The sequence below is a fragment of the Nymphaea colorata genome, chromosome 2 (genome assembly GCF_008831285.2).
Source record: "Nymphaea colorata isolate Beijing-Zhang1983 chromosome 2, ASM883128v2, whole genome shotgun sequence".
In the NCBI taxonomy this organism is placed as follows: domain Eukaryota; kingdom Viridiplantae; phylum Streptophyta; class Magnoliopsida; order Nymphaeales; family Nymphaeaceae; genus Nymphaea; species Nymphaea colorata.
In genome coordinates, this window is record NC_045139.1 from 6,784,805 (window position 1) to 6,856,173 (window position 71,369).

Consider the following 71,369-nt stretch of genomic DNA (forward strand, 5'->3'; position numbering starts at 1 on the left):
TGCCTGTCACCTAACAAGCCATCAACTTAGTTGATCACTAGTTCTAGCAGTGATATCTTCATCAAGCCTATGACGGCAGTTACCTTTAGTGAACCCTGTAGCTACGCTTATATTGCAAAAACCAAGGCAATCGGTATCTTAACCACCTATTACATGGATACAGATGCAGGAACTAAACACAATGCAAATATGTTTGATACTGCATGACAGTTCACGAAAGATACTGACATGTGTCAAGGCGGTTTTCTGGTGATCCATAATTCAGTGGCTAAAATACACATCAAAGGTTCTGGGTTCAAAGAACATACCTTTTCCAGTGGAAAACAGAAATAAATTGTCTTTATAACTTCCCAATTATGCTGAGTGCATCTGTGCTATCAGACTGGGCATAATGACTTGGACTATAAAATCCCAACTGGATTGCATGTACCACTATTTGCAGCATATATTATAGCTGTGTGTGTGTGTGACAGCCTGTCTTAGAGGCTACACATTGCAAAAAACATCAAATTAAGAATTAAAACGATTTGAATAATAGCTTGATAAGAAGAGAAAAATATGGAGACTATATCACAGAGGGACACATCAAATGGGACAGTTCTTTAATGCTCAAGAAGAAGAAAAATAATGGGAAGGGGAAGTGTCATTTATTATTGTTTGCCATGGTTTGTATGTTTTATAATTAGCATTGGCTGTCTCAGGGAGAAACTTTTGTGATTATCCAATAGTTTAGATGTTACCCACAAGTACTTCAGAAATGTAAGGGGGTAGCTGTGAACTGTTCATAAGAATTCATATTTCTGCTTAATGGACAAATTTTGGCTTCGTGCGTAAAGTATCAATAATGTTACTCCATGAAAACACTACTCATAGTTGTCCTTTAAGTAGTAGAGAACTAAACAGAGGTCCCAAGTGGTAAGCATCTTAAGTGGCTTAAAGGCCATAAACACAGGCAAACAATGTTTTTGTAAATAAGTTGGCAATTATGTAAATAAGTATGTGCCAAGCTTTAAGCCTGAGGGGTTGGCATGGTGGAGGAAAAATGTAGAGGTGAAAGTGGTTATATTCTCGTAACCATCTTCAGTGGCTTAAAGGAACATGAGCACAAACATTAGTATGTTTGTATATTAATAAGTTTGTTCCAAGCTTTAATCCCAACTCCCAAGGGATTTGGCATGATAGAGCAGGCCATGGCCACTAGACCGGTGGTTGCAGGTTCAAATGCCATGGCTATCATCACACCAGATACATGCTGGACTGAGCAATGAAGTCTTGGAACTCATGTCTGACTCCCTCACATAAGCAATTCACACACAGAGAAAAAGGTAAAGTGTGAAACTTGAGTTTACTAGAGCAAGAGCCAAGTGCTGTTCTCTTCAATTACAAGATGCCTATTTCCCAATTCAAAATGTGCTCCATTTGAGCATTCCTTCAAAGTCTGAAAACAATTAACAATGTCTAACTACAATGCAAACATATAGTTAATGCTATGATTTCAGAAGATTCCAGTGTTTCAGGGATTTTAACGTTAAAAAGAGGCATGATAATATGAAAGAACAGCTCATTTTTTGGTACATATAAAAATCATATTCAAGTGGAAAAGAAAAGATTAGATCGCTGGTAAACCATGTCCATCTAAAAAATGTGGCTATCAGTAAAAAATGTTCCTTGCTGAATAATAAGCAGTTGATTCAACAGATTGCAAGAGAATTGTTGCATAGTTGGACTGTAGGAGCATAAACCATAAGATTGAATCCCAGAGGAAGCTGCTTCTCGTGTTTGTTAGTACTTTTGTGTGGTGGTCATTCTGTTCGTCCAAAAAATTTCTTCCAAATTTACTTATGTAAACTTGGTGTAAGTCTATGTTTGTTGATGAGTTTTGGGAATAATAGACAGTTCTTATGATGTTTTCTTACTTCTGTTATTGTAGCCATCTCTATTTATCTGATTTACTTTATCTTGCACCATTCAAGCTGCTTGAATTATGCAATTGGCTCTTCCAAAGCTGCTCTTTTGGTAATTTTGAAACTTGTGCATACCTTTTAGTGGAAGTCACTGAGTGCCACGACTGCCAACATATTCCAGATCAGAAGCTCACATAAAGAGATTGATCAGGCGTCATGATAATCAGAAGCTCACATAAAGAGATCGATTGTAAAGAGATTGATCAGGCGTCATGATAATTAACATTTATTCTACTGCTTGCAGATGACTTTGTGGGCCATGGTGAAATCTCCTCTATTTATTGGAGGTGACATGAGAAATATGGATTCAAGCACCATCTCTATCATCACGAATCCTGTCCTCCTTGACATACATAACCGAAGCATTAATAACAAAGAGGTAAATAGCATCAGCGCAGTAATGCTGTGGCTGTTTGGCTACTGTACCCACTATTATTCACTTAGGCAGAGTTATTGTTTGTATGGCAGAGCAACAGCGTCAGGATTGATAATATTCGTATATGGGTGGCTAATGCTTCAACAGGTAGATCAGTCACATATTTTCTAACAATTCTAAAATCACTCGCGGTAGGTCAATCATACTAAGAAAGATCATTCACAAACTGCAGATGAAGCATACATTGCCTTCTTCAACCTGGGTTCTTCAGCACGCACAATATCTCCGAAGTTGGCTGATATTACAGGAGATCTCATTACCTGTTCGGTAGATACAGGAGATGCTATTGACAGTGCTGGTGAGAAATTCAGAGCTTTTGATGTTTGGGGTGGTAGAGATCTTGGGGAAATTAACTCTACATTTAGTACTACTGTTCCTGCCCACGGGTGCGTTCTACTTGTGCTGGATTGCCCACTAGTGGCAGTGCTGTAGAAGCCCGTCCAACATTGAAAGTCGAACTACAATTAGTTCAGATCTATTTTTAATTTCAATTCAAAATTTCTCCAGCAGAATCTTGACTAAAAACATGCAAAATCGAGAGAGCGAAGCTACTTCAGTTCGGCACCGTTTAACTTGCCAAAAGCTTTTTCTTGACTCTCAACTAAGCTCAGCAAACTAGATTGTCTATTAGATCGATTCGAGCAAGGACATGGGCTACTGGTCTCACTCTGCATAGGACTATGACAATAATCGATTGATGTAAGTGGGCGCAGCTTGTACCTATGTTCTCTAACAGAAAACATATGGTTAAACTAATTACCGAAACAAAGGGTTTCAAGACGGGATGTTCGTCAAGAGCCATCAATATGAGGCCAAGAAATGTACCAAGCCGACAGGCGAGTGAGCACAACAAGTACAGCTTTGGGATCTTTGCATTTTCTCACTCTGAACTAAAATCCCATCCCAAACGTCTTTAGGCAGCCCGAGTTCGAGTAATCGACACCACTACAAGCCAAGGACATGCCTTTCCAGGTTATAGTAACCGAGTTGGTACCTGAGTCTAGAATTGAGTCCCATCTTGATCGTGTCTCATGGGTATGAATGAGGTCTCCAACTTCAACCACATCACATAAGTGGGTAAGAAAGAGTTATTGTGATAGTGACAACCTCATCTAGCTAGATTTATTTGTAGGCATAGGACTATTGGAAGGTCTCAACCAACGGTGACTTTATATTGCAGGAACACTGAAAGCAATAAACTCCGCATGTTTTTGGTTTTGACAAGGGTGCATCCTACTGTAGAGATGATCCAACTAGAAGAAGGCATTGAATCGCCCTACCTTTTTGTCCTAAGCTAGGGTTGATTCGACTGCAGACATGGTCCATATCCAAGGAGGCATTAAGTGCTTGTGGACCTCAAGAACTTAAAACCAGCAAATAATTTACTATCATGGAGGTATTGCAATCGATAAGCAAATAATTGGTGGTTATATATATATATATATATATATATATATATATATATATATATATATATATATAGAGAGAGAGAGAGAGAGAGAGAGAGAGAGAGAGAGAGAGAGGATGCAATGAAAAGATGGAGGAAATTTTGGAAATTTGAAAATTAAAATCACATATGATTTCTGTTTTTGGCCCGAGTGACTGTATTTAGTCATCTGGTTTTTTATCACTGCCGACGCTCTGCATCCCTTTTGTATCATGCTTGGCTGTCATTCTTTTGTACATAGCGTTTGTTTGCAATAAATAGCAGGGAGCTAATTTCCCGGCACTTTTGCATTGGAAGTTATTTAAATGAATGCATCTTGACGCTGAAGAACCTATTAATCAACATGAGAGGTATAATGTTCTTCTTGTACATCAGATTTTACAAAGATTTAGAAGATCAACAAATCGCACTCTTTTTTTGGCTTATAAAATTTATTTTTATGTCTAAAAATAATTTATATTATTAAGCTTTTGGATGGGAGGGGAGCATGTATGTGGATATTTTTTTGTAGAAATGATATCTCCCGAGGTAAAATTTGAAGGAAGGCAAAGCTTGTGTAGTCAAGCTGGGTGATAAAGCTTTCTCTTTCTCTTCCAAGACCCTTGATGAACCTTTATGCTTGTATTCAAATTCAAACCTTCAAAGAGAAAAAGTAAAGTCAATTTATAAAGCTTAACAATAAGAATCAGCCAATTGAATCGATTTTTTGCACACACACACACACACACACACACACACACACACATATATACACACACATATATATATATATATATATATATATATAATGTTTTTGGTTGATTCACAAATTATTCGTCTGTCATAATTTTTAAATCGTCTTTCTTAATTAAACTGATTTTTTTAATGGTGCAGAATACAGATGCTGTTGGGGACTGTTGTGGGAAATATTCGATTCTATTTAGAAGTGCCTATATATCTTTGTCCCGTTTTTAGCATATATATCATTTCCTAAACTAATCACATTTAGATTCAGTACCCTACAACATGATGCAAACTGGATCTAGATTTGAGAGCCAAACCTTCTATGGTAAATCATGTCTAAGTAGTGTTGATAGAGTAAAGATCCAACTTGCCCAGGAGGCATAGTATGGCTGGTCAGCCTGAGGATGACACAAATGATGCACCTTCAGCTCGATTCCTGTGAGTGCTACCACTAAAACTACCTAAGTTCTCAAGCAGCCCTGGTTCACCTCTCGTGTACCATTGAGCAAATATCAGACCAACCTGAAACCCTAAATGTCACTCAATGAAAACTTGATTTCCAACTGTCAAAAACTTTCATACTCCATTATCAATCTGGTTAAAGAATTTGGAATAAAAAACTTCAAATTATACAAGTTCAAGAGTCTCAATTGTAAGTTTGATAAACAAGTTTGCCTATTAAGTTTCAAGGGACATAACATAGGTGGTCGGACAGAGGTGCGGTAAAAGTGTGTATTTTTTATGTGATTGCTGTAGGTTCTATGTTCATGTGCCATGTAAGGTGGTGCACTACCAAGTTGATGGTGTACCTTCCATTGGGCTGTCAACAGATTAGATTCAAATTAGATATACCCTTAATCATATATGTTTTTTTGGATATTCACATGTTCGGATTCGAATTTGGATTCAAATACGAATAAAGAAAAGTCATATCCAAGTCTGAAATCTGATTTCACAATCTAAATCCAATCCAAATCTGATTTTCATATTCATATCTGAATCCGAATCCAAATTTTGAACCAAATTTTTGCCAATTTTCAAAGTTTAAGAGCATTAGATATAAGATATTTGTTTAAAACTAAATCCGATCCAAATCTATATATGAATCCGATCAGATATTTATATATATCCAAATCTGAATCTGAATTTGATCGGATGTACTTTCTTAAATCCAAATTCAATCAGATTTCTTAATCAGATATTATTTTTTTCTCATATCCGATTTTTTTTCGAATCGGTACGATCAAATATCCGATTCAAATTGGATATATTGACATCCCTAACCTTGCACATCCAAGCCTTGCACAGTCACAGGGAAAAGAGGGGGTGGGGGGTGGAGGGTGTGACATTGGAGGGTAGGGTTTTCTATTGGCAGCAGCTTTCACTCACCCACATTGCTTTCTGATCAAACAAGAAAGAGAAAAGGACAAAAAAGATTGTGCACTAATTACTGATGCATGCTATATGTTGATTTGAACACAAAAGCAACTTGTGAACGGCACCTGGATATTGTGAGTCCAAAACCCATGATGAGCATCTCTATTTGTCAAAACACAAAAAAATTTCTTGTTGGTAGGATGATAAGTGCATTACCAACCAAAGGCAGGCAATGTGTAGCCAGTGATGGGTGCAAGAATTTAATAAAAGAGAATGAACGTACAACCAATATCCCCACAAATAGCAACATTTAAAATCTCATTGGCTCATCAAAAGGTGGCTTCTTGGAGCTGCCCACAACCCATTTGCCCAACTTACATCACACTCAATCAACTGAAAAAAAAAAATATTAAGTGTTTGAACTGGTTCTAGTTCACTGTGGATATGATTAATTTCTTTTCTGTTTGCTTGTACTGCTTGTGAAGTTGGCACCATTCAATGAGGTCAAATTAAAGCAGCTTTTCTTTACCTCATGGTGGTAGGAATGCAGCTTTAGGAAGCAAAGTTTTCAAAAAGTCCACACTCATAAAGCATGTGCAGCCTTTTGAGAACATCACTATGATATTCATATGATTGAGAAAATGAAAAACTGTTACATTCATTTGCACATGGTTTGTGCGTATGAGAGACATTCATTTGCACATGGTTTGTGTGTAACTTATTCACTTGATGAGGGACATCCTTTCTTTGCACATGGGTGGCTAAGAGTGAAGACAGTAGGACAATTAACTCTACCACTGAATGCAAGAGTCAAATCCCACTTGATAAATTATTGGATTGACTTTTTGATTCTTGTTTTCTAGTTCAGAAATTGGTTCATAAGAGCCAATCCAGTTCCCATGGTGGCCCATCCTAACCCTTTCATTTATTCACCCCAAGAGGTTCATTCATCATTGGGTGCTATTCTATTAGACTGTAAATGGCAGGATCACGCTTCCCAAGTTCCGATGCAGCTCAACACCTCCGGGGCAGGGAGAATAGAGAGCCTTTCAGCCGCTTAAGAAAAAAACCTTTTGTTTATTCAGAAGATTTACATAAGTACAGAGGCAAAAATACACTGAATCAAACTAAGGGATTCCTAAAAAAAGAAAACCTGTAGGTCCATTATAAGGTCTCAGTACTTGTCCTTACACAGGGATCAGCTACTTGGTTTGATCTTCATATTTTATAAGATCCAACATGGATACAGAATCATCTTTGGAATCAGGAACTTTGTGGTGATTGCTTATTATCCATGCGTCTAGAGTTTGTCTTGCTGATATAAATTATCTTCAGAAGTTAGGAACAATGATCTCGACTTTTTCTTCTCCAAGATAATTCCTCAAGTTGATGCGTTTGCATCGTAATCATCAGCCATATTCTTGATGCCCTTTATATAAGCTTCTTGCTGCTCTCCGAATTTTCTTGGCCTTCCCGTTTTCCTAACTAACCTTGAAATAGTCTAGCAAAGTTGGTGGAATTGCTGGCAGATTCTCAGCAACCAAGGAATCATATGGCATCCAATGGGAATGGGAATATGTAACAAAATATTATTGACTACAGTAGCAGGAAGCCGAGGACACCCCTTCTCTGCCCTCTTAGACTAACCTTTCCATTCATGGCCGATCATCATCAGTACTGTAATCTCCGCTCTGCATGGTTGCTCCATATGATCAATCTCACTCTTTGATTGAGGGAAGAACTTCGCCACGAAGTGCTGTCTTTCAATAGCACCATATTCTCCACATAATGTTAACCCGTCGTGTCATCGTGCGGATTCTAGCACTTTTCTCTTTGTTTCTCCTTAAAGTAGCTGGTCTGCCAGCTGAGTTCCAGCAGAGAAAGTGATCAGTAGGAGAAAGAAGCTAGCGAAATCTTGGTGGCGCACAATCCAATGCTAATTGTGAGGTCACCAACCCCCTTTGTCCCTGTCAAACTACCCATAAAGATAGGGATGAATTAGGTGAGACTTATTATCCCATGAGGATAATAAGTTGTTAGCCTTGTCACCTGTACCCACCTACCCTGCCCAAGTCCAGTCCGCCGCTCTTCCCGGGAATTTTGATCACATTTTGCAGGCTAAGTCTCTATGCTTTTCTACAAATCTGTAATGTATTTGTTCTTTTCATGCAGAGCTTAGTGCCTAAAAATGAATGACTAAGCTTTCCCGACTTATGAAGTTGTGAATATGGTACGTTGAAGAACAAAACCTCTTGATTTTGTGTCAAAAAGGTATTGTAAACAAAATATGAACATCCTAACGGGTTCCTATACAGTAATTCAATGTAAATCATGTTTGAATTCAAATTACTACTATCAAAATTTTGATGCTACTAGAGACATTCATTTTTTGATTACTAAACAAAATTTGAACCTCGAAATATGTTTATAACTACTCATTTAATATAAATCATGTTTGAATTAAGATTAGTTTTATAAAAAAAATTGATCTTTCTATTATCAAACTTTTGATATTATAAAAGCTGCTCATTTTTTATGATTAAACAACATTATTAAAGTATATTGACTAACTTATTTCTCACCAAATCATTTTTAAGGTGGATTGTAAAAAAAGAAAAACTTTGATGTGATGTAGGATCCTGAAAGCAGCTAAGCAAAGAAAGCGGTGGGTATATATATATATATATATATATATATATATATATATATATATATATATATATATATATATATATATATATATATATATATAGAGAGAGAGAGAGAGAGAGAGAGAGAGAGAGAAGCTGGATCTACATCCAAGTATATGTGGTGCCCACACCAAACTGGGTCGGTGACTCAAGTGTCCTCCGCCAAAAATTGGCGGCTCCGCCTCAGGATTAAGGACGAGATGGTTAGGATGAGAGATCCCAGAAACAACAAAAAAGTTGATTCCAAGACGTGACAAATTTTTCTTGGACTATTATTACCATCAGTACTACAAGGTAGGTTGATCTTTCTCCACATCAGGACACGAGGAGTTGAATTTGAAGGATGAAAGTGTTAGCTCCAAGTAGAGTACAAGTTAAGGGAATCAAAATAAATGCATTCAAAGAAGCTTCAAAGCATTTTATAAATGCCCACTTGCCTGCCAACCATCGATTTATGCCAATAAAAAAAGGATCGTTGCTTTCGCAAGAAATGAAAAAAAAGAAAGGAGGATGATCCAACATGTCCACTGGAAGAAGAAAGGGGGTTGATGAGGTTGGCATCTTTATTTGGTGCCAATCTTCGGATGTTAAACTCGAATTCAAATCTTGGATATGAGATTGAGCACCTTTAATTCGGATCTAGTTGGTGATTGAATCCAAATTTCTTTAACAAGTGTGACTAAACAGATTCAAATTAAATCAGATTGGTAATCAGCGTTACCTGATTTATTTACTTGCCTAGTTGTAGGTCCTTGGTTTAATCAAGAATGTGTGATCTTTTCCGACTTCGTGGTCCGGTTTGGATGGCTCAAATTCACAGGTTTGATAAGGGCTACAGCGGATAAGTAGGGCAATTAGTGACAAAGTCTTTCGACCCGAGTGCAGTTTTCATGAGTTCAAGGGAAAACAAAGGTAAGCCTTCTAAACTCGGCTTGCTAACTTGTGTTTCATTTTCATTTAGATTTATGGTTGGCCCGCTAAACTGGCTTTCTAAGCTTATTTATCGGTTTCACTCGAATTTCTAGCTTGGTCACTGACACTAAAACTTTAATTATTATAGTCATGGCAGACCAAGTGAATGGTGACTATTCTTCCGCAGCCGACTTTCAGGGGCGGAGCCAAAAAATTTTTACGAGTAAGACTAAATTAAAGTTTTTAAATTTTGATAAAAGCTGAAATATCATTTTTCAAAAATTTATATAGGATAAATGAAATTTTTTAAAATTTATATGTAATTTTTTTTTTTTAATTTAAGAATACAAAAGTCTAATATCGAGTCGTCTTTCCCTTTCCCAAGTGGTTGGCAGGGGAACAGCGAGTTTGGTAAGCAAGTTTGGAATTGTCCCAAGAGAATGAAGTCATTCCTCTAAGAATAAAAAAAAGAAAGTAGTATTGAAAAGATGTAAGCATGAAGTCTTGTGGCCGATAAAGACGCGATCGAAAGTCAAGAACTGGTAATGTACTGAAGCAGTTGGTAAAATAAAACAATAAGACAAGTTGGTAAAGAAGGATAACCAAACAAATTTGTGCAACCAGCAACCAAAGATCCACGACAATCGTACAAAGGCAAGTTCAATTTTTTACAGTCAAATTCATAAATTTGATATTTTTTTTCCCAAATTGTCTCAATGAGAGTGGTATACTCGGTGCACACAACATGCAAATGCAGGGGACATTTTTAAAATTGTTGAAAAAGAAATGTTCTTTTGAGCATTTTTTTTGCTTTTGTCTTTTGCCTTTACAAAAAGTTTCTTTTTTTTTTAATTTAAATAAGAGCATTTTCATCATTAAATTAACCATGCTAGTGCACAAAATTTTGTGCGTACATAACGAGGTTAGTATGCCAGCACCGATAGAATCTCAGTTGTCAGTTCAATTCATGTGGGCACTTTATTTATGTGCTAATGAAGTACTATAGAAAAAAAGGTCTTCATTAGTTAAGATACTAAATTAATTATAGAGGTTCACACCAAGCACCAACGTAGCCCTAAACCCTAAGAATTCGAGACAGACTTCTGCTCTTGCTTCAAAAAAAAAAAAAGTGAGATCAAATCCTCTTCAATCCTCCTAAATATTCATTTTTTTTACAACATTTCAATAAAAATATCTTGATCACTGAATCACAGACAAGGTTTTATAGTGGGGTCATTCCGCATTACATGCAAACAGTTGCATGCCCTTCAATATAGGTGGACTTCATTTATGGCTATTCAATGAGTTTAATTGGCCCACTGTGCAGTAACCTAACCTAGCTAATTTGTAGGTGGACCTTTCTCTGACTATGGACAACCCATAGCAACAAGTGGGTTCAGTTCATTAATTGACTATCGACATACTTTCTCTCACATAATTCCATATCTAAGAGGCAAGTTATAACATAAAAGATGATGCAAACTGTACGTGAAGTTAGGCTTGTGATCAGATCTAATTTGTATCTCCATGTCACTTCCTCCAAAGTTAAGCCACATATAATTTGGACCAGTTTGTATATTTTTTTTTGTGAAAAATTTTATTAGCAAATCTGCGCGCAGCTATAGTATTGAAAAGTTGAGTGACGTTTAAGAAGTTTTCTCTAATTCCAATAACAAAGAAACAATAGTTTGAATGACTTGTAGTAAAGAAGTTGGCCACATGATTGAGTTGCAGTGACCGACAATCTGGCCATTCGGAAAGTGACCTCAATGAGTCAGAGCAGACCCAGGCCCGCCTTATCTGGGAACTTGGGTCCGCAACCTAGGTCCCGTGTCTAAACCCTAACGTAGTGTAGTTCATGATATGACAACAATGGCCTCAATCATGATCCGGATCTCGATCAAGTTCAAAGTTTCAAATCGGTGCATGACATGTGTCTTCCTAATCTACTTTATATGATACGCGTTGTTATACACACAAACATATACATAATACATAGGTATACAGGTCGATATGCTGTTTTTAAGTTTCAGGCCTAATCTGATATCAGATCATCCATTTAATTGTTACTAATTTACTATTGTTTAGACCCTTCATTTATATCTAAGTTTGGTAGATCCATGCGATTGGATCTAGACCCATTATCCTTGCTATCTTCTGCTCTTTGCTATTTGCTACCTTGTTTAGTTATTTCATCAACTTGAAGATTCAATTCAACTCCTTTTAATATATCCTTCCTCTTTCATTTTGCTTAACTGCAGTGCTTTGGATCAACAAAATCATAATCATCCAAAATATAAGTCTACTCATGGTTAAGAGTTCAATTCTCACTGGAAGAGTTTATAACTATACTTGTGCCTACCATAATTAGTTTAGTTTGGGCTCTGATGGTCAGAGTGAGGCTTGGTCCTAAACCATCAACATTGACAGTCAGACACGAAGATTGTGCTAACCATGTTTAGTTGAAAAAGTAAATTGGATCATTCATTACTATAAAAATGCATAAATTTTCTAGATAACGGGAAAATTAGAACTTTTTCTTTGCAAAAATAATAAAATATAGTAGATCACCTGGTTATTTTCCTCTATTTCCTAGCTTAACAAATTGAACATACACATTAATTAAGGAAATAAATGCATCTCGTTAACTTCCGAAGCAATATATATATATACTTATATTAAGTTCGGTAATTGCAAGGTCCTCTTTCGCCAGCTCGTACTCATTATCACAATTGAAAGAAGAAGCAAGAACCGTCTGCGTATAAGAGCATAAAATATTTGTTTTCGATTTATAAAGCATAAGTTATAGAACGCGTTGTTTAAAATCAAGTCTAGCATATAGCTTTTAACCGGCTATCTGCTTGTCTCCTTTCATGGAAGCAAACTGTATATTTTGCAGCATTCTTGGAGGTTTTATCTTGTTATCAAGCCGATGAACAAAAGCAATTATTCAACCTGACAAATGAAAACCAAACAAGAAGAATTTAGTGCCTATATATATATATATATATAATCTGGGCATTTGGTTTTGCTTGCATCATTCTTATAAGCACATCCCATAAACACGAGCTTTTTCTTCGGGTTGCTCACCTACTTATCGGAGCTTAGTTTGAATCAACTTATTCACTTGCATTTCCTAATTATTATCGTCACTAATGTTTGGAATTGGTAATTACCTCAAAGTTAAAACTGTTTTTCTTGGCTCGAGGCTCTTTTTGCGTTGGTACTCGACATTTGAGGAACAAGACGCAGAGGACGTCCATAAACTGTTTACTACGTTAGAGACTTATATAGAGTGAAGGACTTACTGCCTCCTTCAAAGGTTTGCCCAGGTCATGAAGTTCCCATGGCTTTTCATTTTCCTTTTCGAGTTCTCATATTCTACATGGTCGATCGATGACTTGGTGACAATCATTCACCACGAGAAAACAAGCAATAGACGCATGATTCTGCTGGCCACCCTGAAAAGCCAACAAAAATCAGAAAGGATAAAAAACACAGTTCAAGAAAGACTATACAAGAGTAAAAATCAATCTTTCTCCAATCAACACCGCCCAAAATGCTCACAAAACCCCACCAAAAGAAGATCAGAAACTGTTGGAATAGACACTGCCATCTCCCAAAACCATTGCTTTTGTAATTCGATCTTGATCCGCACTGAATAGTATTTGTCGGAAGAGAAAATGACACCTTCTCCAGGATAAATTGCTTTCGAGTCTCCCTTGTCACGCAATTCAAGCAGATAGGCGTCAAGTGCCATTCGAAACGCTGATCACAAGCGCATTAGATCCAATCACAATCTTGGTTCCATACTTTAAAGCAAGAAAAGGAAAGCTCAGTTGTCTGAACTTTCAGGGAGCAGCAGTGAAGTCCTTCGCGGTCCACACTCCCGACCCAGGAGGTTCGCCAATGCCACCACGGCACCACCACCACCAACTCCATGGAAATGGCCGCCTTTGCTGATTCCAGAACAGTACTCTTTTGTTGGTCATCAACCACAAATAGTTACACATTCAACTAATTCCTTATCGTCGGCGCTCTGGTTCGGGAGACGTCCGTACCGCTCCTTTCTGATCTGTGTAACAGAAAAGCCGGCCGGTTAATTTCTTTTTCCAATTAAAATAAGTTCCCACTCAAGAGCATTTTGCAAATGATTATAAACAGAGCTTGAATTTAACCATATAGTTATGGAACAGTAAGTTCATAATTCAGATGAGATAACAGAATGATTCAGCCACATTTTTCTTGATTTCCGGCTGTCACAGGGATTATTCGTAACAAAAAAAGGATTCCTGCGAAATAATACGTAGAATTTAGACAAGTTTATTTTTTTCTAATTTTTTTTCCCACTAAAGAAGCCTCCACTTCAAAAGTTTTAAAAGGTGACAATTATATGTCGCAGGCAAGAATAATATCTGGAAGGCAGCCTAAATACGGCTTCTAGGTGCAAGCTCCATTATAGGAAAAAGCTAGATCTTTTAGCAAAAACTATTTTAAAGACTGCTACTTTTGCGAGCAAAAATTCCTCGTGGAAAAGTCTGCTAAACGAAATTTCTAATGGGCAGAATAGTATTCTTCAGTTCCAAAAGTTTTTCTTCTGTCCGGCACTTCGATTGTTCCGTTCTTCATGCGTTGCGTGATCGATAGCTTGAACGCTTTTTGCATCCAAATTTGCTTTGAATTGATAAAAAATAGGATGGCTTTATGCTAAAACTTTGGAAAAGTTGTTCTAATTGAACTAATTTTATGCCGAGCATATGCTTTAGTAAAGAAAAGAAAAAAAAAAAAACCAACGAGTTCCTCAATTAAGGAAAACCACTTTTTCATTAAATCTTTGCAATAAAAACAAATTAAAGAAATGTTTGTTTTTTTTAATTAATAAAAATAAAAAGCGACCGTCATTCTTCTTAGAAGAAGCAGGATTACCTCAATTAAGCGCCTGATTTGGGGCTGTCAGTGTCCTCGAGACTTGGACCTCGGACCCACCAGGCTTTGACCTCGCCGTCTAGGCTCCCGCTGTAGATCAGGACGGACCCGGAGGCGGGCTTGGGCGCGGACACTGCCAATGACTTGACTGGCCGCTCGTGCCCTTCGAGCACCGCGACGGAGCTGTATTGATTGTCAATGCCCCTCCGCCAAACCCTGACCGTCCGATCGGCCGAGCCGCTGACTAAGAACCCCGAGGCGACCGCCAGGCAGAGCACGGCCCGCGTGTGACCGCGGAGAGCGCCGGCAACCAACATGTGCTGCGCGCTCTCCTCCCTCTCCCACACCAGGATGGACCGGTCGCACGCGCCGGAGTAGAGGATCGAGTCGTCTGAGCTCAGCGCCAGCGCGTTCACCGCCGAGCGGTGCCCCTCAAGGGTCGCAACAAGCGAGTGCTTCTTCTGTCCGTCGGACCTCGCCCAGACCCTGATGCGCGTGTCGGCCGAGCCTGTGTAGACCGTGCCGTCGTCCGAGACGGCGAGGGCGTTCACCGCATCGTCGTGTGCTCGTACCGATTCGATGCAGCGGAAGTCCGACAGGCGCCAAATTTTTAGGGTTCGATCCCAGGACACGGAGTAGAGGAAGCCGTTTCGGGCGGCGAGGGCGGAGACGGCGTCGACGTGGTCGATCCACAGGCTGCTGCGGTGGCGCCGCAGCGGGACGTGGTTGCGCGGGAGGAGGAACCGGAATGCCCGATCCGACGCGGTCGGAAGGGAGGCGACTCGCCGGAGGCGGCCCGTCAGCTCCCAGACCCGAATCTTGCCGTCCTGATGTGCGGTGAAGATCGTCGCCGCGGCGACCGCGATGCACTTCACCGCTCCTTCGTCGGAGGAGGACGTCAGCAACTCCGGTTCCGTCAAGTCGCCGGGATTCTGAAAGCGAAAGAGCGCAGCGGAGGCGGTGCCGGCGAGAAGTGAGGACGCAGATACGGCGAGAGAGTGAACAGCGCCACAAGGAATCCTTGTGGAAGAAGCGGAAGACATTTCAAAGCCGGCGAGGCAGTCGGGTGACGGCCTTTGGAGGGAGCGGACGGAAGGTATGCTGGACTGGGACGAGAGAACGAAGCTTCCGCCGTCGGAGCGAGGGGTACCGGCCGAGTTATCGTCAGAAGGAAGTGAACTCGTCGGAAAATCTAAAATTCCCGGCCGGGACCCGGCCACAGATACGGCGTCGCTGGACGGTGGGGAGCAACGGAGGCAGCGGAGCACCGCCATGGAGACGTGGCAGTGGGAAGGGGAAGAGAGAGTGAGAAGCCGCCAAGTAAGGGGGGAGCAGGTTGGAAGGACTCGTATAAAGTAAACGCGCCAGGTATTTTATACGCGGCGAAGACAAAGAAAAATGGATCCAGAACCAGCGGGTGCTTGGATTTGGGCCCAGATCTGTAGTAATCAGATCCAAGTCTCCTACTTGAATGAGGGAGATTTTTCTTGTAAATTTAGTTCGTTAAAATGCATTACTGTCGATTGAAATTGACATATTACCGTGAGAAGATGGAAACTGCAAAAAATAGAAACATTTTGATTTAAAAAGATCATCAATAGTGTGTTTGGTAGCTACGAATATGAGATCTGAGGCCGATCTAAGGTCATTTTTATCTAAGATCATTTTTATCTAAGATCGTTTTTATGATTTTACTAAAAGAGAGATAATCAGTTTACTGCAACAACTTCAAACACAATATTTTTTAGAAAAAAATTGCTAGAAGAAAAGGGAGTTGAGATTTTTTGAAAGCTGCGGATGTCAATCCGACTAAAGTGAGAGAGCCAGGTTTTTCCTTGCAAATTCAAAGGGGGTGACGTAAATGAGGTGAGATGTGATTGGCATGTGGGTTTCATGTTTTCATATAGATATAGATAAGGTGGTAACAAAGTCCTGATAAAGAAATTTCTCTTTTTCTTATATTCTACAAATTGTTGTAGTTGTGTTCAAATGGGGATTAAAATTTTTTGTCTATCGGGCATTAAATATATAGGTAACAAATTTTCAATTAATAACATCGAAGTAGTGTTCATTTCCTGCTCGGCCATTGGTTGTTGTACAAGTGGACCGCACAAACCGTTTTTGACATTTGGCAAGTTTTTGAGTTGCATTTGCATAAAGATGGGTTTGGAAATTGGAATGTCAATTTTGGGGTTGCATGTCATAGCTCAAAATGGTGAACTTGGTGAGCATTATGCGGCGCGGCGCATCTTTGGTTAATCTCGTGCAGGGTTATGTTCCAGTTCTTTTACTGTAGAGGGGTATGTTTTATGTACAAGTTGAAGCACATGGAGATTTTACCACCTGACATTAAGACAGTTAGGGATCGATTTTACGCTCTGTTTGGATGGAGGGAAATGGAATGATTGAAGAATCAATCTTTTGATTGGTTGATTAATTAAAGAAAAAGGAAATGAAAGGAAAGTAAAAAATGTGTTTGGTTGCAAAAGAAGGGAATGAAAACGATGCTATAATTTAAATTCAATCCTTCCAAAATTGAAGGAGTTCGAAAAGAAAGGAAAAGTCTATCTCATTCTACCATGTATACCCTTGATCTTACGTAGCTCTTTCTCTCCCTCTTCACCGTGTTCAAGACTCCGATGGGTGCGGGGTCTGTCTCTCTCTCTCCCTTCCCGCCGTTGCTGGAGACTTGAATGATAATTTTATCCATTCAGACCATACTGACCATCGCCGGAGACACCCTCGCTACCGTTGGACAGTGGGTTACCGCTGTTCATTGTGTTTCTTGTATACCCCTATAATTGAATGTTATATTTATTATTGTAAACTAATATAAATTCTATCATTTTCATTTCTTTTTAATGAAGCAATTTTTATAATCACTTCTTTTCTTTTCCTTTCACCTGTCTCTTTCCTTTCATTTCTCTCCATCCAGAAAGATTTGACTCTCACTTGAGTGACGACTAAAATTCTTCCTTCCCCATGAAATTTTGATGGAAAGAATTTGGTTCGAGTGGGACGTTCAACAGATAGAAATGGATCTGCACTTTTGACCAACTTTTCCGCCTTCAAGGCTTAGCCTTGGAAAATACGAACCCTGTCGTGGTCGTCCGGGTCTAGTCGTTAGGCGTGCTGGACCGTCGTTGTTGTATTAAAAGTAAATGTGGGTCGGATCTGCATCGTGAGTCCGTGATTCTAGATAGCACTTTCATCCAAGGATTCTTATGGATCCAATTCGTTTAGATCATGTAGGTTTGTATTTCATTCGGGTCAATATCCACCCGTACGGCGATATGCATGAAAAGCGGACCCAGTTGAGATCCAGATTCAGGACCCAGCATGGTTATGGACCCGTTCCGCCCTACCGCGCGGAGGGCTCCAGTCCTGTTGGGCTTTGGATTTTGGCATATTGGAAACGGGTCGCATTCACGGGTCCGGATGAATGTCTGACCGGTTCTTCTTTTGGACCACCAAGGAATTTGTGGATCTGACTCCTGTAACTTCTGGCCCGCATTGTTGCCGCATCTCTGACTTCATCAAATACTTTCTTTTGTTTGACACTAAAAAAATGGAAATAAAATTCTAGATGTGGGACTCAATTGTTTTTTTCCTGTTTTTTTTTTTTTTTTTTTAGAGGTGAAAATTGAACCCAAGTCGAGATACTTTGTCGCTCACCCGGTAGCATAAAACCCTAAGGCCACGGTTCTCTCCATTCAAATGTCATCACATGTTTGACAAGAGTTTGCTCCTCAAACCAAGTGACCGACTGCCTACCCAACCAGTGCCCCGAACCCTTTGGGCCTCTATCATCTCTAACCCTTGTGTGCAAAAGGTGGTGTACATGAGATTTGATCTCATATTACTTTTCTAAGAACCAAATAGCAAGTAGGGATGTCAATTTATCCAATTTGAATAGAATATCCGACTAAACTGATCCGAAAAAATTGGATATGAAAAAAAAAATTAATATCTGATCATATTCGTTTTTTTAATAAATGGCATTCGATTGGATTTAGATTCGGATATACATAAATATTCGATTGGATTCAGATTCAGATATACATAAATATTCGATCACTATTAAATTTTAAAAATTGGCAAAATTGAGATATAAATTCAAAAATCGGATTCTAAGCGAATTCGAATTGCAAAATCGGATTGGATTCAGATTCAGATATGACTTTTCTTTACTCGAATTCGAATATATGAATATTCGAAAAAATGAATATGATTAAGAATATATCCGATCCAAATCCAATCCATTAACATCCTAGCAAGACTCATTTCAAAAATCAATTTTGAAAATGTTTTGGCATTTTCGACGAGATCAGATTTCAACCATGGTTCAAATGTCACCAAATCCACATTGTTTCCAACCCTACCTAAAGGCCTATAACAAGGTAATAAAAAACAACTATTCTGCAAACTTGTATATTTTATATATATATATATATATATATATATATATATATATATATATATATATATATATGAGAGAGACTTTGAACCGTAATAGGTTTTGAGACAAGTTTTATAAAATCCTAAAGATGATAGACATAAGGGAAGGTAAGAATGATAGAGAAAGTCATTTGATTTGATCTATTTCACAAGTACCTTTTTAAAGTTTACAAAATTATTAAAAAATGTAGAAGTTGACAAAGCAATCTCTATATTTCGGTTTTTTTTTCTCCAGGTTACCGATTCAGATTTAACAATTAAATTCTAAGATGTCGGGAGGACTTTTAATAAAGCATGCGAAAAAAAGGTTAACCGAGATTTTTTTTAATTAAAAATAAATTAGACATCTTTCTAACTCTTTAAACGAGGTTGCATTTTTTTTTACACGTTTTGCCTTTTCTTCCCTTGACTAGACTAGAGAAGTGAGAAGGAAAAAACCGGGACGCAACTAATAATACTTGGGGCCCTCCGGGGAAGTGGGCTTAACGCCCTAGCGAGCCCACCATCTCGTAGTGGAGTCGCAGCCCAGACCCACTTATGACATTCATCTTTAAACTCCATGAAATGCTTCATTCTTTTTTATATTCTTCAAAGGCCTTTGAAAAGAAAACTATATTCTTATTGAAATATATGTTCTTAGGATGATACATTTTTCTAAAACACCATGTTCTTGAAAATCATACAAACCATTTAGTTGTTAGATATAGAAAGAAGATCTACGATGACATTATGGTGTTTGAAAGAAAGACATGGTATGGATTGAACATGAGTGACTGAAATGAATAATTTGGAAATGCCTTTCGAGCTCTTCTCTTCGCTTAAATAGTCTTTAGCAGAGTAAAAAGCTAAAGTTTTAAGCTAAGAGAATTCTTTTGTATGAATGTGTTTGTGGGCTTTCTTTTTCAATAGAGGATGGAGAGACTTATAATCTCTCAAAAGATCCAGTTCTAGAAAAACCACATTCGGTTCTAAATCCTTGTAGGTCCGATCTAAGTAGATCCAGACTAAATGAAATTCAAATTTGAGCCAAGACCAACATGTTTGTATCGCGGGAAAAAGTGTCTCAGAACAAGTTTGACATGGAGCATATCATTCAACATAGTGTAGCAAAAAATGCATTAGAAGATGAACCTAAAAAGGATTTAGTTTACTGAAAATTGACGAACAAATACTTCCACATATGGAACCATTATTTGGACAAAGAAGCGCAACCTTTCCCTATTTTGAGCGTGAACCAAAAGTTATGTACAGCACATGATCGCTTTAGTGTTAGGCCTTTCTCTGTTCCCCTTTTTCTCTCTTTTGGGGGACAAAGAATCCAAAGGAAACACGCTTTTATTATCCACGATAATGTCACGCTGCTGTTAAAAACTGCAACTCAATGAAGGCCACAAGCTTGCCTCGCAGTATTAGTCGCTAGATTTCAAAAAATACTTTTGTATGTTGGAAAAAGAAGTAAGATATATACATTTATTATTAGGGGGCTCAGGCCAATCTGGCATGCAATACAACGAGGGGATGACAGAATATCATGGTTTTGTCTTCTTGGTCGAGCCAGAAATTTGTGGCTAAGAGGCACTAAGGTTTAACTTTTAATCTTTAAAGGGCACTCATAGAGAAATAAATAAAAAACAGAGCCGTACCAAATTGTCAATAATATAAAAATAAAGTAACTTTTGTGGGCTGTGTGGGCAATTGCACACACTAGTTTACAGGCGTCTCGAGAAAAAGGGGAGGCTTCTACCTTCACTCGAATGGTGAGATTAGCTTATTGCTTGCTCAGTAAAATCAGCATCAAATAAAGACCCCAATGAGCAAAACACTTCCTCTGATGCGGGGAAGGGAATGTGAGTTGTGTTCAACCATCTGTGACGCAGTCTCGAATCGCATCAGTGAAAATCTGTAACAAAATATATGTTGTAAGGAAGATGAACACATTCCCTTGCGGGGAAAAGAAAAAGGAAAAGGAACGGGAAACAGAGATATATGATCATCAGTATTGGGGCGGTGTCGCATTTGCCCTCGTGCTAACTTGATACTAACGGACTCAGAAATTTTTCGTTGGAGGGGGCACTAATTCAATATCTTTGATTCTGTTAGAGGCACTTATATAAGCAATCAAATATATCAAAGCATTCTCACTGCTACTGCTGGTTGTCAGTCCAGCTTGAGTGAGGAAGAAGATGAGATTGTTACTGACTCTGTTGCGTAACGCGCCATTGAAAGTCATGCATGGTGGACAAGTGAATCACTCGAATAGCTCTGAACGTTTCAACTTCCAGACAAACAAATCAGTAGTGGAGGAGTTAGGTGCATGTGGGCAATTGCCCCCCCAGAACCATTCATTGTCAACTGCAAACCATGTCCACTTATATAAGGGCCACCACTGTATAGAAGTGTTGGAAATTTCTAGTTCCACCACTGTATAGAAGGAAACATGATATGATATGATAGGCGAATGGGAGTATCCCTAGATATAGCGCAGCACAGACAATGAACGGCCCTCAATAATGTAGAGAAATAGCTGCCCCTTTAAGTCACTTCCAACTTCCTTCTTTCGCTGCTCACATGTACATGAATGTAGGTTGCTGAATGCATTGCAGTGAGCCAATGGATACATATGTTGCTTGTGATGTGACTTGGACAACGCATCAAATAAGCAGTGAGCTTAGTTGAGACTTAGTTTATCTGTCCGGTGTGCGAGCGCTTGCCCATAATTTTATTAACTAATTTGGTGTTGTTTTTTACTTTTAAATTTAAAAAATTAAATTAAATTAATCACATCAAATAATTTTATTTGATGTAATCTTGAGGAGTGGTAGTATAATGGGCGGCAAATTGATTGTCCAAGTACTCAAAACAGATACTAGCTGCTTACCAACTTTAGCCATATCCAATGCGCTAACCGTTGGGAGGAGATGGCAAAGACTCTTTGAACCCCCCCAAGAATTTTCACTAAGCTGCAAATCAGTTACGAATCGATCAAAATGTAAAAAAAATAAAAATAAATGAATAAATACACAAAGTTAATTAAAAATATAAAAAAAAAACTATAAGATATTCTTCGGAATAATTTGAGAGCACACTCATGGCATTCTTGAATCAAAGCCGATGCAACATTGACTTGAAATCACCAAGGACAAACCTTAGATTCAGCGGCGAGCATTGGTTTGAAGCGGGTTTTCCGCCACCGCTCCCGGCTGTCCAGAAAAGTAGAAGTTTACGTTAATGATTGAGGTGCATTTTTCTACTTTTGCTGCTCCACAGTTTCCCTTTACTGCGCTTCATATATTTTTTTATTGCGAGAACTATAGTGCGAATATGTCTCACATCTGATTCTTGAATTAATTAACAAGCCTTGGTCACATCATATAGTTAATTTGGAACATCATCATGGTGTTTCTTATAATGTACTCATATAGAACAAATGTTCTAAGAATATAATGTTCTTGTAGATCCGACTTTTTTCACTACCCTTTTAATTTTTCCATGGAAAGGATCAATCGCGAGATTGGCCGTAGACGATGATGTAATGCTTTTCTATGATGAGAAAGAAAAGAAAAGTTGTCTTTCATACATTCACTCTAACTGATTCTACATTTTCAAAATATAAACCCCCTATGGAACAAACTAACCTACTAAACAATCAAATTATATATATGATTAGATATGGAATCTAATAGCTTTGGAGGTCTTAGGCGGCAGGCAGAAAGACCACTAGCCTAACATGAGAATTTGAGCATAAAAAAGAAGTTGCCATTATTGGCTGAGTTGAGCTAAAAAATGGGTAAAAGCAACACCTGTTCAATGCTGCATTAGGAATAAAACAAAAGACTCCATATATAAAAATTTGATAAAAGCAACACCTGTTCAATCGTGCGTTAGAAAAATGAACTCTCTGCGTCAAAAGCTATTTGGATGGCATGTTACGGACAAAATGTTTCAACGATATAAGAATGAGGAAGTGTTTAGCGTGGGACCCTCGATTAAATTTTAGCCACCATCTACCCTAGACAGTATGCAAGACCTTCCTAGCAACAAATTATGATAAATTTATGTATTCTTCTATACTGTTAGTTGTTTATATTAAATTTATGTAGAAAGTTTGTAGAAGGGGAGGGATGCAACTTGCCGGGTCGGTGGTTGGTAGGTGGTCTGTTTCGAATCTCAGTACCACTTAGGAATGTACGACGAGTCGAGCTAGTTCGGGCTCAACGTGAATTCATTCGTACAAGCTGGACTCGTTTATTAAACGAGTCGAGTTTGAGGTCGAGTTATAAATGAGTAGAGTTTGAACTACACGAACTCGACTCGGCTTGTTTGTTTTTCATTTGTCTTGCTATGTCTTTGACTCTTGTCCTTTTTTTTTATTTTTCATTTCTTCCAACCTCCGTCTCTCTCTCATTCTACTTCTTTTTCTTCTTTCTCCCACCTCCTCTTTCTATGAGGCTGCAACTGCAAGTCACAAACCAGGTAATAGTTTTTCGGTTTCAATGCTAGGTTGTACGAGTTGGTGTATAATTGATTTTTGATGTAAGCAATGAAATTTAGATTGGTACTCTTCACAGACTGTTTTCTGGTGAACAATTTATGTTTTAGAGAAAAACAGTGGAATAATAGTGGAGCTGTTTTTTTTTTCCTATCTTGAAGAAGATGAGGATCATCATTCGTTGACGAGCTTAAATGAGTCGAGGTCGAGCTCATAGTCGGCTAACCGAGTTGAGCTTGAGCTTACTTCATAAAGCTTGGCTTAAGTTTGAGCTCAAGCCGAAAAATATGTGAGTTGAGCCGAGTTTGCACTGGCTCAGCTCGGGCTCGACTCGTTCGTTGAACATTCCTAATAGCACCTAATGCATGCTACAACCAAGGGCAAGGGTATGGCCGAGGTTTTTATGCCCATGCAAGCGATTAGGAAGACACTCAGTCAGAGGGGTTTTTCCCAAAGTTTTTCTTTTTTTTTTAAATGTCTGGTTAGATTGAACATATGTTTGTATCCACCTATGTGTATCCATGTTTGTGTACATATAGTGGCAGTTTGCAAGATGTGAAGCCACCAACTTCTCCTTGCATCTCAGATGTAGAACTGCTTTGGTACGTGGGTGGTCCTATTATACACCTTCAACTCAAAGGTTGCACCTGCCATCATATGTGTAGCAACCACAAAAATCGAACTCAAAACATGTCTCAATACAACACTCAAGCCGACCAGCTACGCTATACCGACCCTTATTACTAAAAATTATTATTAAAAATTGGTTCATTTCACCAAAAAAGATTAAAAGAGCTCCGCACACTTGGCTTATCGGGGTTGAATGGAAAGATCTTCAAGCTGAAAAAATTGTTCAAATTTTAAAAAGTTGACAGTCGAAATTAAATATTCGATTAAAAAAACAAGACAGACTTGAATGTGTGGCCTGGCAAATTTTAACTCGCCATGTAGACTTTTTTGGTTTGAGATGAGATAAGGCTATGAAGCATTAGTCAAGGTAGCGGTCAGGCCTAAGAGGACAGGGCAACATTGTCTTGCAAACTTAAACTTTCCCAACCACTTCAGACATGAAGATACATCTCTTGGTCAAAAACTTGTAGTTATTTGAGGGATGATATTCTTTTAGCACTTAACCTCCGCTTGCATATAAAGAAAGGAAGAAAGAAAGTGGGTTTAGATAAATGAGTAAAAGATTTCTCATGTTTGGGAAAAAGTGGATATGATATTTCATGTTTATAAGATGTAAGGTTTACACTTTTCCTGTTTCTCAGTTGCATTTGCAAGATATCTGATTTAATTAGCATCAGATGTGAGAGGGGGAGAGAGATAGAGCGTGCCACATTTCCATGTTGGGCAAGTTGCTCTGCTTTTCTCTTTTCTTTAGTCATATCGTTTGCCGGCCACCCACTTTGCCGGAAAATATGCTGCTTAAGGAAAGCTGCTCATTATCCGGTAATCACTGCCTTTTCCGTTGGAGGGTTTATGCTTCTGCACCAAAAAAGGGTGAATCTCACTGTTTGGTACCTACACAACACTAAATCCTAATGGTAAAAGGAAGAGAAGAGGTTTCGGCTCTCGCTCGAGCGATGTGATTAATCATCCTGCTCACTCGAACTAGACTTTCAAGAAAAAAGAAAAAAAAATGCTGAAGCCAAAACTTCATTTTCTCATAAAACCATTGCTTGCTGCTAATTGTCATGCTTTAAATACAATGAGTTATTAATCTATTTGTTAAGGTAAAGTGGATCTTTCTTTGCCTTTTTCCAGGCCGACCGAATAGATATGAGGCTATAGCAGTCGTCAGCATGAATGCAAAGTTGAGCCAATGATATCTTGGAGGCTGTTGGGCATATCTGGGTAGACGTCTCACATCAGTCTTTCCTCCCAAAATAACGTCACTCCAAAATCGACAGAATGCAATTTGGGCAACAAGCTCGAGGGGTCATCTTCCATCTCTATCACTTCCTCCCTGTGTTGGGCTGCATGTGCTTGATGCTGTAAATAACTGGTAAACATTGTTTGTTGCACCAACAGAAAGAGTATTTCATCCTACCGCTCAGCAAAAAAGCGAAGCTCCCACCCTTTTTCCATCCACGCAGTCTCTTAAGACCTTAAGTTAACTATGGAATGCTCAGTTTCATACTGTAATATGTGGTTTGTATTCCTAAGCAACTGAAGAACTAAAACTTACAGAAGGGGTTGTAGAGACTTTCCATGCTTGGTACGTGCTTGAGTTAAAAATCTTCATGTTGAAGGAAGACTAAGTTCGCTATTAAGTTGGCAAGTCTGAACTGTTAAAAAGCTAGATGGTGGTTCCATTGTTATCCCTCAAAAGAAAGAAGAGTAAAAATCGAAAGAAAGAAGGTGAAAAGTGAAATGATTGGTGGAGTCTTGTTGATTGAGATAAGGGAGAATCTAGTCGGGAGAATGCTTCCCAAATACTTTCTAGTTGTAGTTGCCTTCACTAACTACCATGTCAAGCATCACTGGTAAGGTTTTTTGAAAGGAGATAGAGTTTCGCCATCACTCCTAACTGAAAAAAGAGAGTTAAAAGTTATTTTAGTCACTTAGCATTAGTTAATAGCTTTTTTTTTCCTTGTTTTTCTCTCCACCATCTTTTTGGAAAGATGAAAACCAAGATTATTCCTCGCAGGTCTTGCACTTAAGTCTATCAACTGATTGCCGAACGTTGCCAGATGACAATTTTTCAAAACCGTCACTAAAAACACCTTGCAACAGAAGCATTAACAAGGGTTTAGGGTATAACCACTATTTATGGTGTTTTTAGCAGCAGTTTATAGAGTTTTTTAACAGTGGATTCAAATATTTAACCATAAGTCAATATTTGGCATTTGGCTGATTTCAATTATATATATATATATATATAGTACACATGCCAAATGATGAAGTTAAAGATTAAAAAACTGTTGACTGCTGCTAAAAGCAGTATGAACCATTGCTGTGCCATAAACCATTACTAATGCTCATTTAATAATTTTTTAAGCCATAAATTTTCTATTTTATAGCTATCTGATACATTTGGCATCCGATAGATTTGAACTGATTTCTTACAATCCTAACAAATCTGATTTTTTAGACTACCTCTTTTCTCACTTCGCCCTTAATTTATATTTAATAAAAAGGGAGAAACGCGAGAGATCCAAATGGTGTGGATATGCCTCATGTCACTTCGCATTGAGTGACTTTGGAGGAAGAGATGGACTACAAAAATAGGGTCTTTCATGAAATGATTGGTTCGGCTGAACATGGAACGATATTTCTAAGTTCATGTTCATTTGGCCTGGGACTCGAATTGTGGAAAAAAATTCGACTGGAGTGAAAATTCAACATCAGATCTGCCATAAATTTAACTTTAAATCCTAATAACTGTTCAATCTCTTCATTAGATTAAACCAAAAAAAAAAAGGAAAAAAAATCAAGTGCACCACTAGAAGTAATCTAGAATTTCTCGTAAAATACGAATAACTGTTCTCTCTCATTGTTTTGAGTTCTACTGAAAATAACATCATTCATTTTTGTCAAAACCAGGTTTCCCAAAACAACTTTCAGTAACTTGGAAGTCTAATCTACAGATCTGGCTGCCATTGGTATTTTACTTTTAGATTTTTAACATTCATATGTACGGCTGTATTTGTGACCCATAAAATGCTGAAATCTCAGAAGACAAAGAGAAAACTAAAAGTGAAAGATATGATTGCTCGTTTTTATTAGATAGGGGCAACACTGTCACTCTTTTGCGGTCACAAGTCATGCTTTGGATCATTACGAAAATAAAATCTTGATATATGAAATTTTGATGCTTTACAAATCGTTGATTTCTTATATTGTCATTCATTTTTTCGACATGTTAAAATTTTTGCTCTCAGAAAATTTTGAGAAACATCGTGTGTGCATATGTGTGTATGAGAGAGAGAGAGAGAGAGAGAGAGAGAGAGAGAGAGAACATAAGAAATTTAGATTCTTGGGGGTGGAATCGCTTAATTCGGCTGGGATATGGTTGAGAATATCTTTAAATGGCAAGCAAGACCGGAAAAGGCATTCAATTTTGGAAAGAAGATTGGGGTCTTTAAATTTTGTGGAAAGAAATTCCAAACTATCATGAAACCAGCAAAGTTTGGTCTAAGAGACTATTGGAGAATCGCCAATGGAGAAAACCATTTATGAATTGGGTATTATCCCGTTCAAATCTTTAGTTCTCTGATAAGGACATCTTGATGGTAAATGAATCTATTGCTCAGTCGATTACTGGAAAAGAAATCTGGGAGATTTTTCGTGAAATGGAGCCCAAATCAAAGAAGAAAAGATGGATTTTTGGCAAAGTAGACGCCTAAAGCCAGCCTGGTTTATGTTTTCCAAAGGCAGAATTCTGACGCTGGACAGGATGAAAATAGGAGGTTTCTAGCCGGCAAATGTGAATCATTCCAAGTGATGGAAGAGTCGGTTCCCCACATTTTCATCCATCATGCGTGGCCAAGAACTCCTAAGATTTGGTCGTCAACGGATTTCTCAGGAAGGTTAAGATGGAGGATAATTTGGAACAGATGTTCAAGAAATGGTGGGTGCAGTCTTTTAAATGAAGCTGGTTTGCTAGAATATTGATAGTAATCTTCCTCAGAACAATTTGGAGTTCATAGAGCATAAGAAACCGGGCGATCAGAAGGAAGATTTGTTGGAGGTTTGGACTTTGGAGATTGACAAGCTGGTTGGCAGAGGACTTGACAATGAAAGTTAAGTTGTCGGTGGAAGATGCAATTCACTTGAAGAAATTTGGGTTTCAAGTGGGCTGCTGTGCTGAGATTTTTCGATGACCATGGCTCCTGGACACGGGCAATGAGTGTGGAAGCTCTGAATTAGGACTGCTGTCTGGCTTGAGGAGAACATACATGCACGTCTTGCAATCAAGATTCATGGATGATCGTTTCTAACAATAGCGAGTCTGTGAATTTCAGGTAGTGTCCTTTTATCCAACGTTAGATGAGATAAGTTAGATGGAGTCGCCTTAAGATGGCCATGAAAAGGCGTAATGCAGTTGGGGCTATCTGTCCATGCCATTCTTGTTTCAGTGCCAATGGATAGGAATTAGGAAGGTTTGGACTAATTGTCATGTAACCATTGTATGTTTTTGAAGGGATTGGGTCTATCTTGTGAGATATGGCTTGTTTTTTGGTTTTTTCTGTTCGTTTTGTTCCTGTGCAGCTATCCCAAAGTTTTCAATAAAAAGCTCTAAAGAGGTTCTATCCCCTGAATGTTAGCACATAGAGAAATGCATTATGAAAGTATCCTGTTCACCAACCAAATCTCTCTATAAAAAAAGGCAAAGCAGAGCCGTCTGAAGTTAGTTTGGGACAAAAAATGAATTTAAAGGGAGCTAGACTGAGAACAGGTTAGAATGCAATACTGGGCTTCAGAATGACTTGGTTTCCTGTGTCGATGAAGCACTATTGGAGAACTCCATGGATGATCTATTCGAGATAAGTAGTGAGTTATTTCCATAAGAGCTTGAAAATTGAGTCAATTTTAGATATGGACGTACTTGCAATTGCACAATGGTGCAGCACCTGCTATATAGAAGGTGACAGAGGCAAGCAAAAATTTCTTCAAAGCTTCTATCCTTCTGTAATTGCACACCCACACGGTTTAAAACTTTTACACTGCCAATGTTTCTCCTTTTTCTTCGGATGATTAGGGAATTCAGCCTTGCTATGCTAAGCAAAAAGATGGTTCTTAATGTTTGAATTCTGTAAGGGAGAACTGGTAGGAATTCAAAATATCGCTGATTATTGATTAGTCAGCAGATTAGTTTCAACGAGTCAAGCTGAAGATCCAAGCCAGAAAATTGCAGCAACACATCCTTTATCATGAACCTTTCTTAATTGATATTAGAGTTTTGCAGATTAGACATCAAGCTAAGAGACCTTCCTTTTTTTGTTAGAGCTACAAACAAGCTATTACATGAAAATAAATGCCCGAACATACATTTTCCCATACAACCGTGTGCCTTTTTACAACAATGTGCAAGCTTTCAGCCTGCTCTTATTCTGTCCAAGCGATCAACACTTTTCCTGGCCCTGTCTAGCTGTTCCATGCACTTCCTGGGCCTGTAATGCTGATCAACACTCCGACGTGACTTCTCAAACTGGCTGACAGAGGATTTGAGATTGTCCGAATTCTCGATATCACGCTTAAGGTCAGTACCCAGCTTTGGAGGCCCTTTTGTTCTAGTCCTTGACTTGTTCTCTCTTTGGCCGGTGCTCTTTCTTGAAGCCTCGAAATGGTCAGTGCTCTGCCTAGATGGTTCATGCTGGTCAGTGCTTCGCCTTGAACCACCACGCGATTGTGTTTTCTCAACAGTTGAGACAAACTTCCTAAGGTGCCTAATGTATTCAGGATAAAGTTCAAGGTCACAGTGGTTTCCTCCTTTAAGCCACAAAGGCTCATACTTTTCTTTGCAAAGTTCCCATAGCTGCTTGCCATGAGACCAGTCAACTACTTCATCAGATGTCCCCTGCATAATAACATCACAGTCACATATAACAGCAAGCTTGTAGTTACCAAACTCGATATTAATCAACACGGCTGGTTTCATGGATCCCAACCTTCTATCTAGCTTCAGTTCATGCATCAAAAAGGCTAGGAACCAAGACAATTGAGAGCAGGGTATACCTAACTATTCCTTCAGACAGGCACACACACGAACACATAGTGTCACAATCCACCTCCTTTTAAGTCACACAGGTTGGCACGTATAAGACCCATTTCTAAATCTTGAACATGGCCCTAATACCAATGATAACAAACCAGCCCAAAACTGACCCAGTTCTTGGTCTGGCAAAAGAACCAAACCCACTTCACAGCCAGCTTTTATCCATGCCCCAAAACGTTAGAAACTAAAATAACCATTAGAAAGGTAGCCGGGTTTTAAATCTATTTTTTCTCAAAATGATCAATATAAGACTGCTCTTAAGTTCTTTGCATGGATGTGTTATGCAGCCCGATTGATCATAAATTAATATTTTTGTTAATTTTGGTTTCAAAGACAGGTGAATCAGTGTGGTCAATTTTGAAGCCAAAGAGTAAAGTTTATAAAGTATCAGTTGTAGCATAACCCATCTACCATCTACCAAAGATGAATATTTTTGTTCATTTTGTCTCAAAGACAGGTGAATTGATGTGGCATCATAGCCAAGATGAATATTTTTGTGCACGTTGATCTCGAAGACAGGTGAATTCACGTGGTCAGTATTGGAACCCAAGAGTGAAGTTTGATAAAGTATCAGTTCTATCATAGTACTTCATCAACAAAAAACATGCAGGTAAAATTTGACTTGATGAACAGTTTGAAAACGGTTTTAATATTCATTAGGTTCAGGAAATTCATCCAACAGTTCACTGCTTTTTCAAGTTTAACTATTTTTTTCGCTTTGCCAAAAACTGAACCGCAAAACCAATAAAAGATACCAGACTCAACCTTGAAGGGCAACGTTTTTGCAGTTAAACTCTGACAACTATCAGGATACATGGACTTAGGCCTACCATTAAGGAGCAATTCTTATGAAACGAATCAATGCCAAGTGAGTTTGACGAATTTTGACTGAAGAAAAGTGTAAATTTGGGTTTTTATACATTTGTTCCACCGCATACAGCATGTCATCTTGTTCTAGATCAATTTCATACTCAAGTAGAAGAAGATATCAGCAGATAACAAAATATGTACTGCTACTGCAACAGTTTATCTGCACGTTTACTTCACGTGCACCATGTGGTCAATTTTTTTGTAGATCATCTAATATCTACATGCACCAAGCGAGCATTATCTTGCCAAGATAATGCATATTTTTTTCTAAAATCTGAGAAGAAAGTCCATTTTCCAAATTAATATATTTTTGTTCTCTCTGGGCACATGTATTTAATCAAGAGTTTTATTTTCAGTGCTAAGCAAATGCATATCAGAGAATTAATGCACATCAACACTTATATATTGATATGTGCAAAGTTTACACAACAAGCAAAGGTACATTTTCTTATTTAAACTTTTATGCCCATCCTTTTTCTCCTAAACATGTTTGGCATGAGATACCTTCCTTCGTTTAACTCCTTCCTAGATCAAAAAGATTAACAGCAAAAAGTTGCAATAAAATTTAATAATAAAAGAAATATGAAGTTTCATGGTTTAAATAGGACAGTAAATGAATAATACAATAAATATATCCAGTCTTGTGGTTATGTTTTACTTGATGTGTTTAGAACCATGTCATGTCTTTGTCAGTGGAGAGTGGCACACACACAAACATATCTCTCTCTCTCTCTCTATATATATATATATATATATATATATATATACCCCATACAATGTGATTGCAAAGATAAACTAACCAATTGAGGTAACATTATTAAATTAAACTCAAATATGGAGACCAAACAAGGCAAGTTAAGCAATTAGCAAACATCAAACATAAGGTTAAGAAAAACAAAATCAAGCAAATAACCTTGCTACTGAAGATTATATATATATATATATATATATACATATAATGAAGAAGTATCACACATAGAAATTGTTTATGGGAATGAGGCATTGGATTGATCAGTTTATGATCAATTTGATGGTATTCCAGTTGAGTCAAAGTTCTGATTGATTTGAACAGATTTCATGAACTGCAGTTTGTACCTGACATGGCTGAAACCATTGACTTGGTCAATACGAGATGTACTAATACTTATACCAGCACCCAGTGTGGGTGTTACTTGGGTTAGGCAACCTTAAAGGGACTTCGTTATGTAAAATTAGGAGGTTTACCTAATGGAACTGTTTAAGAGCTACTGATACATAGATATAAGTTGAACATAGACTGAATTAATGAACTGAATTTCACCTTGTTCTCTAAATTAATGAGGAAGGAGAAAAAAAACTTACGTGAATAACCAGGACAGGGCAGGCTACAAGTGGGATTTTGTCAATGTTCTGAAAGAAAAGAAGATGGTACTTCATCATTATTGCACCATTATGCAAATCCCACAAACAGAAATGTGACATGACTCTGATAAGAATGTAACCTTATATATATCAAACCAGTATGTGCGCTTCACAGGATACATAACACGCATGCCTGAAAGTATAGGACTATGCAGAACAATAGCTCTTAAATGATGCAAGCGAGTTGCTAGGTCTAAAGTTGGCCCGCTTCCAACAGATTGTCCATACAGAATTATATTTTCCTCCTTTTCCCCATATTTCTCCACAAGACAATTGTAAGCAGCTTCTATATCTGCGTAAGTATTGTTCTCACTTGGCTAACAAGAAAAAATAAAAGAAAAATTAGAACACCATATAAGATCAATAATAAGTGGAAAACTGGAAATCAACGGGAGAGTATCACTTTCACAACTAACCTTCCCAGAAGACTGTCCATACCCAGAATAATCATAACTGTATGAAAGGGAGATTGTGGTTACATACAGGAATTATCAAATGATGCAATATACCAGAGAGAGAGAGAGAGAGAGAGAGAGAGAGAGAGAGAGAGCTTAAAATGTTAGACATTAAACCCAAGATTTGTATCTGGTCAGCTGCCTTGGGTACTCCCTCCCCTCCGTCCTCTCCCCAAACAAGAACACACACACACACATCACACATGCACATGTATCCACTGTCACAAATATTGCATATTAATTGAAAAAGGTGCAATAAATATGCCAAAAATGAGCTAGCCATATAAAATGGGTTTAAAAAATGCCAAAAAATATATAAAAAAAAAAGTGTCTTATATGTGTTTTTTCGCAATTTTTATCAATTTCTGATTTATTTTATTTTTATATAATTTTCAGGATTTTTAAATTTTTTTAAAAATTTGCCGAGATTTTCCCGAGATATACAACTTTGCCGTATTATACCCAAGAAATTCCTTGCCGTATAATACCCGTAAACGATATATGAGACAATGCATGTATCTACATATACATGAAACACGTGTTGAGACATAGCCAATAACATCGTTTTTCTCATTAAAAAGGAATTAACAGCACACTAGGTTGAAAGAAACTATAGCATTAACAGATTAAATCAGTCCCAATATCACACCAATGAGCACCAGATAAATCAATCCTCATGAAATCACTCACAATTGCAAGAAAGACATTTATCATGATCGTTTCTAGAGCAACCTTGCAAGCGTTATGAATGCCCAATTGAGCAAGAGAAGTCTATTGTTAACAGGCCTGTCCCAAGAATGGGCAGTTAGTACCATGGTATATGTCTATCTGGTTTATGTATACAGACAAACCACATATCAGAGGTTATCCATGGTATATTTCTATCTACTTCCACATATTTTATATTTCATAATTCATACATACAGAAAGAAAATTTACTAGATTCCACTATGTGCATAAGAGATCATGTACAAGTCCAATAGTTTGAAGGTTCAGGACCTCAGGTTGCAAGTTGATTGCTAGCAGTCAAAAGTTAAGGTCTTTATTAAATGGGTATTTCAAAATTGCCCAGTGCCTATTTCACACAGGTAAGGTATAAATATGGGGTGTGAAGCAAAACCTGTATGAACGATAAAATGTGGGAACTTCTAGAAGGTGGGCATGCGTGTGTGCTGCGTCAGCTTTATCCACGTCATACCACAAGCTCATGCCCCATTTCCCTGATGGACTATGACCTGTTAGAAATTTGAAGATCCATAACAGGATTCAATTTCCTTTGAAGAGATTGTTATCTACAGATTAATTCTTCCAAATTTTTCCATGTTCTATTGGCCAAGCTTCTCAGACAAAAAAAAAAGGAAATTTAACCTTCTGTTGGACGATTCGAGAAAAGAACACAAAGTAAACGGGACAATTTTTGCTAAACTGCAACGCCATTTCGGAAGAAAAATGGATGAAGTGCAAAAAGAACAAATCCGGCCAAACTGTTTATTTCATGTAAAAACTGGTAGTTGATTCGAAGGTATCAGATTTTTGTTTCAACTATCATAATTTCACAAGTATACAGTAGTATGTTTCTGCCAAAGGAAGTGGATTCGTGTAGTACACAACGAAAATGTGTTTTTTTTTTCTAGTATTTCTATGTGCACGACACATCGACAATCTGGCAAATTAACTCTCTGAAAAACGAGACAAAGATCGAGAATTTGCAGCAGAATGAAAGCATGGCAGTTTTGGCTGAAGCTACAAACAACAAGCACCGCTTCTTGTAACGTTCTGCGTCGGACCAGAGCAATCTGCACTCTTTGAAAAGTAACGTTGGCATATCACCGTAACTATCGGCAAAAATCTAGCGAAACAACGTAGAAGGAACACAGACGGACACATGGACAAGCATAGGCAACTTGCTTGGGAAATGTTTTTCAGTTATAGGTCTACGTTGTCTTCTGTATATGTGCCAAATCGATCGTGAACTATCAAAGAAAGTAATTGCCTTTGGATGCTTAATTTTTCTAAATCAAATAAAAAAAGGGAAGAGGAACCAAGTTTGCTAAAAGCACGAAACTTCAAGACCATGATCATGAAACGTTGTACAGTTAAGAAGTCATGCAGGAGAGATGAAATGCAGATGGGTACTATACTACAACACATTGGAGAGAAAAAAAAGCTAAAATTGTCAAGTGGAATCCGCAAAACAAGCGAAACTACAAAGGAAAAAGCAAAGTTTCATTCCGAGAAGCTAGAAGCATCTCGGTTTGAGCACATCCTGTAGAAGAAAGAACGAAACTACTTGCATAGAAGGAGAAAAAAAGGAAAGCGAGAAGGCAACAATAATGACATACCCCATCAGGTTGACTCTGAGATGAATGCTTAATTGCACGAAGAGCTCGTACATCTGCCCCAAGTCAGCGGCGTTGCCGTGAGAGTAGAGCAAGGTGAGGTTGGCCATTGGGTTGCGCACGTAGATGGCGATGATTTCATTCCCCTTCCTCGTCCTAATCTTCAGAACGTCGACGTTCTCCCTGTGAGGGACGTTGGTCATGGACAATCCCTCGCGAGATTCGTCAGCTACGATCTTGTATGAAGGAGGGTTCGGTGGGAAGAAGGCAAACTTGGCTGCCATGGATGAAGTTACGGCGCCCATCTTCAGAGAGACCCCAGACGAACGAGGTGCAAAACGTTCCCGAAGAAAAATTCAGAATTTTGCAGAGATAACGGCCATTGCTGGTGGTTGAGACCATAAGAGGAGAGGCACACGGCCGAGAGTGGCAGTCCACTCTAGAGAGAGAGAGAGAGAGAAACGTTAAAAAGAGAAATAAAGCAGTGACAGAGAGGGAGCCGACGAAAGGGAGGCACTGACAGAGAGGAGAGCGAAAGAGAGAGAGAGAGGAGGAGGGGGATCCCGGATCCTTCGATTTTTCCTCCCATCTGAAACTCTCCGGTGATGAGAGACAAGGAAATAACCACGGTGGGTTTTGACTTTAAGTAAATTACCATAAGACCAATATAACGTATAACCTTTTCAATTTTTTACCTTTTTTATAATTACAAATTACCTAAATACCCCTAGTTGGGTCCGCGTCCGCCGCCCTTCGTCGCCACTTGTGAATTGAGAAAGCAAAAGTTTAAGTGTGTAGGATTTGGCAACAAGGTCTCTGTCCAAGTGGATATATAAAAAAGTGTATCGTTTGTTCGATTTTTATGGGTATTATTTTTTTAAACTATAAAGTTTTTATGAGTATTATTTCTCTAAATTATAAAAGACGGAAATGAGACACTTTAGTTGATGGATATATTACGCTTGACTTAGGTACTCACGTTCTGACACAGCTCATGACCTCCAAAACAAGAGAAATTTGAGGGGTCTTTAGACCTTCTTCGAGCAGTAAGTTGTTAATCTTTTGCTCGCTCGAAGAAGAAACAGTTGTGACTATTTACTTCGATCAACAATCAAACTTCAGAATGGTCTAATATTGTATTTTCACCCTAAGAAGGAACAACTATATTCTCCCTTTTTACTAGATTGGGTGTGTTTTTTTTTATGAAAGATCTTATAAAGGATCTGCTTAGAACTTGGCCTGGTATAGACAAGACCACTTGGAGTTTGATTATTTTTCTTGGATTTACAGATGATCTCTTATACATTTAAACTGTTCAGACCCGACCTATTTAAATCTCTAAATCGAATGTTTTAGAATCATTATAGTTTGCTTATTCCCAAGAAAAAGGCACCATGGTAATTCAATCACAACCTGACTACTCAGTCTGCACCTCTTCCAATGCAACAGGCTTCTTCATCTGTGAGGGATGTTAGCTCTGACTTAGCTCATCCAGTATATAATTATCCATTTGATTACAGAAACCATCAATTAGGTTATGAGTTCTCCATGACTCTCAAGCAACTCATTATAGACATGCATTATTTATTTATTATGAAGGAAATTTGTCTGTCTAGCTTACTTTAAGAGTTGGATTTGATGCTTTCAGTGTGCGTTCACTTGATCTTTTTCAGTGAAAGCACGCACTTTAATACCATCCTTTCTCTTGCTTGTTATGCAAGTGTTTTGGTTGCTTCAATTTCACAATGAATTCATTTTTTCTAAGTGTGAGAAACAATAAAGTTTTTCTTAAGGAACCTTCAAATGAGCTTACCGTGCAATGAGATATGCTTTTTTTGGGCACAAAGTAACATGCTCTCATTCGACTTTTATAAGTGTTGTGCTTTTATATAATGGAGTGAGAGTATTTTATTAGTTGATATATTTTAAGTTTACACCAGACACCGACACTGTCCTGAACTTTAAGGACAATGAGAGGAAAGAAAGGGTATAGAGCGTCAATATGAGAAGCTTTCAATATCAGTAGATGACAAGCACATAGTGCTTGTTAACTACTATAATCATTCAGTAGAATTTTAGGTATCTGAATATCATATTTACAATACTAATGCATGCCAGGGTTTTCACCTCAACACACTCCAAAGCAAAGCTCTAGCTCGGTCTGACGGCATTTGGCATGAATATATGTAATGTTTTTAGAACATGGAGTGATTACTATTTGATTGTTATATTTAAAAACAACATTCATGATCACACACAACATTCTTCGTGTCAAACAGCTTCTTATACATAACATAAAGCACAATACAACACAGCGAAGCTGTTAATATCAAACATCATAATCAAGTAGACTTTCTAAATTATCCGGGGAACTGGTTGAGTCCAAAGGAAAACCAATTAGTTTTTGAATTGGTAATAAATCATTTCAAATTTTTAACTTCAAAATTTAAAAGCCAAGAATGAAATTAAAAAAAAAATGAACATGTTATATTCAAGGGGGTTGGTGCAACAGTGTCGTGGGAGTTGATAAGCAGTCAACCTCTATTTTGAACTTCCATAACATAATTCCTTGTGTTGTAAAAGGAGATGCGTTGATATTCAAGTTGAAGTATAGCATAAGCATTACCGCGAAACACGAAAAACAAGCCTGATACTCTAGTGGGAGCTTCAGCTCTCAACCGAGTGATAGGATGAAATACTCCTACTCACCTGAAAAAAAAAATGTTAAAAAAAAAAAAAACCAAATATGAGCAGTTCCTTTGATTTTGTATACTAAATGTTGAAGAAACTCTTTATCTGCATGAAGTTGGTAGATATGAGTTTGTTTTTACTAAGGGTTCACCCATATCAGCCCCTTTCCATCTTACCCCTAGAGACAACCCTGACTCGAAGATGCAACTAATGCTTCAACATAATGTTTCATAAATCTATCTCAAAGATTAGTTTAAGTGAAGACATAATGTGCTAGTTTATTATGAGTTAGAAAAATGATGGGCACTAATTATTACATAGTGGGTAGCCAAAAGCCTGCAAGTTAATGTTGAGTGCCCTTTTTCTCTAAGTACATATTGATCCCCAAATAAATAGGAAAATCAAAATCGAGGTCTATATTTATTAGCATTAGAACACCATAGTTTTCATATAAATTAAAGGTCCCGAGGGGCATAACATTGTTGTTGAACTAGTGGAAAAATTGAAGTCTGGTCGTCAATTTGATTCTTGTGGTTGTTATTCTTTTGAATGTAAATAATGAAAGAAGTACCCAAGCAATCAAACTTTCTCTTACCGCTAACAATTAATATGATTTAAAAAATTAATGAAGAATTTTCCACATCCCTTAAGGCAAACTTAACTTTCATATTAATGCTTAAAGCCTCATACATTGAGATTTTCTTCAAGTTTTTAGTTATTCCCATGATTTAATCGTTCTAGGTTTTTAATTCCCTTTTGCATCTCGATTCACGTCCTTTTCCAAAAATGACCATTCCAATTTACCAGAAGATGTTTATTATTAAAAGCAAGTCGAATGTGATATGAGATCATCAAAGCGTTCGAAATTTTGTCCCTTAGAAAAAAAAGGCAATAACGTCCATTTGATCCGATTGCGAGGCCTTAAAAGTAAATCCACGTCTGTGCAGAACAAAATACATCCAGAAGGTCAAAGGAGACGTTGGTCCAATAATTTCCTGAAAGAAATAAGACAGTTTCCGATAGTGGGATTCGAACCCGAGACGTGGTTCACACGACTGGGTCAAGACTGATGGCTCGGGGAGACCGCCCCCTATCGGGAAGTGAATCGAGCTCGCGTGAATGATTGGTCCCGGTCAAAGCCCGAGGGCGCCGATTTGGTTTGACTCCCGGTTCTGGTGGGCCTCGTGGTACCCAAAAGTAAGGCGCCCTTTCCCGAGGGCCTGGTGGCTGCGGTGGACCGGCCTGGACCTAGTTGGGGTTGACCGAGCGAGGTTTCTGGGGCCATACATAGTGGTGGAATGGCATAGAACAGCTGATGATCCATATTGAAGCATTAATGAAATACCAATTGTTTCTGTTCGTTTCTTTTTTCAAGCGATTAATTAAATGCGTGAGTGTGATAAGTTGCTAATGTCTTCAATCAGAAAAAGAAAATAGTAGATTGACATTTTTTTCCCCCGAAGAAAGAGTTTAGAAAGTCCCAGAGATTTGTTAACAGTTATGGAAATAAAATATATAGTGGTTTCTACGGTCTAAAAGATTACAAATAACAATATTAGATACCGATATGAATGTTGAATGATTAAAATAAATAAAAACAGCTACCAGTTTTCCTTCGTTCAGATTTGGTTCAATTCAACTAAGTCGATTCAACTCCATCTTGATAAGAACTGCCAATGAATGCAGATTTTGTCATTTTGTTGACTAATGAAGTCGGAAAAAATGAATCTAACAAGTACGTAGCGTTATTCATTAATTTATTTGAACAGCTATAAAGAGGGCGTTGCGTCAAGTCAAAGCAAGCATATTATGACTTATGACTTGTTTCGGGCGGAGCTAAAAAATTTTAGCTGTACACGACATGGCATGGGTCAGGGTGGACACCCCATATGACCAGGCGTGAGCCCAATATATAATAAATAATTTTTTTTATAAAGGATTATATAGGCTAGGGTGGGCAGTTGCCCACACCAGTCATATGGTAGCTTCGCTACTGTCCCCATCAATGACATTAGCCTTAGTTTTGGATCCGGTAAAAAAAAATGGATCTGGTGGCCAATTGACTTTAAATTTGGGGTCCACTTGAAATCCCAAAAGAGTACAACCCGTCAAACCCGAGCTCAAGCTTAATCTCGCCAAGTAAGAACTTCTTTAATTTCAAGCTAAGTGGAGCTCATGCTAGTAAATTCAAGCCTGACTTGAATTCGAGCTCGAGTTGTAGCTTATAGCAGTTGAGCAGATGCTAGTAAATTCAAGCTTGACTTGAAATCGAGCTAAGTTCGAGTTGTTGCTTATAGCAGTTGAGCAGAGTTTGAGTCAGCCTATTTCAGTTTGAGCTTTATAATGCTATAAAAATTTAGTCTCGTATTTAAGATTGTAAAAGACTTTAAGGGCTTATAAAAAATGTTGTTAAGTGGTTGGTTGTCCTTGTTCTTATCTTTTTTTTAAAGCAGAAACCGAAACCGTTAGGGAGCAGGTTGGGATATGCTGGACTAGAGACCCTATCCCGAGAGTGGGTTGGGTTATTACAAACGTGGTTTGTAAATAGCCTTACCACCGTTGATTATTAGATATCTGTTTCCAAACTAATTTGTACTCGGCTCCCATTTAGAAATCCGAGTTTGCTCTCGACTGGCTTGGGTCAGACTCTTTATACCATGGACACAACTAAACCAAGGCAGTTGGCGTGCTAAGTTAGTGTAATTTGGTCTCTCTTATGAAAAGTTTTTGGCTCCGCTCATACCTAATTCACAAAAGAAGAAGAACAAAGTGATATTGCTTTGTTGATGCTTTCAAAGGTCAAGCCAAACATATGCTAACTTGCTATGTGATGCTTTGAGAAGAGATATGTGAGGGTCAATTTTATAAATTTGCTCCAATTTTTTTTTATCAGGAAGTATGTTATTGTTTTACCAAACAATCTCATGAGGGTTGTTTAGTTAAAGTCATCGGACGTTCATAGAGTATCCTTACTGCCAAACGACCACACAAAGAGTCTAGGGGACAGAGGGTGAGACAAGGGCTCGTAAAAAAACACTGATCTTCGCACAAGGCATCCTTTTGTTCCCTTGGTTGTTTCTATATGCGGAGCCAGAAATTTTTCATAAGGAGGGGCCGTGTCACAGGCCGACTTTTTCAAGCCCTGCTTAAGACTTCGGCACCGCGCGGGCCAAGCAGCTCTTGAAAAAGTCGGCCCGTGACATGCCGAATTATAGTTTTAAAGTCTTCACATGAGCCAAAATAAAGTTCTGAATTCAATTCTGAGTTTCAAACAGGTTACATCCATAAACCCATTGATCTCTTATCCATAAGAGTGTGAAAAAAAAATTCTAAGAAAAACAACCAAAACATTTTGTAGCTACTCAAGCCTGAGTTATCAATATGTCATGTTTCCATGACAATAGAACATAGCTAGGTTAAGTTGTTGAGAGATAATTGTTTAAATATATATCCAAAATATCGAAGAAAAGTGGATCCTGCCTACCAATGCATGTCTACCCCTTTTCATGAACCATTAGTACAAAAGGTTCAATTTCGGGACCGAATTGATCCCATGTAATTGGATTTGGATTCAAAAACAGTCCCAGAACCAAATTTTTTAAACTGAATTCAGATTCGACTACCATGTTCCAACACTTTAACCGGGTCGGTGTTTACCAGATCACAGTAAATTATCGGACTTTAATCAAATTACTGAATTCTAATTGATATGAATCTGATTAGCCATCGGATCCAGATTTCTTTACAGATCCAACCAAACAATTTAAAATCAAATCGACAATAAAAAATATCTGATCTATAAACATCCCTATGCCTGCCCACTGCCTGCATTCTTTGGAGATATCTCGATCAGCCCCTTCGAAGTCCACGGTTGCTTTGAGACCTGAGTGAAAAGTGAGACACCCATCGCTAGAGCTTGCACACCCATTATTTGTAGTCCAGAGGAATAACACCTATAAGAATTGAACTGATGACCGAACTTTCATCGGTCTGTTAGTCTTACCGGTTACGCGATGCTCCTAAAAGCTCATACATTGAGTGGACACAGTTCTCTCTCTTACACCAGCATCAATCTTCATTACCTCAAAGGGGTAATTACTAATTACCATTAAAAAAAAAACTACTCAAAAAAACAATTACTGCTTACTTCTTTAAAAACCTACCCTACAAATGTTTATTTATGAGTTCCATGATAGTGAAGATTAATGCTCATATATTATCTTATAAGCCTTAAATATTCTAACATGTTCCTTTTAAACTCTCTGAAAACACCATATATGCAGTTAAGCAGCATGATTTTCACTTGTTACTAAGTTTTTTTTTTTTTTCAAATATAAGTATCATGCTCATATATCAATAATATTTAGATATAAAGAAAAATCCACTCCTAAGTACCCGCTGCCTTCGGTATGGGTGGCTTTCCATGATCCAACGGTTGTTTATGAAGGAAATTTGTCAACTTATTGTCTCTTTGAACACCAAAGATCAAAGTTTCCCCGCATGGCACACTGGGTCAAACATTTGGATTTTTGGAGGATCATTAGGCTTAAATATTGAAGCAACAAAGTACGGCTTTCAATAATAATAATAATAATCTATTTATAAAATTGTTTTTTATCTATTTCTTTTCATAAAAACTCTTCAAAAATCAGTTCTTTTTTTTTTCTCTTGTTATTTGTTTTTCAGTAGACTGCGCCTTCAAGTGCTGCAAATTTGCTTCTTAGTTTATATTCGTTGGGATGAAGCTTTTGTTAGCCAAATAAAAAGAGAAATAAAGGGTGTTGACAGCATACCTATGAGAACTTTTTCAAATGAATACGTTCAAATTTTGTGCCGATAATTTAAAAACAAATGACTAGTCTTTGCAATCTTTGAAAACAATGATAAATTTTATGAAAAAAAACTGCCGAATGAAGGGTTGAAGATTTGAAGTGAATTTTTATTCGAAAAAATAGAAAATGTTAATTAAATGTTTTTTAGTATTCATCTCCATCATTTGTAATTAGGTTCCCAGTTTCTACCAAAATTTACTTCCAAGAGGTAAGCCGGAAAATAGTAATTTCCCATTTATTTCTCACAAGAGGTTATCCAGTAAAATCTGGAAATCTGAGCCGGTTTCTGTAATTATGAAAGAGAGAGAGGGAGAGAGAGAGAGGGAGGCACTTTCACCCTTGGTGAAGGTTGAAACAAACGGGAGCTCGAGCCCGTTTGGCGTCGACGGCCAGTGCACCGATCAGAGGACGGGAAATGAAAGGCAAAGTTCAGCCGGTTTTACTTGATCTATGGTTTCTCAGTCGCTGTTCGTGCCGGAGGAACCCCCTGAACCTGAATCCTGATTTCTCCCAACCCAGCTGATAAAACAGGGTAGGAATTTGGGATAGTGCCCGTCCTCTCCCTGAATCGTGAAGTCAAAGAGAGGGAACATGGACGACGTCGGGGCGGCGGCGATCAAGCACGCATTGAGGGCGCTGAAGCAACGCCATCTGCTGGAGGAGGCAGCTCATGGCCCTGCTTTTATCGCAATCTCTCGCCCACTTACATCTCCTGTACGTTCGACTTTGTCTCATATAGTTCGATTTTATGATGTATAATGAGATGCCCATTTCATGATTTTGATTATTTTGTTTGGGTTATGAATCTGTTTGCGAATTTTGTTCCCCTGATCACAGTTATGAATTGTGACAGTCGCCTGTATTTTGCATACTGTGAATGTATGCGCGTTTAGGTTGATGATATTCGATGGTAGACATGGTAGCTCGCTCATTTATTCTCTTCTTTGTCTTCAATTCTCGGTCTTTTTAATTGTGCTCATATGTTTATCTTCGCTGGTGCAAGTAGAATTGTAGTGGAGATGGAGAATGGTGCATTACCAATCGAAGTTTTCCTGTTTCATCTCAAATACTCGGACTAAGTTGGGACAGTCATTAGTGCCTACAGTCCAGAATTAAAGCCGACCCTAATTTTCTGGATATGTATCCAAAATTTTCTTAGTATAAGAGATAATGGTGGCTTATTCATGAACATGGTTCAGGCAACAGTTTGGAAGGAGAAATTGGAAAGCCTTGAGCAGGAGCTTCAACAGTGCTACAAAGCTCAATCACGTTTGTCGGAACAACTTGTCACTGAGGTCGCAGAGTGCAGAACCTTGAAAGCTCAAGTTCAGGAAAAGGATGAAGCAATGAGTGGCCTTCAAGAGGAGCTTAAGAAAGAAAGGTTTGGATGGCGGCTGACGCTTGCTTTGGTGATTGCTGTTCAATAAGCTTCTTCCCTGCTTAACTTGTGGTAGCTTCTTCCAGGGAGGAATCCTCTCGGCTGAAGATCATCTTGGAGGAGAGATCAAAAGCTTTGGATCTGGTTATAGGTGAGAACCAGGCGCTTAGGGAACGCCTAGATGATGCTGTACAGAGAGCGAAGAAAGTGGAGTCAGAGAACAAGATGTTGATTGATCGCTGGATGGCAGAAAAGATGCAGCACGCTGAACAGCTTAATGAGGTAATTTCGTTGTTGCCCTCTGTACAGTTTCTCTCTTCATCCTTTGACTTTGACATTTACAGATCTAAGATGTTTTACAATTCTAAGATGTTTTACAATTCTAGGATGTTTTTGAGGGTTGGCAGTTGGTAATTGGCACCGTCCCCATTTATATGACATTAACAATATGACATTAACAATTACTTTTATGGTAAACATATCTTGCTTGTGGTAAACAATTTTCATCTAGTTCTTCTTGTATTGATATGCCCTGATATCATAATGTCTCATGGTTTGGGATATCATTAGGAAAAGGTATGCATATGAGAAAGAAGCGAATAGAAGGTAGATCACTTATGAAGAAGTGAAGAAAAGGAGGTAGCCTTAGTGTTCCAAATCAACTAAAGGCACTTCAAAATTCAATTTCTGAGCTCATGACTGCTAGAATCTCCACCATAAGGTTGTCACAGCTTTTCATGCCCCCAAGTTCCCAAACCAGCTTTTTTTGTAGGAAGGGAGTTGTGATCTCCCTCCCACTTCTTCACCTCTCCATCGCCTATGCTATTCCTGGCCAGCCGCTGGCAAGCTGGATCAACATTGTCCTGGTTTAACAGTGTCAGTCCGACCATTTTTCAATCAACAAACAGCTGGGAATGGCCAGAAGGAATTTGTCCCTGGGATTCTTTGGCATTTTTTTCTGGGGAGGAGGTTGGGGGGGTTTCGGTGGCGGATGGGGGTACGGCCACCCATTGCCAAGGCCATCCTTGTTGCGGGACCCTAGACAGCCTATTCTCTGTCAGTAATTGGCCAACATGCAGGATCATCCTTTTCTGTTTCTTCTTCTTTTTTATTTTCTCCTAAAGTTCTCTGACCTCCATTGGCTATGAGTGGATCTGTCGAGGTTGCACTGGATGATAGACATCAAACAGCTCATGTTCTAGCTAATATCTAAATTTAAATGTTGGGAAGACCAAGTTTTGGTCAAACTTGGATGCTAAACTTAGTTTAGAATGAAACCTGGTCTAAAAGTTAAAACCAAGTTTGCTCTGATTCTCATAGAAAAGGAAATTATAGCTTTTGAAATCAAGTAGTATCATAATTTTAGTAATTATTTTGTATGCATACGCAATGGTTGTTCACATACATGTTCGATCACCTACTGTAAGTAGGTCTCTGAAGAAAGCAAGGTAAATAACAAAAATGGGAAATTGCAAAAAACAGTGGCTTCTTTAGAATAGCAGCTTTTCATGTCTAATCTAGAGGCTTAGTGTTAACAATGCCCGTCTAATTTGCCTCCTCATTCCTTAATCTTATTCTTTCTTGATGTCTGATTTTTGCATATTAAGGTCCCCCAACCATCTGGGCTTTTTGCTAGGAGCATTGTCCTTCGTTTGAGCATTCTCATTTCCCTGTTCAAGCTTGTTCAAGTAGACTATGGCAGTATTGTACATGACTCTTAGGTTTTAGTATATTATAATTTATAAGCTGATAGGGTTTTTGAGAATGGAATAGTGGATTGGTTCTTCACGGCATATTTGTTTTTTTACATTTTGTAACAGTTTTTATTCTTATTCTAGCTGTGTAGATCTCAAATTACTTTTATACAGAAAAACTGGAGCCAGAAAAACTCTATTGTTAGAAACTTAGAATAAGGACATTAGAGGTGCTCTAGTGATTCATATGGATATAACGTTTGTCTGACTGTTCTCTGCTTTTCCTAAAGCATGGTCAGTGGAAAAGGAAAGTAGAAAATACTAAAGCAGAACTGTCTCAGGAGGATCAATATTTCATGCAAAAATGGGAAAAAGTCATAGCTATTGATTGACAGAAAGAGTAACTAATATATAGCTTTGTGTGGCAACTTCAAGTATCTATAGGGAAGTCATTCACCACCGTTGTGAATTTTCTGATAGTGGCAACAGACATGCTTCCACTGGCTGCTCTTTTCTTGTATACCAGATCAATTTATTGTTTTTGGACTGAAATCTTGACCCTATCTTGATGACGATATAAAACTGAAAGCTTCTTGTTTTTGCAGGCCAATGCTTTATATGAAGATCTGAGGAATCGACTACGGGCAAGTAGCTTAGAGCAACTTGCCCTTCAGCAAGTTGATGGTGTAGTTCGGCAAAGTGAAGCAGTTTCTGCTGATTTTGTATCATCAGCCATTCCATCAACATGCAAGCGCAAAATTCCAGCGCATAAGGGTAGTTGTGCTTCAGTGATGTTTGAGAACAATTCAAATAAGTTAATCAGTGGTGGGCAGGAGCAGACTGTAAAATTTTGGGATGCGAACACAGGCAATTCGTGTGGATCCTTGTCTGGCTGCCTTGGTTCTGTGCTTGACATGGCAGTTTCTCATGATAACAAAACAGTTATAGCTGCAAGTAGCTCCAACAACTTGTATGTCTGGGATGTGGGTTCTGGTCGAATCCGTCATACTCTAACCGGACATACTGACAAAGTCTGTGCTGTTGATATTGGCAAACTGTCCAACCGATTATTGGTGAGTGCTGCTTATGATCGAACCATAAAGACTTGGGACCTGCAGAAAGGTTACTGTCTCAACACAATAATGTCACATAGTAATTGTAATGCACTTTGTTTTAGTGCCGATGGGCAGACGATATGCAGTGGTCATGTTGATGGAAATCTACGGATGTGGGATACCAGAACAGGGAAACTAATGAGTGAAGTTGCTGCTCACTCTCAGATTGTTACCTCAATCTCATTATCTCGTAGTGGGAACATTGTTCTGACAAGTGGTAGAGACAACTTGCATAATCTCTTTGATGTAAGGACCCTTGAGGTTTGTGGCACATTTAGATCAAATGGCGTCAAAATTGCATCTAATTGGAGCCGTTCTTGCATAAGCTCTGATGACAACTATGTAGCAGCAGGATCATCAGATGGTGCTGTATATGTCTGGTCAAGATTGAGCCCAGACACTGTGAGCAGGTTAGTTGAACACACAGCTCCAGTCCTTGCTTGTACCTGGAGTGGGCTTGGAACGCCTTTAGCATCTGCTGATAAGAGTGGAACTATTTGCATATGGACATGATGTGTGGTTTGACTGCAGAAACAGTTAATGTTCCCTTGTGTAAATTATTTTTCTTTTTTGGCGCTTTATTTTTTAGAAGATTTGCCCTGTATATGAACTGCCCCTCAAATGTCAGGATTACAAATGTTTGGTATCTGTTGAGGAAACAACAAACTCTTCTTCCATGTGGATGAACATGTAAAGCAGAACTCATCCCTTGGAGACCATGTCTTTATCTTGCTACGTCTGATGAAGTTCAATCTTGGATCTTTATGATATTTTGGGACTTGCAATTAGTTGATGATGAGCTTATATTTAGCAGTCCTACAAATGGGGAAGCATGGTTGGCGGATTATTTTAGCGTTTCCATGTCCGTCGGATCCAAGTTCACTATCGCTTCATTGCCTGGGCTTTCTTGACTCCAGTATCCGTGATTCCTTAGCTGTTGATGGAGATCTTTCCTGTCCTTCCGCATTCACGTTCCTCAGAGACTAGACTAAGTTAATGACTTCCATAATGAATTTTCACTACAGCGTGAGGTATGGTCACCTGCTTTTGGCCATCGAAAGGGTTCTGGTCATGCATTCGAGATGTCGGACACGCCAAAGCTTAGAAAATTACATCTGGGCTCGAGTTACACACACACACACACTCTCTCTCTGTCTCTCCCGCGCACACGTACGCAAACATATGCAGCTACACGTTGCATTAGTAATTTAAGTGCAAACAAGTTTTATATTTTGCTCAACTACTCTTCATTGAGGGTGCGCGACTTACGGGTATGACTTGATACTAGCAATTCATGCACTCGTAACCCTACAGCGTTGAGTATATGGGTTTCCACCTCAAAGAGAATGAAGGAGCTTATATCTCGTCCTAGACAGCCATTGGTGGCACAAAAATCTTTCTGCTTGTTTAAGCTTGATGAGGGGCACTCTGCACGTAGTAATTTTGGTTCATATTTGTTCCTTTTCTTCTCGTTAATATTCTCTCTCTCAAAGAGGAAGACATTTCAACCGTTGAGTTAGTAGAGTTGGAGTGACCATTCAAACTTTCAATCCAAGGTTGGCATGAGATAGGGGGGCACATAATCGTATTTATTGAAAGCAATTACAATAATATGGAAACTGGTGCATAAGCAATGTATCCAGTACTTATTTTTCCACCCAGTCATGTAGCTGCTGCCACTACTGCTCCCGTTTTCCCAACTTATTCCTCCGTTAATCCTTGAAGACATGAAACGGACAAGTACGTCGAAGAGTAAACTCTTGGCCTCTTATTAATTTGCTCGACTGAAACTGCTCACTTAAACCCCTGCATCAAATATTCACAATGTCTAAAATTGCTATGTGTAGGGGTCATGTGGCTAATGAAATGGTAACATACACTACAAAAAAACGACACATTACCGACGACCAGAAATGCAATCCATGAACATGTCTCAAAAATTGGAGCAAATTCATGTAACTGTAGAACCAGCATGTCACGAACCAACCCCAATTTTTTAATAGACTCATGTAATGGTATGTTGTCGCCCCATTGTCCGAAGGATATGAAAACCACTATAATCCGTTCCAATCAATTTGATTTGATGACTTACGTGCTATCATATATACCAAAAGTAGTTTTACTAGGTCAAACTAAGGAGGGAGAAAGAGGGACTTGCTTGAGCGAGTACCAACTTGATGAATGGAACAATGGTGACGGCTAAGCCCGCGAGTCTCGGGGAGGTTCTCAGCCCTCTTCAGCCTCCTCTCATCATCCCTTCTCTCTACATCTTCTCCTCTCCGGCTGCCTCCTGATACCAACTTCCTCATAGCTTGAGACATGCACCCTTGGTTTGTCTCCCTGACCTGCTGGCAGCACCGGCACTGCGGCCTCTGGCCGCTGCTGCCTTCGCTCCTTAATGCCATCCTTCCCATGCTTTACGTAGCTCCTGCACTCATCTAACTCCATTTGCTCCGATTGGCACCTTACTGGACTTGGCCACTCTCCTCTCAATTCTACCATGTCATCGTCGGCGGTTACGGTGTCGGTGGTCTGCACCATTTTCCGGTAGTTTGAGGCATCCACCATGGCCATGTTCAAACACAGCAGAAGGAAAGCTGCCACGGCCGCAGTTGATGGTTGGTGAATACGCCATTGGCTATTGCTTCTAGTTTTAGGCTTAGTGCAAATAAATGCAATAGAGGGTGAGTTGCTCATTGTATTTATAGTTTCTTGACGTTTTTTGTCCTATTGAAGTAGACATCGTGATCTACGAGAAGAAAAAAAATGAACATAAGATAGGGAAATAACAACGATAAATAGAGCGGAAGATAAAAACAAATATAGAGTCGAAGATAAACATGAAATAACAACATGTGTATATACTACATATGAGAAATAGAAGAATATGAGATAATGTTATTATTTCGTTATCTCGTCTCATTTTGTTTCTCCTTTAGAGTTGTTATTTTATTATCTCACATTCTTTTGTTTTTCTAATACAATGTGTGGACTAACGAAAGCGTGAGATCAACTTATAGACCATCTTTTGTTTCGTCAACGATTGTAGATGAAGCATCTTTTTTTCAGTGCACCTCCCATTTCCTTATCGGAAACAAATTTCAAATCTAAGCATTGAATATATATATATATATATATATATATATATATAATGCTTATGCTGAACTTCTGATTTCACCGAATCGGCAGCCAGGCCAACTGGATTCAGCTTCTAATTTTTAAACCACTGGTTCAACCCTTAGACAATCTGACAAATCAGAACACACCAAAATTTCAGAATGGTCAACATGTACATCGTACATTTGTCTTAAAACGGATTCTGATTAACGTGCTTAATTAATAAGGTTCATGTTTCTTCTACATTTCTACTTTCGAGTCTCATTGATCAGGCTTATTGCTCAGTACCCGCTCTCTGCAGCTCTTATCATAGCTAAATATGACAAGGAAATTTAAATATGTTTTGTTTTCATTTTGATGTTCGAACAAAATTTGCTTACCAAATGCATAGTATATAACGGATTTGTGATGTATAGCAAACCCATTTATATGTGAAAATTTGAACGTCGTGTGTTTTATATGTCCAAACTCTGAAATAACCTCACTCTAATTAGGGTAATATCTAATTAATTGAATGTATCACAGATTGTCATTTTATCTACTCCAAATTCAAGCCTTTTAATTACATGAAGAGACGTTAGGGCTTAATAACGTGCGCCTGTTCATGAATCAATATCAACACTTTTTTTTTGGTTCTCATCAATTAATATATAGTTGCTACCAAGTGTATCTTATTACAGAATGCATAATTACAATTTAGAAATCAATCTTTTGTCCTTGCACAAAATCTTAAGCTAGTTACTTACATGGCTCGGAACCCAGCCAATGCTCAAGTAGTTCAACATCTGGAGAGGATTTTTATAGAGATCTAAAGCTAGGAACTCTAAAGTTTGTGAAAGTTTAAAAATCATGAAATTCTCTGTTTCTACAAGAAAATTGTCTGATTGAAGCATGAATATTTTACGTTCTTATTCTAAGATTGATTCATGGTAATGTTACTTCCCAAAATCTAAGATTGGTTTCTGGTAATGATTCAAACATGAATATTTTAGGTTCTTTAGGCAAGATATTTGGGTTACACAATTGTGACAATTGAGATGAAGGGTTGTTTGACTATCTGGCTTGGATATCATTTGCATGCCAAGAACGTCTGTCTCAAGAACAGACTGTTCTTTCGTCGTTTGGTGTTTGCAATAGTAGCTTGATTAACGAATATTGCTTCAACTGTGGCAGGTTTTGTTCGTTCCAGCTTGAGAGCTACAGGTGGGCTCGTGCAGAACACTAATATTTCCTATTCCAAAATTCACACTTTTATGTGTTGAGATCTCTCTTTGTAGAATGGATTGGGTGTATCCAGTTACCAGCTTAATTTCAAAACACACACACACACACATATATATAGTTAGATCTTGTAAAGAAATTCAAATCCAATTGATCTTCACGTCTGTGCGCATCCACTCATTAAGGGCTCCGTTTCATTGAAGAGAAAAAGAAAGAAGAAAGAGAGAATCATAGCAAAATTGTTCCATTATCCTTATTTGAAATTTTTATTTCAACTGAAAAGAACAAAGCCCAGACGTAGCTATTGTTGGCGAGTCCTTATTATACCCAGAAAATTTCTAAAAGAGAAATCAAAATGAGATATACGCTGCTTAAGTTCTAGAACTGTACTCCTCCTCTCCACCCTTTGAATCCGAAGAGGGCAACCAGCTAAGAGTGATCCCCATGCACGTACCTCTTATTACCACGCTCTACCAAAGCTGCGTCCCCTCATACGCCTGCATTAAGAATGTGTAAATGTGGATCAATAAAATTTAGATTCCCCCAAAACTATCTGTAACTTCAACAGACAAGCATGCATGATATATAATAAGTTCGTAAGCTGCGTTTATAATGCATTGTGCGCATCATTTAAATTGTCTATGACCATGAAAACCAAGGATATCTGATCAGATATTGTTTCAAACCCGCCTAACAAGAAGAAGCGTTTCTACCATGCCTTATCTTTGTTAGTTTTCACTGTAAAATAGAAAAGTAGCAGTTCTTCTTCGTCCTCGGATCCTCTTATCAGTACCACTTCTTTTAATCCTTATTTACACATACTTGCAGATCCTGGATGACGCATCATGGACTTAAATGGAACAGAATATGGAGAGGAAAAAGGGGAATACTTAACAATCAATACCTCTGCACCACTAGAACACTGTTGCCACAATATTTACATCTGTCTCTAAAAACTACTACAGATTGTTGTTCTATGATTTATTTAAAGAGGAAGCATGTTTTCGGTATGATTTTGTGACTGCCTGCTTGACCCAGCGAGAGAGAGAGAGAGAGAGAGAGAGAGAGAGAGAGAGAGAGAGAGAGCTTACTTGAGCGAGTACCAACTTGAGGAATGGAACAATGGTGATGGCTAAGGCCACAAGTTCTGGGGAGGTTCTCAGCTCTCTTCTTCATCCTTTCGTCATCCCTTTCCTCCATATCTTCAGCTCTTCTCTGGCTGCTTCCTGATACCAACTGCCTGATGGCTTGGCACCTGCACTCCTGCCTCGTCTCGCTGAGCTGCTGGCAGCAACGGCGGGGCGGCCGCTGGCTGCTCCCTCCGTTCCTGAACCCAAGCAATGGAATGCCTTGCCTTCCGTGCTCCACGTAGCTCTTGCACTCTTCCAAATCCATTTGCTCCATTCGGCATGCGGACGAACCAGACCACTGATCTCTACCGTATTCAACCATGTCATCCGGTCGATCGAATGTCACCGTCTCGGTGGTCCGCACCGTCGTCCGGTGGACTGATGCCTGCACCGTGGCCAACCATACCAGCAGAAGGGCTACCATGGATGCCATCTGGGTGCTCGATGAACAGGCCATTGCCATTAATGCTTTCTTTGTAAATTGTGAGAGGAGCTGAGCTTGAAGTTGGTGCCATGGAAGGCTGCAGGCCTTGGTATTTATGGTGTGCGAGAGTACCAGCGAAGTCGGGGAGAAAAAGTGGAGAGAAGGCCACGTAGTACGCAGGGCAAGGGGCATAGGCGAGAGGTGCCATTTTCAGGGGAAACTGAATCAGATATTTACCAGATCAAAGGGCCGTTGTGGCTCCATGATATCCGGGTAAATGAGACGTTCACCTGTTTACTGATTGTCCGTTGAAGAAATTGCCAGGTCTTTGTTTTGCTAATCCATTTATAGCCGAATTTGAAACATTCAAATTGAAATTTCTCAAGTTGCGTTTGATTTCCTACGGATCTCAGATCCGAGGGGATTGAAATCCACGTTAGGTGAAATCCACAGTTTTACATCCACCCCCAACGTAGATCTCAAATTCAAGTTATAATGTAAAAAATGTAGATCTGAGATCCTATGAGGGGACTTGAACCTCAAAACCATGGATCTGAGATCAGTGGTAATCAAACATGGCCTTAAGAGTTCTACACCGGACCTCACTTATTTGCAGAAAGTTCATAATGGACCTAAAAACACTTGCAGCCACGATCTTAATTGTTTTTGGCAGTTAACTAGAGCAGCTGCTGTGGCAATAGCCATTGTGGGTTTCGATTTTTGGCCATGCCATTTGCTGTGGCTGTTGGAACCATCAGCATCAGCCACAGTTTAACCATGGTTTTAGCAGCATTTGCCCGGTTTCAGCCGTGGCTGTAACTTGCAATATGGCTAATTTGGCAGTACTTATATGTTGGAAAACATAAACTAATGATAATTCTACATCTTCTTGTGATATGTCAGAATCAAAATTTGATCTGATGTTTACACTTAAGGCACATTAATCATACTTCTAGGACTTGAGGTCATTTGTGATATATTTATTTATTGCAGACAACCAATTCGATAAATACTTCCTGATAGGCGTGTATGCTAGAAGCCACTTTTTTTGCACAAACCTGTAGCAGGAAAGTTAAGGTTCACATACCCGTGTCATCGTACCCGTACCAAAAATGGGCACTTGAAGATACTTGGGTACTTTTAAATCCAAACTGCTTAATTTTACTTCGATCTAATTTTTTTCCACCTTACTTTTCATTCTATTTCTTAGAGTTGTTGTTCATTAATATATAATGTTTTTATTTATATCGCTTGTTTATTAAAATGTTACTTTCATTTTGATTTTTTTGTGTTATTTTGCATATAACATACATATATCCTTTCGTACCCCCATACTTATATTTTTAAAGTTGTCACATTCGTACCCATATCTCTGTTCGTACCCAAACCATACCCATACCCATGTAACTTAGGTTACAATTTATGAATACTTTGAACAGAGTTACTGCATGGAGGCCCTCAAAAGGAATCCGGCTCAGAGGATTGTTGTGAAAGGGGCAGTTGATGATGAGATTACTGGACAAGAAGACTTATGAGTGAGAGCCTAAAAACTATGGTTCTATAATGGGACGAAGTGAAATGCACGAGTGAATATCATTGGGATTAATTCTTTCAAAGCTTCGAGGGAGATAATGCAATTATCAATACTCATATCATGGACCTCACGTTCTGCCAAGCATTGGTGAAGGACCCATTAGGTAGATATTCAGATGCATCTCCGTTCAGGATTGACAAGTTGTACGCTTGGATTTACAGTATAGATAAAATTGATGGAACATTTGATGAAGTAGTAATAACTGATCAAGGTTTATGATTTGCTATTTAACTTATGGTCCAGTTACATGATTAAGTGTGAAGTAAATGTGAGATGCTGAACAAATTAATTAAGTACACAAAATATTGGTGCCCAAGCTTTTTTATGTTGGTTTGAAGTCTTTGGAGAAATTTGAAGCACTAGGGATGGAACCAAGCTAAAAGATAGATCATTTCTATCGAGGTTTCATTGTTATGCTTCAGGTTTTCGATGTATCAAGTTTCATTTTGAGAAAGGCGGCAATTCCAAGTCTCCATTTTACTACATCATTTTGCCTCTGATTTTTGAGTAAACCTATGGAGATTCCACTGCCTGAAAGCCGAAGTGCTTATTTTTCCCACCTCTAAGTCTAGGGCTGCAACTAATGTGTCCATGGTGTATGTCAACTAATATATCGATGTCTGCTCATTTGCAGCACCGGCCGGACTCAAAAAGAATTTCAGGAAGCTAGAGCAGTAATATTTTTTACAAATTTCATATTTCTAATAGATTCTAAATATATTTTTAAGATGCTTAATACCAATTTTAATTTTTTTTTTGGCAAATTTCAGGGGGCGCTGTTCCTTCCGACATTAGACACCATATGGCACAATCCGCACGCTGCACAAAATATTGGCACATCTGCTAACACGTTCAAATGTGAGCAATATTTCTACCTATATATTCCATATCATGCGGTTTACGACCACACTTTCGACGTAAGAGCTCAAATTTGACAGCCTTTGTATGCGAATCAATTCATTGGTGGCTTAATCTAATGTAAACGTATAAACGAATTTGCCTAGTACCTATATTCTCTCTCTCTCTCTCGATTTACACATACACACTATATATATACATATATAGTCCATTATATGCAGTAGCTTGCCACTAAATAGGAAGCAAAAGAGAAAACTTCACCATGAGTTTCTCATAGGAACCAAAGAATAACAATTTTCTTATTCTTCTGAACGAGATTGAAGAGAAGTTTGGACTTCAATACAAAACGTGATCTTGAGTTCAAGTCGGATAGTTAATATTATTTCCTTAATCAACCAGCGAAAAACATGAAAACCAGCAGCCAATGCTGTATCCCAGGACTCCTCCTCTCCACCTTTCTGGAGTAGAAAATGGGGCAGCTCGAAGGAGCGACATCGAACCTTGCCTCTTATTGCTCTCTTCTAACAAAATCGTCGTCTCTGATCAGAAGGCTACATAGAAGTTGTTGAAACTCTGTTAATGGCGAGAGAGAGAGAGAGAGAGAGAGATGAGGGAGAGAGTGATAGAGACAGAGAACTCACTTGAGCGAATACCAACTTGATGAATGGAACAATGGTGACGGCTAAGGCCGCAAGTCTTGGGGAGGTTCTCCGCTCTCTTCATCATCCATTCATCAGCGACCCTCCCCTCCACATCTTCTCCCCTCTGGCTGCCTCCCGATACCAACTGCCTAATGGCTTCGCACCTGCAATCTTGCCTCGTCACCTTCAGCTGTTGGCAGCACTGGCGCGGCGGCCTCTCTCTGCTCCCTCCGCTCCTGAACCCCAGCAAAGGAACGCCATCCCTACCATGCTCCACGTAGCTCTTGCAGTCGTCCAGATCCATTTGCTCCATTCGGCACATCAAAGAACCAGGCCACTCCCTACCGTATTCTACCAAGTCGTCGTCGACCGTCACCGTCTCGGTGGTCTGCATCGTCCGGAAAATTGAGGCCTCCGCCACGGCGGCCAGCAGCCATACCAGCCAGAGGGCTGTCATAGGTGTAACGTAATTGGTGCTGAACGAACACGCCATTAATTAATTGCAAGTGCACAAGCTTCTCGATCGCTCGTTTCGCGCTTCTTAAGAGAAGTACTGGCTGCGAGGTGAGATCGCAACGTAAAGAATTTATACTGCTGGAGGGAGGGAGGAGAGAAAGGCACGTAGAAGCTGTATTGCATGGACAGAGTCCAATGTTAGATGCAACTGATTGAGACACTTGCAGAGAAGAAGGCCTCTCTGGTTCCATGATATTCGGGTGATTTGACTTCGTTCAATTTCATTTTCAAGTAAGTTACGGGGGAAGAGCTTTGACTGGTTCATTACTATAAGCCCGCGGCACCATATATCGTGTTATTATAACATCTATAATTTCCTAAAAGTATAGTCATGTTCCAGTTAGAATATTACATATATTTTCTTTATTTCAGAAAGCATAATGTGATTCGACTTTGTGATCATGTTTGGCATATGTGACACATTATTACTGTGTCATGAATATACTCCAAATAAAAAATACAATAGATTTATGAAATGTTTTTTGTGTTTAATGAATCTAATCAAATTTTGAGTTAGGTGCATGGAACAATAATATAATGTTACTATTCCTAAGCGACCCTTAAAGACATGTTTGATTATTACACCAATTAAGTGTACTTCACCAAATTGTAATGTCACCTCAAGAATGAAGTCACGAAGAAAGTCTAACTACCCAATGCATCCAACCGTCTTCTCATAATTTTAGGGTTGTAACGTAGTAAAATTCTGAATTTATTTACTAAGTGTTTGTTTCTTTATATGTATAAGGTGATCATATTTTTAAATAAAGTTACCAAGTAATCAAATACGCCTCAAAGGAGCAATGAGCATTCTACTAAGACACCATCAAACACAATTGTTTCAAGCAGCTCGCTTTCTTTATTGTTGAGTTAACTAATGGATGATGGTCTACAAATATCTAACTAAAACGTAGATGCTTATAGTGTAAAGCATCTTATACAGATTATTGGACAGTAAATTGGTAAAATGGATCTGAGTTAATCTCGACAATAGTTAAACCATACCCATCAACGCTCACTGCCATCATGCCATACCCATTGAATAATGACACGAGTTAAGTTATGAAGATGGAATCTTAAAGATTACTGCTAGACGCGTTAAATTTTAGGCTATGAGCAGAGATGCAAATGGCCGGCAGGATTGAGATAATCAAACTAAATACACAGGAAATCAGATTCGGGTCAGGTAATTGGGTTCATGCAGCTAAAAAGAATGCAAAACTTCAAAACCATAAAGCATCTGCTCAACCCCTTGACATATATGGGAAATAGGTATATTTTAACATAAGTTGGTCGACGTTGGTGGGAATTACAATTCCAAGATTTTATTTCCCAATTTTTTCAGTTTCCCAACCTCTAGTACCAGGTTATTGGAATGTGGAAGTTTCATTCCATATGCCCCATCTTATCAGATGTGTTGGAATTTTAGTTCTAGATACTTTAGTTTCATGTTTGTTTATGCATGAAACAAAAATACCACCTGAATACAAGAAGTTTAATTGTAGATTTCTTCACTTGTGGCTGAGGTCGTTGTCTGATTTTGTTTTCTTGTTCTTGTTGGTCTTTTCTTGGAATCTGTTTGGTTCTAGTTGGATGCTTTGTTGTTTTAAGAGAAGCTAGAACAAAATCCGCTGTTCCCATTGCCAAATCTGCATTATTCTTCTTGTTGGTTTCTTTCATTTTCTAGCTTTGTCTGCTCTTAGAGTCAAAAATCTTTTTTGAATCCCTGAAAGCCAGCTTCTACCGCTGGCTTCTACCGTCCTTTTGAATCCCTAGTCTTGAGGTTCTGTTGGCGACAATGAAGAGTGGGGTACTTATTCAGGATTTCCTAGATGTGGGAGTCTAAGACCTGAAACTCTTAGGGACAATGCCCGTGCTATGATCGGCAACCTCTGCTTCACTCTCTTAGTTCTCGGTGTTCTGATCGTCACCATCATTTCTGCAACATACCAACCAGAAGATTGATTGTGCCGATTTTAGATCTCTTCCATGTTATGATGCGGACGACGATTGAACAATTCAAGGACAAGGGGAAGGGGCAGAGAGAAGGGTTACCTGCTTTGACGATCTGCTCCTGTTGTGGACAAGAAGCAGCTGAATCTCTCCAGCTGAAGCAACTATGGATGAACAAGAGACACTGGAAGAGACGAAAGGTAAAAGAGCTCGAGCATGGAGAGTAAAGTTCCACCTGTTTAAGTGGAACCTTAGTTCCCGTATTAAAGTTTCATGGCTACTTAAAAAAAAGACTCTGCACAAATTTGTTGAGAGATGGAGACATATTTGAACGTTCCACTTTTATGATACAGTTCCAACAGTTTAAACACACTCTTAAGATCTATTTGGCAATATTAAACTGTTCTATGAATCTCAAATAGATCTTTGAAACACTACCATATGAATCTGCTCTAAGAAATAAAGTAAATCTTCGTAACACTAAAATCATTGGTACTCTTTCGGGCATGCACTGAAACTGAAGTCTGCCACTCTACACCCTAAGGAGTTCCAATAGTGTTTCTTCATGGTGGTTGGTGCTTGCCCACTACTTATACCTGCTAAATCTGGTCTTTAGAGAGAGAAAGAGAGAGAGAGATGCATTGGCAAAGGGGTGAGAAGTTGTTACCAAGTTCAAAGAAAGAGAAGGACGAACAAAAGGAAGTAACAAATAAGAAAAGAGAAATGGTAAAAAGGGAGATCAGTCTGCAACTTTGAGTCAGAGCAAAGTTGCAGAGCGTAGAGGTCGATCACAGAGACGAAGAGTCCAATTAAAGACGTAAAGGGAGGCACCACACAGTGGCTTCCAAACGTGACATAAAACCGGTTTTAGTTGGAGGGTCCCAAACGGGAACATGTTCCCAACCCGTCTCAGTCAGGGTCAGGGATTGGTCCCGAGTGGGGTCGGTGACCTACAGCCAATATTGCGCGTAAAAAATATATTTTGTCCATCAACGGTCAGGATCCGAGGAGGTTTTATCTTTCGTGATTAATAATAAGAACATTAAAATAAATGGAAAGGGGAAAAAATCGGATATATCGGTGAGTTGACTTGCCTGGCCTCCGATACATCGGTTCGGGAAGGGTTTCTCGCCAAGCTGTGGAGGCGATTCGTCAATGGCGACGCAGGGTCTGGGGGCGAGGAGGCCGGCGCCTTCCGATTCGACCCTCGATCGCCCCAATTCTAGAATCCCAAAGGAGGATTCGCTCTCTATCTACGGTTCGGTTCTTCCCTTCCACCGTTCCTTTTTCTGTTTCCCGTTCAGAATCGAGCTTCCGTTTTGTTGTGACGGTTTCTTTTCTCGGCCTCGCGAGATTACCAAAAGGCCATCTTGTGTGTTCGTGTTTAGGTGGTTCGAATAGATGCTACTGTCTAGAATTTGATGGGTTGTTTCCTAGTTCTTTTGGATGTTGACTTCGTGGATTTGGTGGTTTACTCGGTTTGTCTTCTGTTGGGGAATTTCATTTTCTTAGCCATGTGCATTTTGGGATCATGGTTGATTTTGGGCGGTTGATGAAGAGAGCTGTCAAGCTACAAATCAGATCTTTGGTGTTTTTCCTGAATTTCTCACTCCGGTTTAATGGTAGTTTACTATAAATGAAGTACTTTTTCGTGCATTAAAACAGTGGTTTGAGGGGTTGGATCTTTTCTGTCCCACTTGGTGTGGTTCTGTTGCTCTGCGAGCTTGTTTGTGCATATCTTATTGGATCGACTACTGGTGCTAAATCTAGTTTTCTTGGTAGTAGTCCTTAAGTTGTATGATGCTTGGATGATGAGTGAGCCGATTTTCTGTTAAAGAAGACTGGAATTTGCTATGCTTTGTTCTCTTTAATTAAGGGACTGCGGAACTGTGGAAGTCCTGGAACATGGCTCTGCATGTTACAGTCAGTTTCAGTCTTCAACACCGTTGGTGACTGCACGAGCGGTCTAAAACTCTTTTAAATCTCTTCAATTTTCAAACGAACTTACTTGGAACCAGAAAACCTAGCGGAGCTGCCATGTGATCGTTCACCAACGCAATGCATTCTGCTTTTGATGATCTTAGTCCCTTCTTGTAATGGCTTGTCATAGTGATCTGATATTGTTGGGAGCAGCTCAATGTACAATTTATGTATGGCCAATTGTGTAGCAATGCAAGATGAGCTTTTTTGATAGTTGTGAAACAAGATATGAATTCACAGCCTTACCTACAAACCAACATAGTGGGACTTCTTTTCTTTGGGTTATGCTCATATTTCCTGCTGTTGGATAGCCACTTAGTACTCCCCTTGATACTAGCTTTGATGTAGTTGACAGGTTTTTTTTCACTAAGCTGGGTTAGTTGTATGGTTATGCTATGATGCTCCTATATCTAAAAGTGTTGGGTGGTCGAATCAAAGGAATTGGCAAGGATAAAAATTTCAAATATTTGATGTGTGAGCTTACATAAACAAGATGCATCAACCTGTATTCCAACAAAAATTGTTATGAGGTCAATTGAGATGAGTTTGGGCCTAAATGCACCATCAAACTCCAAGACTGTGCAGGTTCACTTAATTTAGTTGTGAGGCTAGTCAATATAGTTTCATCAGTTTGCTGTCCAGTGATGGTTTACATGCAGTCCTGCAATAATGCCTCATGTTATATGAAATGTAAGTGAGGAATGAAATTAACCTATTGCCGACAAGCTTCTCACGTAATGATGTTTTTCCATTAGAAAATGATTACACATGTAAATTTCGTTAAGGACATATTCTAGTAACCAACAAGAAAATAATTTAATAAATTCACTAGTTATTTACGGTCTCCTGCAAAATCTTTTTGTTGCAGTCCAAGTCAGGTTCATCAAGTGAATGCTTTACTGAAATTGGTTAATGTGTTTCTTGCTAAAGATTGGGCAGTGAGTTGCAGGCTTGTGTCCAACAGACCAGTGAATGAATAGGTTAACAACTTTCAATTTTGATGTTTGTCCTCGAGCAAGATTGTGTAACTTAGTTTTTCAGTTGCACGTGTAGGCTTGTAGCAGTTTAGTTTGAGTCTTATTTGCAGGGCCCACAGCAGCCTTTGTTTCTGTAAATTTGAAAGTGAAACATTCTTAGACAATCTATTGTGATAAACTGTTGTAATCTGTAACCGTTTCTTCAAACGTGTACTTACTAGCGGGACCATGCCAGAATTTTCTACCATCCTTGGTCCATGGGCAGGTTAATGAACGGTTAAAGCAATAAGTGAGATTGAAATAGTGAAATCATCTCTAGTCTAGTGAAGTATATGGTGATTGATGTGGGAAGATTTTCATGAAAAATATGCTTGAAGATTAAAACTACACGTGGATGTTTTGGCTGTTAGAAACCTTTTTCATGTTTTGCAGGTGTAACATAAAATGCACTTTGTATCATTTCCGTAATGGGATGAGATACAAAGGCATATTACAAGTAGAGCTGAGCTGACACACGACCAGCTCAGTTCATAAACCAGCCTAAATTCGGGAATATTTCTTCTTTTTCTTTGTTTCTTTCACTGGTTAGTGAAAGTTAATCAGGAGACCTTAAAACTAGACTATCCATGTACCTTATGAATTTTTATTTATTTATAAGTTTTAACAGATTGACGAGAAAAAGAGTATTTGAGCATTGGAGGTTTTGGGGAAGAAGGTATTGGAGGAAAGAAGTTTGGGTATGTTGCTACACAAATATTCATTTTTGGGTTTTTTGGGTATTTAGGAAAATAATAATTTGTCATATTTTCCTATATTAAATTGCTCCCTTTTTCCTTGTCTGTCCAGCTTTTAACTTGTTCTAAACAGTTTAGCGACTGGTTCAGCAATGCGGCAAAAGGATCTAGGTTGGCAATATTGCTCACGGATATCTGAAACAGATAGATCATTTGTGCGTTGCAATTTCTGCCAGAGAGAAATACATGGAGGGATAAGTCGTTTTAAGCAGCACATTGCAAAGCTTAAGGGTGAATGTAAAGGTTGCACAAGGGTTCCTGCTGCTGTCAGCAGAGAAATGAGAGAATATATAGCTGGAAAAAAGTTAGAGAGGCAGCAGAAACAAGAATCATCAGAGAAGGCTTTTGATAATGGTAACCTGGAAATGGTTTTGAAAGATGATGGTGATGACATAGGGATGGAGGTAGCCAAGTTACCAGGGGCTCCAGGTTTTGAAGAGGATATTGCAACTAGGGCAGAGCGTGGGAAAGCATCAATAGGTGATGATGGTGCATCAACTTTGGTTGCATTGCGTACTCGGCCAGCTTTAGGTTCTTCTTTGCGGGCACCATTAAATGGTTCACTTTCTTTAGATCCAGTCATTCAGAAATCCTCCAAGCAAAAACAGAAGGCCTCTTCAGTCAAAGATGCAAGGAAAATGGTGTGTAAAGCCATTTCCAAGTTTTTCTACCATGCTGCCATTCCTTTTCACTCAGCACATAGCCCATATTTCCAGCCTATGTTTGATGCTATTGCACAGTACGGTTCTGGAGTTAAACCTCCATCTCCATATGAGATTGGTGGGCCCCTTTTAGATGAGGAAGTTGAAACTAGTAAAAGTTACATTTCAGAGCTTAAATTATCATGGAATACAACAGGGTGTTCAATAATGGTGGATGGGTGGACAGATAATAATGGAAGAACACTGATTAATTTTCTAGCTTATTGTCCCAAAGGAACTGTTTTTGTAAGGTCTGTGGATGCTTCCCATATAATCAATGATCCACAGTTGCTGTTTGAATTGCTTAGTGATGTTGTTGAGGAGGTTGGAGAGAAAAATGTGGTTCAAGTCATCACTGAAAATTCTGCCAATTTCTCACTTGCCGGGTCAATGCTGATGGAAAAGAGGAAAAACCTATTTTGGACCCCTTGTGCTGCATATTGCATAGATCAAATACTTAAGGAAATTTCAACCATGAGATCTGTCTCTGATGCTTTAAAGAAGGGTAAGAGAATAACAAAATTCATTTATAATCATGCTTGGGTATTAAGCGTGATGCGAAGATTTACAGAGGGTAGAGAGCTCATTCGACCTGCTGTAACAAGATCTGCTGCTAGTTTTTTGACGTTGGAAAGTATAAGTGCAGCAAGATCAGCATTGTTCCAAATGTTTGCTTCTGATGAATGGAAACAGTCAAGCTTCGCAAAATTAAAAGAAGGGAAGCAAGTTGAAAGACTGGTGGCAACTCCGAAGTTTTGGAGTAAAGTGGACTATGCAGTTCGGTGTACATCACCTCTTGTTAAAGCTCTGAGACTGATAGATGCTGATGATAAGCCTACAATGGCCTATATATATGATGCTATTGATCGTGCAAAGCTTGCAATTAGAGATGCAAATGGTGGTAGATATTACAAATCTATATGGAGAATTATTGATGATAAATGGGGGCCTCTACTTCATCATCCCCTTCATGCTGCAGGTATATTGCGACTTGTAAAATTTCATACATCCATATAAAGCATATATACATTGCACATACATATATTATATTTATGCAACAGTTTGTTTATTGATAGAATATTATTATCTAACACCGTTTAAGTTGCCAGGATATTATCTAAACCCTGCAATCCGCTATGATCAAGACTTCTCAAGACACCCTGACATTGTACGAAGTTTGCACTTATGCATTCAAAGATTACAACCTAACCAGGATGCACAGTTAGAAGCAGTGAATCAGGTACCTGTCTAGCTCTGGCATTGCTTTCCTGACAACTGCATGAGCAATTTTCAACAGAAAATTTTATTTCCACCTGTAGGCTGCCAGCAAGTACTCAAAAGCTTTAGGAGACTTTGGGAGTGATTTGGCTATTAGAAGTAGGAAAAAAATGGATCCAGGTATGCCTTGATATCTTACAGTAAGCTATTTCTGTAAGATGATTTTTCCCCTTCTGTGAAGAGTTCATAATGGATGCCATATAATGCAAGTTTTATGCTGATATTTTTCTCAGCTATTTGGTGGGAAACCTACAGCATGGACTGTCCTGAGTTGCGAGACATTGCTATAAAGGTCCTCAGCCAAACCTGCCTATCATCTGGTTGTGAGTGGAAACGTAGCATGTTCGATTTGGTCCATACAAAAAGGAGGAACAGGCTTACAACAACTAAACTGGACAAATTAGTTTATGTGCATTACAATTTGAGGCTGCGAGCAAGGCAGTTTGACAGAGATGCTAAATACTATAATCCCATCAATTTAGATTATATATTTCATGAAGATCCTACTGAAGAATGGTTAGTTGAAGGGGAGACTTCAATGTTTTCGCATGAACAATCACATGTACTCAGCATAGTTGATCGGCCTGGATCTGGTCATGGCACACATATGGACATGAATGATGAAGATGAGTATATATGCTCTGGTGATGATGATGATGGCAGTGATGATGAAGATGGTGGAAACAAGGACGAACCCTATGAGGTGCAACCTGCTGGAGACATGGATGAGGGATATTACCAGCCTCCTTATGATTATGAATTGGGAGATATGAATTTACCTCGTCAACCCACGTGGTTTGACTGACATGTATCATGTTTCAGCTGTATAATTTATTAGTGCAGTTATGAGAGTGTGATTTTGAAATGTATTATTGGTATATTTGTGCTTTAGCACATATTTGTTTATAATAGCTTAAGGGCGTTCTTCTCCTTTACTCTTTCCCCCCGTTTTATATATTGATCATCTAGGGAACTGTTTTTTCAACTGTTATTTATATGCTGCATCTGTTGACTGTATTTCACAGTAAAACCAGAGTTAAACGAAATTTTTTGTGGTTGCGGTGCTGAAGTTTCTCTGTTAGACTTTGTTGATTTCCATATTTATTTTATGTGCCCGCTTAAACAATTGCTCATTACAAAATAGCGAAGGCATTGTCACCGCAAACTACTCCATTTTAAGGGTCTGTATGTTTATGAGTGAATATTGATTTGGACTTGACTTGACAAATGTCATGGTCTAAACACCTGATTCAACTATTGTTTTGTAGCTAACAAGTTTATAGTTCTTTTTTGGTTATATTCTATTTTTTATGGTATTGTGATGTGGTCAGAGATTCCAGCATTATCATGGGGTGTATTGAGGAAAATACTGGATACTGTTAAGAATACTGAACTCTTAACTTAATTCTAAAACTTAGAGGTGGTGTCACGATCTATTTACAAAGGTTCAAACTTCAAACCATGCTTCATTGTTTTTGATGTACAAACAAGAATTAGTGAGTCTTCAAGCTTTCATGCACTGTTACACATCTATTGCAACAGATTGTTTATATCAGTTTTTCAAGTTTTAGTCGACAGAAGTCAGCAAAATTTAAGGAAAAGTGATTTCTGATATTGGTTTCATGTTCTCTGCAAGTAGAGGTTATATCAAAAGTGAATGAATTGTAACATGTCTTCTATGGATTTTTGAAATCAAACTACCTTGACCTAGAGTTGGTCATTGGACTTCTCATAGGACAGAAAAAAAATGTCTAGTAATACCTGCAGCTTGCTGATTTTCATTCCTGGAGCTTTTATTCTCATTTTTATCAAGTTCAAGATAACCTGGGGCTTATGGCCAAGTCTGGCGGGCCTGCACTAGGACAGAAAAAAAATGTCTAGTAACACCTGCGGCTTGCTGATTTTCATTCCTGGAGCCTTTATTCTCAGTTTTATCAAGTTTAAGATAACCTACGGCTTATGGCCAAGTCTGGTGGGCCTGCACCTGATTCTATAAGCTTGTACGTTTGTCACTTTTTATTTTCTACTTGTCACATTTTCTTTTCTACTTGGTGCATGTTTAACCTTGCTGGTCCATCCGTACTATGTTGGGTGTAGCTTTACACTTGCTTGTCATCACATTGAGACTAAAGAAAATTGGGACACTCTGATTTTCAACCAGTGAACCAGCGCTGATGGAACTGGTGCTTCTGTTTTCTGAGGGCTGGCTGAAGTCTTCATTTTTCCAGATGTTTAATGCTTTGTCCCTGTTACGATTTTCAATAAAAGTGTCAGTAACATTGTCAGATGTGTCCAGAATATTTGGAAAATGTTGCAGTTGTTTGCCTGCCTATTTGATGCTGATATTGTAATCTGTTGTTATTAAAGTAAGCAAAAGCAAATCAGACCATTAAAGAAATGGGCAGTTAGTAAATTGTTATGTTGGGCGCTATAATTCCTTGATTGCCTTTGTGATCTTTTTATTTATACAGTGGTTATGCTCATTCCACCTATACATTCATGCTACAGCTTTAGACCAGATAAATCAGGGGAGATTAACTGTTGTAATTACTGGATATCCTAATGATTGTTATGTGACCTTTAAGCGGATGTGACCTTTAAGTGGCTTTCTGACCATTGCTTTGCTGATTCCATCCTTTAGTGTCATTTCTTCAATGTGTATGTCAACCACTTTCATATTTCTTTCATGCTTGAACATGCATTATTATGGTCTGTACATGCAGGGAAGCCATTCCTTATGTGGTCAACTGATCGAATTTACTTTGAAAAGCAAAAGACATCCTTCCAGATGCAGCTTGTTACCATAATCACTAGTTCATATCCCTTACCGTGCTTATTGTTCCTATTCAATTTGGTACCTGAAAGTTGGAACTCTTCACGTGTAGGGAAAATCTTGTTTTCCTATATGCAGCATCTTCCAGTGTCTCTCCATCTGTTAGATTGGCAACTGTGGGGCCAATTTTCTTCCAGAGCATATGCAGCCTATTGGTACTAAATGCATGTTCTTGCAATAATTTTATATTATGGCGATGAATTTATGACCTTTGTTTCAAATTGTGAATTCAATCACAAATGGTTGTCATGTCATGATATCATGCTTGTTAAAAGAGTTCACATCTCTTAGTCAAATACATTAGGTCCGCTTGTCTTAGAATCCTACTATATTTCGCATATTTGACCTGCCAATTGTATTGCAGAGGCTACTCTTCAGAAACTCAGGAAGGGTTCTGCACTTGCTACAGTCTCTTCTATCGAAGCTACAAAAGAAAAGGACGTTGATGGCTCAGCAGAGGCATCGGATGATCTTGGTGGTGCTAAATCTGTCAATAGCTTGAAGCAGATGGAAGATGACTCCTCTCACTTTTGATTCCTGAATCTACCAATGACTTCAAGATGGATAGCCTATTAAGGGTCGTATTTATTATTGTCAGATGTTTGTGATATAATATTCATACTTGGAAGCTTTATCTATAGGCAAAAACTGAACCTATTATGGTGATTTTAAAGTGATTGAAGCTACTTTTCATGTACAAAATATGCTTTCGGGGTCAAGCCTGCAACCCTTTCCCTACATTCAAAGCCTAGCCGTTCCGTGGCAGGTGCCTTGTGAGTATATTCAGAACGATAGTGTGATAAAAAATAATGTTTTATATCATATTGGTTTGACATAAGATCATATACTTTTACATCTTAAAAATTGAGGGGAATTTGGTTTTGACGATGTTAGAGTACTCATCATGATCTTTTTTTTTTTAATCAAACCAAAGATTTTGTGTAGATCATACCTATATAAGGTAAGGTGGATATCATTTATGAGAAAACAAATTTTGTGAATGTCGGTGTACGTTTAGTGCAAAACAAGTTTTAGCTCATGTAATTCTAACTTAAATATGAACCTTGAAAAATGAATTGGTTGCTATGGTTGAGCAATCCGATCACGAAAGATTGGACGATTATCTCACTCTCTTTTATTTTGAAGTCCTTCTGCCCAATGCTTTCCTTCTTAGGGGACTAAAAATCTCTAGGCAACGTTCTGACTACTACATAGTTCGCCAAGGTGAGACCGAATATATTTAAGCTGAACAATTGGAAAGAGGGAAGAAAAAGTCATCTGGCAGCATGTGGTTTGTTGATGATGAATCTACAGAAGGATATGAGCCCAATTTAGGTCTTCTAGACAAGATCCTTTTCTTTGCGAATCCGAAAGTTGCATTATGCAACTCAAAGAAAAGTAGATTATTGTAGAGGAACAGAAAGGATGTGTCTTTCACATAAATTAGCAAGTCCTTTTATTTGTCTCTGCATCATAATGGTAACCATCATTGATATATATATATATATATATATATATATATATATATATATATATATATATATATATATATATATATATATATAGCGAGAGAAAGAGAGAGAAAGAGAGAGAGACACCAAGATGCCTAACCGTGATAAATTTCAATTTGAACAAAATTTCCCTCATCAGACCATTGGAAATGGTGAGGCAACTACAAGCAAGTGCAGGTTATGAGATGGAAATATCTAAGATGAGTTCGGCAAATTATAAACATTCTAAAGCATCTTTCCGACAAATATTGAAAAGCATTTTCTTTGTACTGGTTTGTGTGAGTTCATCCTACAAAAAGGAATTTATCCAAGACAAAAACATCTCAACAGTTTGAGACAACTAATCTCGCAAAATTTTGTGAATGAATGTAAGACTCCCTATGCACGTGAAACCTCAAAAGTTCGCTCAGAATGTGGTGTCAAGCGGCGCGCACATAGCATCTAATTATCACATGCACTGAATTATGAATCAGCCAATAAGAATAAAGATGATGATGGACTTGATTTTTAATAAAATGCAACTATGTCAAAAATTATCATCAGCCTCGGGTGTACAAATGAGGTTTGGTGTTTATGTTACGAGCTTGCTTCTTTCTTGTGATTGGGCATATGTGAGCAGAAGCGGACCCAAGGTAGGGTCTGCATGGGCCTTGGCGCCACTTCAATTTTTTTTTTAATTTTATATGTAAATTTTTAAAAATTTCACTTGTTTTGTATAAAAATTTTGAAAATTGATATTTCAGCCTTAATCAAAATTTAAAAACTTTAATTCGGCCCTCCTCATGAAAAAATTATCTGGTTCTCATGGTTAGGTACTTGAATTTTTCTTTCTATTTATAGAGGTTACTAAACCTTAAATGAATTGTACCTTAATGAAGCATATGAAAAGCTTATTATGGGCAGAACCTGAGGCTTCCACCCAACACCTCATCCTTTTATGATAGCCTTCTTTCTTTAAATAAGAAATAAGAAGGTCCAATATTTAGAAATTGGTCATCCATAAATGCAAGGTCGTTATTTTATCTACTGTCAATAGTTTTAGATCTGATCTCTTAATTAGATATTAATTTTTTTTTATATCCAACGTTTAAAATTGGCTGGCAAAGAAGAGAGTTGTGTACCATTTATCTTAGTTTTTTAGTGCTTGTTGTCGCCCATCATATTTTGAGAAAGGTGTGGGTGCAACTCATAAACGGCTAGTTTTAATTAGGAATAAACATTTAATAGCATTTTCCGATGAACTTTTCCGATCTCTAAATTACCGAATCTTTTAGCGTTAACTTTGGTTGCCTATCTTCACATTGCTTAGAGATTGCACGTATCAGTTGTTTTAAGATCCAATTCCTATCAAGTAAACGATACAAATTAATTACCTATCGGCCAATTTAGCAGTAAAAGATGGAACAGTAAGAATGTAGATGACTGTCTTCGATGAATTTTTCCAGATTTTCCATCATAGAAAGGATTTAAAACAAAGAGAAATATAGTATTCATGAGGTAATCGGCGTAGGAGGGTGGGTCCAGATCTGACTACTTTTACCTCCGGAGAGTGCTAGCCATGTTGCACGTATGCCAACATGCAGCATGGTGTGCATGATCTCTCTTACAAAGCTGGCCCTCTTCCCTTACATTGTCTCCACGTACTCAAATTTGGTCGCTTCTTCGTGTCCGTGCCGCGAAAAGCGAAACCACCTCACCCACCCTCCACCTTCAGGTAGGACCACCTCACCCACCCTCCACCTTCAGGTAGGGGTGAACACGAGCCGAGTCGAGCTTGCGTTCAGTAAGCTCAAACTCGGCTCGACTAATGAAACCTCAAGCTCGAGAATAGCTCGACGGAAGCAGCTCGAGCTCAACTTGGCAGTTACGTGTTGAGCTCGAGCTCGACTTGATTAAGGCTCGATAAACTCGTAAACTCATTTGAATATATCGACTTGGTTAAGGCTCGACAAACTCAATTAATGCTTAAGCTCAACTCGACAGTTACGTGTTGAGCTTGATTATTTGAGCAAGTCGACTCATGAACTCGAACTCAACTCATTAAGCAAATGACTTGGCTCACTCATTAGGAGCCGAGCTTTAAGAAGTAACATGACTAGTTGTTCACCCCTACCTTGATGGTCCAAAGTTGTTTCAGGACTGCATATTCCTACGATACGCCCAAGATTTATTTGGCGACAATTTTACATCAAATAAATGGAAAATTTATTTAGTTTCAAGATAATTCTTCTCTCAAAGTTCTGTGATGTCCTGTTGAGTGTTTTAATATGGATTTAACGTGATATATTACTGTAATATTACCATCCGAGTGTTTGGTAGGGAGAAAGAAAACCAGGGATTAGGTGTCTCGTGATGGCCGCACTTTTCAATTTATTCCGTCGCAAAGGACCCACAAAGCCCACCGGCTGAATTTTCCAAGAACGGTCTTAAGACTTCTGGTGCTGGTCTTGTGTGTGCTCCAGATCGTGGTCTTCTCTCCTTCTTCCCGTCTGTGTGCGGTACAGAGGAGATCCTGTCAGGCCTGTGTATATATAAATAATGGCTCCTTCCCTTTCAATGGAGCAGCAGCAGAGGGTGGAAGAGGGAGATTGGAGACGCATTGATCGGTAAGTTGTTCCTTTTCTTTTCTTCCTTTGCCCATCTTCTTCCAGCCATGGCCAAGCTCTCTGCTTCATTCTGGAGGTCCGCATTGTTGGTGGCGATGTCTGCCCTCATCCTGGCAGTATCTGCGTCTGCGTCCACATCACACGCTTCGAGCCCGGGCTCTCATCCGCAACCTGCGCCACCAAGTAACCCACCAATTAGCGGCGCCGCTGCGGTGGCCGACTCTTCCCTGTTTCCTCTCTCTGTCGCCGCTGCATTCTCGGCCTTCTTCGCTTTGTTTCTCTTCCATTGATTGTGCGGAGCCATGGGGATTGAT

General features: G+C 38.7%; 6 protein-coding genes across 6 annotated transcripts; 2 read left to right on the top strand and 4 right to left on the bottom strand.

Annotated features, from left to right (window-relative positions):
• Positions 1 to 12,866: 12,866 nt before the first annotated feature.
• LOC116247084 (protein JINGUBANG-like) lies at positions 12,867 to 15,812 on the bottom strand. Its single transcript, XM_031619037.2, has 2 exons — positions 14,476 to 15,812; positions 12,867 to 13,624 (listed from the first exon to the last, which is right to left on the bottom strand). The coding sequence occupies exon 1, from the start codon at positions 15,747 to 15,749 to the stop codon at positions 14,481 to 14,483; it is 1,269 nt and encodes a 422-aa protein (XP_031474897.1). The 5' UTR covers positions 15,750 to 15,812; the 3' UTR covers positions 12,867 to 13,624; positions 14,476 to 14,480.
• Positions 15,813 to 29,295: 13,483 nt separating this feature from the next.
• LOC116248186 (uncharacterized) lies at positions 29,296 to 35,801 on the bottom strand. The gene is made up of 5 exons (XM_031620835.2): positions 35,215 to 35,801; positions 32,834 to 32,870; positions 32,498 to 32,734; positions 32,358 to 32,405; positions 29,296 to 29,948 (listed from the first exon to the last, which is right to left on the bottom strand). Exons 1-5 carry the CDS (start codon positions 35,514 to 35,516, stop codon positions 29,466 to 29,468), a joined length of 1,107 nt encoding a protein of 368 aa, XP_031476695.1. The 5' UTR covers positions 35,517 to 35,801; the 3' UTR covers positions 29,296 to 29,465.
• A 7,270-nt stretch (positions 35,802 to 43,071) lies between these two features.
• LOC116246831 (autophagy-related protein 16) lies at positions 43,072 to 47,691 on the top strand. Its single transcript, XM_031618715.2, has 4 exons — positions 43,072 to 43,448; positions 43,934 to 44,115; positions 44,199 to 44,394; positions 46,412 to 47,691. The coding sequence occupies exons 1-4, from the start codon at positions 43,326 to 43,328 to the stop codon at positions 47,432 to 47,434; spliced, it is 1,524 nt and encodes a 507-aa protein (XP_031474575.1). The 5' UTR covers positions 43,072 to 43,325; the 3' UTR covers positions 47,435 to 47,691.
• A 3,815-nt stretch (positions 47,692 to 51,506) lies between these two features.
• Positions 51,507 to 52,888, bottom strand: LOC116248863 (2S seed storage albumin protein-like). The gene is made up of 2 exons (XM_031621872.1): positions 52,351 to 52,888; positions 51,507 to 51,756 (listed from the first exon to the last, which is right to left on the bottom strand). Exons 1-2 carry the CDS (start codon positions 52,850 to 52,852, stop codon positions 51,749 to 51,751), a joined length of 510 nt encoding a protein of 169 aa, XP_031477732.1. The 5' UTR covers positions 52,853 to 52,888; the 3' UTR covers positions 51,507 to 51,748.
• Positions 52,889 to 55,541: 2,653 nt separating this feature from the next.
• On the bottom strand, positions 55,542 to 56,455 carry LOC116248837 (2S seed storage albumin protein-like). Its single transcript, XM_031621831.1, has 2 exons — positions 55,907 to 56,455; positions 55,542 to 55,816 (listed from the first exon to the last, which is right to left on the bottom strand). The coding sequence occupies exons 1-2, from the start codon at positions 56,397 to 56,399 to the stop codon at positions 55,809 to 55,811; spliced, it is 501 nt and encodes a 166-aa protein (XP_031477691.1). The 5' UTR covers positions 56,400 to 56,455; the 3' UTR covers positions 55,542 to 55,808.
• Positions 56,456 to 59,436: 2,981 nt separating this feature from the next.
• On the top strand, positions 59,437 to 65,040 carry LOC116247983 (uncharacterized). Its single transcript, XM_031620492.2, has 6 exons — positions 59,437 to 59,633; positions 62,000 to 62,069; positions 62,179 to 63,806; positions 63,937 to 64,067; positions 64,147 to 64,225; positions 64,339 to 65,040. Exons 3-6 carry the CDS (start codon positions 62,219 to 62,221, stop codon positions 64,908 to 64,910), a joined length of 2,370 nt encoding a protein of 789 aa, XP_031476352.1. The 5' UTR covers positions 59,437 to 59,633; positions 62,000 to 62,069; positions 62,179 to 62,218; the 3' UTR covers positions 64,911 to 65,040.
• Positions 65,041 to 71,369: the final 6,329 nt, after the last annotated feature.

Bases quoted from the DNA above. Each gene is read 5' to 3' on its own strand.
- LOC116247983 (XM_031620492.2), top strand. From the start codon at position 62,219: ATGCGGCAAAAGGATCTAGGTTGGCAATATTGCTCACGGATATCTGAA. The intron at 64,068-64,146 runs GTACCTGTCTAG...TTCCACCTGTAG, and splicing joins AGTTAGAAGCAGTGAATCAG to GCTGCCAGCAAGTACTCAAA. The intron at 64,226-64,338 runs GTATGCCTTGAT...TATTTTTCTCAG, and splicing joins TAGGAAAAAAATGGATCCAG to CTATTTGGTGGGAAACCTAC.
- LOC116248863 (XM_031621872.1), bottom strand. From the start codon at position 52,852: ATGGCAATGGCCTGTTCATCGAGCACCCAGATGGCATCCATGGTAGCC.
- LOC116246831 (XM_031618715.2), top strand. From the start codon at position 43,326: ATGGACGACGTCGGGGCGGCGGCGATCAAGCACGCATTGAGGGCGCTG. The intron at 44,116-44,198 runs GTTTGGATGGCG...AGCTTCTTCCAG, and splicing joins GAGGAGCTTAAGAAAGAAAG to GGAGGAATCCTCTCGGCTGA. The intron at 44,395-46,411 runs GTAATTTCGTTG...TTGTTTTTGCAG, and splicing joins ACGCTGAACAGCTTAATGAG to GCCAATGCTTTATATGAAGA.
- LOC116248837 (XM_031621831.1), bottom strand. From the start codon at position 56,399: ATGGCGTGTTCGTTCAGCACCAATTACGTTACACCTATGACAGCCCTC.
- LOC116247084 (XM_031619037.2), bottom strand. From the start codon at position 15,749: ATGGCGGTGCTCCGCTGCCTCCGTTGCTCCCCACCGTCCAGCGACGCC.
- LOC116248186 (XM_031620835.2), bottom strand. From the start codon at position 35,516: ATGGGCGCCGTAACTTCATCCATGGCAGCCAAGTTTGCCTTCTTCCCA. The intron at 32,871-35,214 runs GTATGTCATTAT...CCTTTCATACAG, and splicing joins CTCAGAGTCAACCTGATGGG to TTATGATTATTCTGGGTATG. The intron at 32,406-32,497 runs GTTACATTCTTA...CTTTTCTTTCAG, and splicing joins ACTGGTTTGATATATATAAG to AACATTGACAAAATCCCACT.